Source organism: Ostrea edulis, chromosome 2, assembly GCF_947568905.1.
Source record: "Ostrea edulis chromosome 2, xbOstEdul1.1, whole genome shotgun sequence".
Taxonomy (NCBI): Eukaryota; Metazoa; Mollusca; class Bivalvia; order Ostreida; family Ostreidae; genus Ostrea; species Ostrea edulis.
Window position 1 is genome coordinate 89969773 of NC_079165.1, and position 72089 is coordinate 90041861.

The 72089-nt window shown below is 36.4% G+C and overlaps 3 protein-coding genes across 9 annotated transcripts in view; 2 read left to right on the forward strand and 1 right to left on the reverse strand.

Annotated features, from left to right (window-relative positions):
- Window positions 1-11061, forward strand: part of LOC125678206 (advillin-like) — a 24622-nt gene extending 13561 nt beyond the window's left edge. For all 3 annotated transcript variants that reach the window (XM_048916454.2, XM_048916452.2, XM_056155396.1), the window contains 12 exons: window positions 948-1048; window positions 1365-1589; window positions 1735-1806; window positions 1896-2006; window positions 2100-2183; window positions 2299-2354; window positions 2900-2993; window positions 3699-3902; window positions 4834-4956; window positions 5059-5130; window positions 7077-7187; window positions 9467-11061. In XM_048916454.2, the coding sequence (XP_048772411.2) occupies window positions 948-1048; window positions 1365-1589; window positions 1735-1806; window positions 1896-2006; window positions 2100-2183; window positions 2299-2354; window positions 2900-2993; window positions 3699-3902; window positions 4834-4956; window positions 5059-5130; window positions 7077-7187; window positions 9467-9580 (1367 nt within the window). In that variant the 3' untranslated portion in view covers window positions 9581-11061. The remainder of the gene's footprint in view (window positions 1-947; window positions 1049-1364; window positions 1590-1734; window positions 1807-1895; window positions 2007-2099; window positions 2184-2298; window positions 2355-2899; window positions 2994-3698; window positions 3903-4833; window positions 4957-5058; window positions 5131-7076; window positions 7188-9466) is intronic.
- A 2289-nt stretch (window positions 11062-13350) lies between these two features.
- On the reverse strand, window positions 13351-31335 carry LOC125679204 (next to BRCA1 gene 1 protein-like). Of its 5 annotated transcripts, none has more exons than XM_048918225.2 (20): window positions 30859-31335; window positions 26559-26621; window positions 26413-26454; window positions 26046-26290; window positions 25317-25377; window positions 24680-24820; window positions 23108-23300; window positions 22502-22574; window positions 22151-22393; window positions 21907-21987; window positions 21478-21619; window positions 20778-20892; window positions 20446-20603; window positions 19909-20248; window positions 19544-19702; window positions 18436-18630; window positions 17451-17603; window positions 16908-17190; window positions 15076-15202; window positions 13351-14914 (listed from the first exon to the last, which is right to left on the reverse strand). In XM_048918225.2, the coding sequence occupies exons 1-20, from the start codon at window positions 30961-30963 to the stop codon at window positions 14654-14656; spliced, it is 3180 nt and encodes a 1059-aa protein (XP_048774182.2). In that variant the 5' UTR covers window positions 30964-31335; the 3' UTR covers window positions 13351-14653. The 5 variants fall into 5 exon arrangements, with proteins under 5 accessions (XP_048774182.2, XP_048774181.2, XP_056011372.1 ...); XM_048918224.2 differs by having other exon boundaries at window positions 17451-17645; XM_056155397.1 differs by having other exon boundaries at window positions 17451-17645; window positions 26559-29070; window positions 30442-31082.
- A 15756-nt stretch (window positions 31336-47091) lies between these two features.
- Window positions 47092-49790, forward strand: LOC130051967 (uncharacterized). The gene has a single exon (XM_056155399.1). The coding sequence runs from the start codon at window positions 47787-47789 to the stop codon at window positions 49674-49676; it is 1890 nt and encodes a 629-aa protein (XP_056011374.1). The 5' UTR covers window positions 47092-47786; the 3' UTR covers window positions 49677-49790.
- The last annotated feature ends 22299 nt before the right edge of the window (window positions 49791-72089 follow it).

Below are 72089 nucleotides of genomic sequence, written 5' to 3' on the forward strand. Positions count from 1 at the left end.
GACAAGAATCTGAATATTGTTGACAAAATTCAGTAATGTTTTACGGCTGTCATGAGTTCATTGTGATACTGTAAAGGGAGAAATGTTCACTTGGGTTTTATTTTCGCAATTGTATTAACGATTGCGAAAATAAAACCATCGCAAAGTGCTGTTCAAAGTATTTGGGGGTGTGAGTTCATACATGAGAAGGGGTTTATCTTCGAAATTTAAAGAGACTGATTCACGATTTTTGAAAAAAAATATTTTTAATTTTTGGTGTTAAACATTACAAATATAACTCATTTAATGTTGAAAGCCAAAATGTTGACATTCTGAACGCAGGAATAAATGCAATATTTTAACTTTAAATCTTTATTATGTAAACAAAGACTCAAGTCTTTTCATGTATACAAACTAACCAGTGAAATGTTAATTTTGTAATATAAAGCATCTTAATTTTGCATAGTCACAAATTTTAACTTTGAGATGACACATTTTACTCAAAGAATGTTTGAAATGTGAAAGATATGATAAACTTAGATCGATATCCATTTCTTTTGAAAATTTTGTAAACAATAACATACCGCAATCTTTGTTTACAAAACAAATAATAAACTCTCTAAAATGAGCTTCTGTGATAATGTACATGTATAACCTTAATCTTTATGTGAAATCTTTTAAACACATTAGACAATAGATTTTGATCATTAAAAGTGAAAAACTAAATTTTGGGGAAAATCGTGAATCAGCCCCTTTAAACCATCGTTAAATACTGAACAATAAAAATTGCGTAATTTTAGCTCCGTGAAATTAAAGCCCTTACTGTGATATAGCACTGGATTCGGAATATTTGTATTCATTCAGTTAAGAGAGACAGTTGAAGAAATGTGATCTCTAAAAGCTCATGTTTTTGTTCCACATTGGGAGCTACAAATAAAATTCTTTGATTGTTTCCTTCTTGCCTGTAGCTAAAACAATCCAGACAAAATTTGATGCATCCACTCTCCACAATGACCAACAACTCGCTGCCGAGACACAGATGTTTGACGATGGATCAGGACGTGTCGAGGTTAGCAGAGATCGTAGGATTTTATTCCAAAAATCAGCATGTTAACCATTTAAATTCATGTCAACTTTCTTAAGAGAAAGCTTGAATATTCTCCATATTTGATAATGATTATATGGACAGGTGGTAATAAAAAAAAAGCCTGATTTAACTAGTTTGCAATAAACATGTATTCATTGTCTAGGATGAAAACAATGTCGATGTCATAAAGAAATATAAGAGAAAAGATTCAGTGAATATAGATACATGTACAGTGTATGTCTATGAACTCTAAGGATGGTAGGGAGGGAGATTAATCTCTGTTATGCCTTCTCTGTAGGTATGGAGGGTGAAGGACTTTGATTTGGAGCCAATCCATTCCCGGTACATGGGGCAGTTCTTCGCTGGGGACTGCTATGTTATACAGTACACATACAAAGTGTCTGGGAAGGACAACCATGTCATCTATTACTGGCAGGGATCCAAGTCCACCACAGACGAGAAAGGAACGTCTGCACTGAAGGCAGTGGAGCTGGATGATAAACTAGGAGGAGCTGCAGTTCAGGTGCAGTTTTCTCAAATACGGCAGTACAGATAAAGAAATTATGTGAATGTAGAATTATGTACAGCGTACAGTTGATGTTCAAGTCATGGTATGGTAGTCCAGAACAGATTCAGTTGTGAACTGAACTTATTTTTGTCCTTTGTAGGTCCGTGTGGTTCAGGGTAAAGAGCCAGCCCACTTCATGTCTATGTTTGATGGCAAAATGATCATCTTTGCTGTAAGTTTACTCATTTTATGGACAATACATTGTACACAATTTCACATGCTATTGGAGAACTTGATATTTCATTGTTTAACCATGTTCAGGGTGGTCACGCTGGCTGGGGGGGACAACAGAACAACAATGCTGAGGGGCCGGGAGACAGCTACATGCTTCAGGTCAGGGGAACCAACCAACTCAACACCAAAGCTGTTCAGGTGAGCTCAGAACTCGTTGGGATTATTGTATACACATGATATATATTTATGTATTGCAGGAATATTTTTTTTCTATTTTTTGTGTTTTTGCAGGTTGAAATGGATGCTTCATCTCTGAACACCAATGATGTTTTTGTTGTTTTCACTAAAACTCAAGTGTTCATATGGTGTGGAAAAGTAAGTTTTGTATACAAAGCTGTATCTATCCAATTTTATCATATTATGTGAGTTAATGACAAATGATTTTTTAATGTTGTATCTTGAATTCATTGCTTATTATTGTTGATTGTAGGGCAGCACAGGAGATGAGAGAGAAATGGCAAAGAAAGTGACCAGCAGATCTCCGAGGTAGGTCCAGACAAAACTTTGTTGGTACTGTTTTAAGTGGAATAAATTACAATTAACACCGAAATATGAAATACTAGAGTATTGATATAGGACAATCACCAATAAGCACTATCAGAGTTGATATAGGACAATCAGCAATAAGCACTATCGGAGTTGATATAGGACAATCCGCAATAAGCACTATCGGAGTTGATATAGGACAATCAGCAATAAGCACTATCGGAGTTGATATAGGACAATCAGCAATAAGCACTATCGGAGTTGATATAGGACAATCACCAATAAGCACTATCGGAGTTGATATAGGACAATCAGCAATAAGCACTATTGGAGTTGATATAGGACAATCACCAATAAGCACTATCGGAGTTGATATAGGACAATCACCAATAAGCACTATCGGAGTTGATATAGGACAACATTGATAGCACTTATTGGTGATTGTGCTGGGTAGTTCAAAGCTGACAATTGTGTCAGTTTTGAATCTACTAGGATAAGTACCTAGTTGATTTACAAATAAGTCATGTGGCTGTTAACATTTTTAGAGAGCCGGTCATGGTGTTTGAAGGGCAGGAGAAGGACAACTTCTGGAATGTTCTGGGAGGAAAGAAACCTTACGTCAATGATAAGAGGCTTCAGGTCTGTATACACACTCAAACGTATCATCAGCTTCAGGTCTGTATACACACTCAAACGTATCATCAGCTTCAGGTCTGTATACACTCTCAAACGTATCATCAGCTTCAGGTCTGCATACACTCTCAAACGTATCATCAACTTCAGGTCTGCATACACTCTTAAACGTATCATCAGCTTCAGGTCTGTATACACTCTCAAACGTATCAGCTTCAGGTCTGTATACACACTCAAACGTATCATCAGCTTCAGGTCTGTATACACACTCAAACGTATCATCAGCTTCAGGTCTGTATACACTCTCAAACATATCAGCTTCAGGTCTGTATACACTCTCAAATGTATCGGCTTCAGGTCTGTATACACTCTCAAACGTATCATCAGCTTCAGGTCTGTATACACACTCAAACGTATCATCAGCTTCAGGTCTGTATACACTCTCAAACGTATCATCAGCTTCAGGTCTGTATACACTCTCAAATGTATCATCAAAATTTGCCTTAGCAGAGGATATCTGATTTCACAGCTCTATTTGTGAGATAACAAATTCCACAGCTCTATTTGTGAGATAACAAATTCCACAGCTCTATTTGTGAGATAACAAATTCCACAGCTCTATTTGTGAGATAACAAAAATTCCGCGGTTTTTCAACATAATCTCTCCAAGGAAACCAGTTCTGTTGTAAGAAAAATTGATCTTTATTTTAGGAGGTGGAGACCAACCACCCTGCCCGCCTGTTCCAAATGTCCAATGCCTCCGGCCGCTTCACCGTGGATGAGATTCCGGACTTCAGCCAGCAGGACCTGGTCACTGATGATGTCATGATTTTGGATGTCTGGGATACGGTGTACGTGTGGATTGGAGGCGGAGCTAATAAACAGGAGAGGGATGAGGCCGAGAGACTGGCCATTGTACGTACAACATAAAGATATACATGTATAATTTAAAGAGACATAGAACCAGGAGATACAGATACAAAATAAAGAAGCACACGTGCAGTGTATTTGTATTTCTTGACTCATATAAATTGAAATATTTGTTAATGTCACTTGTCTTGTTCATACATACCACAATTGATTAAATCGCAAATATATGTGTAAGTAAATACTGCTACATATATGTGTAGAAGGAAATACTATACATTTATTGCATGATAGTGAGGGAGATATGAAGATTTATTCACCCAAGAAAAATCATATTTCCCGAGGGCAACGCTCGATGGGAATATGATTTTTCTTGGGTGAATAAATCTTCATATCTAACAAACATTCATGCAATAAATTGTTTATTATACCGAAAAAAAGCAAGACTACAAAAATGCATTTGAAATTGAAGTCTGCTCATCTATACATTGTATGTAGCTGAGATCGCCTTAACGGTAACACCGCACCATCAACGTATTACGGTAGAAGCTACAAACTACGAAATACAGTGATATGATAACTAGTTTTTGTGTTTCCATTCTCCTTGAATGCTGATTTACTTGCTTGTTTTTGTATCAACCAAAACTAAGCAATTTAATTGAGTATCAGAGATCCGCATATTTTGTGCCTTACGAACTATGAAAGTAGAATGACTCGGACTTATTGTGACGTCATATTACACTTCGTCTACCTTGATGTTAAATTTATGGAAAATGCACGAGACTGCCCAAGGGGTAAATATGATGGAGAGATATGAGGTTTGAGAGGGAGATATGAAGTTTTGTCATCCCTGGCACGTGACTGTCTAAACCAATCAGATTACGTGTAGCATAGAATTCTCATACTGAGGTATAATAAATTTGTTTAGTTATGTGATTTAAAGTGCAGTAGTTGAGAATATAATTTTCTTGTCCTTTAGGATTATGTGAAGACTGATCCTGCAGGGAGAGATGCAGATACTCCAGTATACAAGATTAAACAGGGTTATGAACCGCCCACATATACTGGCTTCTTTGGAATGTGGGACAGAGATCTGTGGAGTGTAAGTTTATTTTTATGTCTTGTCTAGCTACATCAACATGCACGGTGTTGGACTGTGTACATACTTTACATATTATTAATGAATTTTGAAATGGTTTTGTAGAAGGGAAAATCCTTTGAGGAGCTGAAGAAAGAGCTAGGAGAAGGAAACGAGGCCATGTCTCTTGTGAAGCAGGTTAGATAACTCTGTCATCTTATAAAGGGTGCATTACTTACACAATATAGACGATAGAGATTAAAAAATGTACATGTATAAAATCCATGTCCTGTATTTTGGAGAGGTTCTCAAGAGAGGTGCACAATGTGATAGAGTAACAAGGTTGCTGATAGCTTATGTCTACCGGATGCGTAATTATCATATACATTGTACTTAGTGGTAGTAGATACATAATGTTGGTATGTTGTGATAACGACAGAATCACATGAATCAGAATGTTGTGTAACGTGTATGTCCAGCTGGAACCCCTCGCGTATTCGTTTGGCTGTTTATTGACTTCACTTGAAATACTGTTTTGAGATACAGCATCCTACTTTTGTTTATGATCATGTGGAAGTTGAATAAGCACATTAAATCACGGTTATACTGAACCTTCAGGTCCAGCAATAATCAAACTTCATCCTACAATAAAACACAGGTATAGTGAACCTACAGGGCCAGCAATAATCAAACTTCATCCTACAATAAAACACAGTTATAGTGAACCTACAGGGCCAGCAATAATCAAACTTCATCCTACAATAAAACACAGGTATAGTGAACCCTCAGGGCCAGCAATAATCAAACTTCATCCTACAATAAAACACAGGTATAGTGAACCTACAGGGCTGTCAATAATCAGTTCTTTTTAACCAAACTTCATCATACAATAAAACACAGGTATAGTGAACTCTCAGGGCCAGCAATAATCAAACTTCATTATACAGTAAAACACAGTTATAGTGAACCTACAGGGCTGGCAATAATCAGTACTTTTTAACCAAACTTCATTATACAGTATAACACAGTTATAGTGAACCTTCAGGACCAGCAATACACAGTTCATTATAACCAAACTTTGTTATATCCAATAAAATTTCTGTAGTTTCCTCTCACAGAGGAGTAAATATTACTTTGCAATAAGCTTGAATTTGTTAAAAACATGTTTGTTATAAGCATCTTTCACTGTATATGATTTATAGAATACTACATTGTTAAAGGGAAAGGCAACCCTCCAAAAAAATTACATAATAAATGATAGGATTAATTACATGATAAACATTTGCCTTACTATTCTGTTGATATACGGCCTAGATATACTGCAGTACTCATTTGAAAACGTTAAAAATTGAAATCCCCGCCATCTATAGAGGCTGCCATGATACGGAACTCTTCTGTATTCAAGACCACAAAAATCAATAATTTTGACGTCACACCATCTGTCCCGGTTTTGATGAGATAAAGTCATCAAAGATGTGCATGTGGTAGATTTTACGAATAAATAGGTTGATGCCTTCCTGTCAAGTTGTTAATGGCACTAATGCGAAGGGGAGATGTGAAAAGTTTTTTTTACAAAATTTGTGACCCAACCAAGTCATCTGAAAAGAAAATACTATGTATAACTGTGGATCCATCATTTGCGAAATGACAAGTTGAGGTTCGAGACATTTGTATGAAGAAACATGTACTATCTACCTAGTGTACTCGACTGAACGTCTTCTCTCGATTTCTTCTTGAGAAAGAATGGGCTCAAATCTACACAACTCCAAACTTGACTGTTCGTTACTTGTCATGTTTACAGTGCTGCTGATGAAATAAACCGAAACCGATGGTGTGACATCATAAAGTAAACTTTAATGGCCGCTCTTTTAGTGGCAGGTAATTTAAAATAAATGATAGATTATTATTGATTTAATTGTTAAGTAAGAATTTTTGTTGTTAAAGAGTCATTTATGACATCAGTAAGTAATACTTTATTCATAAAAGCAACAATGTGGTTAGGGTTGCCTTTCCCTTTAAATCTACATATAATACATGTATGTCATTCCATGCCGAGACCTTTGGTTTGGTTGGTCACTAAGGTTGATTTAACTTGTGGACTTTGTTATACGCATGTAATACTCTATGTATTTCATTGTATGCAGGTAGCAGAAAATGGTTCAATGGACTTTCAGGATGTGTCCAAGTTTAGCTATGATCAGCTGACTGTTCCCTCAGAGGAACTGCCACCAGGAGTCGATCCATCGTGTAGAGAGGTACAATACGTAACAACGTACATGTATATCCCCCTCTCCATGTCACAGCCTATAGTAATCTGTAGACCTTAATATTGCAGCATACCTTACGATATGATATATCCCTTTCTCCATGTCACAGCCTATAGTAATCTGTAGGCCTTCATATTGCAGCATACCTTACAATATGATATATCCCTTTCTCCATGTCACAGCCTGTAGTAATCTGTAGGCCTTCATATTGCAGCATACCTTACAATATGATATATCCCTTTCTCCATGTCACAGCCTGTAGTAATCTGTAGGCCTTCATATTGCAGCATACCTTACGATATGATATATCCCTTTCTCCTTACGATACAATATATCCCTTTCTCCATGTCACAGTCTGTAGTAATCTGTAGGCCTTAATATTGCAGCATACCTTACGATACAATATATCCCTTTCTCCATGTCACAGCCTGTAGTAATCTGTAGGCCCTCATATTGCAGCATACCTTACGATATGATATATCCCTTTCTCCATGTCACAGCCTGTAGTAATCTGTAGGCCTTCATATTGCAGCATACCTTACGATACAATATATCCCTTTCTCCATGTCACAGCCTATAGTAATATTGCAGCATGCCTTACGATACGGTATATCCCTTTCTCCATGTCACAGCCTATAGTAATATTGCAGCATGCCTTATGATACAATATATGAACATACGATGTGACTTTAAAGGGACTGGTTCATGAATTTTGAACAAAATTGGTTTTTTATGCCCCCCAGATCGAAGATTGGGGGGCATATTGTTTTTGTCCTGTCTGTAATTCTGTCATTCTGTAATTCTGTCTGAAACTTTAACCTTGCTAATAACTTTTGAACAGTAAGTGATAGAGCTTTGATATTTCACATGAGTATTCCTTGTGACAAGACCTTTCCGTGGGTACCGACACTTTTGAGCCCGTGACCTTGACCTTGGAGTTTGACCTACTTTTTGAAAGCTTTAACCTTGCTAATAACTTTTGAACAATAAGTGATAGAGCTTTGATATTTCACATGAGTACTCCTTGTGACAAGACCTTTCCATTGGTATTGAACCTTTTGACCTTGACATTTGACCTACTTTTAATTTTTTTTACATTGTTCATAACTTCTAAATGGTAAATATTAGAGCTTTCATATTATACATGAGTATTTCTTTTGACAAGATCTTTCTACTGGTACCAAGATATTTGCCCTTGTGACCTTGACCATCTTCGGAATTGGCCTTTATCGGGGGCATTTGTGTTTCACAAACACATCTTGTTTTTCATTTTTGATGCTTAACATTAAAAATGTAACTCATTAATGTTGACAACCAAAATTTTGACCTGAAAGCAAGAATAAAAGCAATATTTTAGCCTTAAATATGTGTTATGTAAACAAAGACTTGAGTCTTTTTATATTGTATATACATACAAACAAGTGAAATATTATTTTGTAATATAAAGCATCTTAATTTTGCATAGTCACACATTAACTTTTAGATGACATATTTTACCCAAAGAATGCTTGAAATGTGAAAGATATAATAATAAACTTAGATCGATAACCATTTCTTTTGAAAATTTTGTAAACAATAACATACCGCAATCTTTGTTTACAAAACAAATAATGAACTCTCTAAGATGAGCTTCTTGGATAATGTATAACCTTAATTTTTATGTGAAATCTTTTAAACATATTAGAGAGTAGATTTTGATCATTAAAAGTGAGAAATAAAATTTTGGGGGAAATCGTGAATCAGTCCCTTTAATGACTTAATAGTTATTGGTTTTCTGTTATTGATTTTGTAGTGATAATAAATTTAGTATTACTTCCATGGCAAGACAAAAGTCACAAGACCTACTGTATTTTAAAACATATTGTTCAGGAATTGTACAAAAGTAACAAATTACTAGAATTAAAAGGGGTAAATTTTTATCTCCCCTTGGATTGCACATGTATTATAAAGTGATTATAAAGCGATATTCAAGGTTTGCTCTCAAGTTATTTGTTATTGGCTTTCTTGTAATGCAGTACAACACAAGTAAATACAGTTTGGTGTTTTCGGCAGTACCCGACTTCTTTATACTTGCACTATAACTTTATAGGACACAAAATTCTGGCTGTCCAAAACATTTTCCTAGTTAGTGTTTAGAGGGAAATCTGGCTGTACAAAACATTTTTCTAGTTAATGTATAGAGGATCCTTAATTAATCCTTTACTTCTGTAAACTCCTGTACAGTTTTTACACTCAACAGTTTTACAAATTATGAATTTATGTTGCAGATCCATCTTAGCAATGAAGACTTTGAAAAGATTTTCCAGATGAAATACTCAGATTTCATTTCTAAAGCACCATGGAAACAACAAGATTTGAAGAAGAAATTTAGATTATTCTAGTAGAACATTCCATATTTTAATCATAATTTTACATTGCTCATTATGTACCAAAATGTGTATGCATTAGACACCACTTAGTGTATAAAGCTATCTAGAGCTGAAACTGGACCTTATAGGGTAATTATCAATGCTTAAAATGTTCCGCTTTTGTGGTGTTACACTCTGTTTAAAATCTACAGTGTAATATTTAAAAAATCTCGGTGTTGTGAAATGCACCTGACATTTTCTCATACCATGTATCCCCATATTGACTGGATCTAAGATACCAAAATACAACACTGCTGTTTGTTACTTAGTTATCAAATTAAGAACTTGAATGTCAGTTATTTACTAAAGATTATTTATACACAAATTTGTAAACTTTATTTTCTATATTGTCATGCAACTTTTTTGTCATATCAAGATTTAAGTTGTGAACAAGTGTGTATACTGTATTAGTTTTGTTGCCAAATAATTTGGAACTTAAGCCCCCCCCCCCCCCCCCCCCCTCCTATTTTTTATTATTGGTCTGTTTGTTCCTTGGGTTTGTTATCAATTATTTTTATAAGTACGGTATCTTTGATATTTTACACACACTATATTTACTCTAACATTCCTATATTTTTTTTTGAAATTGTTATTATATACATTTTTGTCCAGTATAGAACGATTTTGCATAAATATGTTCATGAGGTTGTCAATTAAATAAATGGAAAGTTTATTCCTATTACATTTTAAGTGAAGATATAATATTTGTTACGCATATTACTCAAGAGTGTTATATTTATGGGTGTGAGACTTAAAGCATGATACTAAAGATTATTACCTTAAAGATGACTGAAAATTTTACTTTATTAAATCGGAGAAATTTGGCATCAAACACAAACCAGTGTGTGACATTATTGTTGAGGTTCAGGGTAAAATGGTGTGGCATTACAGCTGATAATGACTACTTTATTGGACTATGTGAATGATCAGCATTGCTCTTAATTTCTAACATAAGCTGAAGTAAATGGCTTTGCCTAAGTCTTCCAAAACTGAATAAAAGATCTGATACTTTCTGTTGATAGTTTATGGTGTATTAAGCTATTTATTGGTGTTTCTTGGTTCATTTCTTATACATGTACACTTTAAACATTCCTTGCAAATAGAATCAAATATTTGTTACTTTTAAATTTCATAATATTTTTTATTCATACACAGGTGATTTATTTGCTGCTGATTTTCAGATTTATTTATACCTATAGTTTGCATTGATATTTTGTCTGTGCAGTTTACATTTATAGAACTTTTAGTGTGCAATTTAAGCTATTCATGAGTTACACTTTAATAATTGTAAATAACTAGCAATATGAATTGGGGATGGTAGATTTGACCTGTATATTTGTAACCAGAATTTTTGTCCTAGAACTGTATTGTAGGTTTCACTGTGTCTCTTTCAATGTCATTTTACATTTCATTACGTGATGAACTTTATATATAAATGTACATTATGAAATGAAGCTTATTCTTTGTCTTCATTAATACCCATCATTCCTAGTGGCATACTATGAATACAGTCTGCCCCGATACCTTATATTGATTTTTTTTCCTGTGGGGTCATAAATTTGGCTTATTACAGCAGTTAGATAGCTTTTCGCCAAAATTTCACTTGCCAAATATAATCCCAATTGTGACCTCAGTATTTGCAAGAGAGATAACTCTTCCTTGTCCGCCAAAAATTATTAGCCTACCTTTGGGCTAGCAAATTGCTAAATTTTAGACCCGTGGAAAATCCCCACTATACAGTACATCGCTTATATTCAACTGTCTGTTATATTGAAGTATAATATAATTTATATAGTGCCTTATCTTAAGCAAATTACTTCAAGGCGCTTTACAAGGGCGTAGGATCTTATATTTGTAAATTACCAAAATAAAACGCTCTAATTAAGATCAATAGCTATTAAGATTTTAAGGTTTTTTTATGTGTGTGGATTTTTTTATGTTGAGCACCATGCAAAGTATTGGAAATCAATGAAATAAAACATTAAGATTTAGAAAGAACAAGGTACGATTGTGTACATAAAAATTAAGGCCCCCCAAAAATCTCTGATTTAAAGGAGTCTTGAATCGAGCTTGATCTGTGTTTTGAATAAGTTAAATATATGCCAAGTATAGTATCTCAACTTAAATAAAAGTTATTTCTTAATTTATAGCATTATTACGTCATGAATAAGAGTTTTTCCCGCCTTTTTTCAAAAAGAGCTTGATAACTGTTAAATTTCATCCAGAAAAGGTGTGCCCATCTGTCGAGCAAAAATGAAATTAATATATATTGTGTATTAAGAGAAGATGAAAAATGTGTTCGAATATAGATTTGCTCGACGCATGGGCTGTATGTTTTCTGAAAGGAAAATGCCCTGAATTTATGAAAATTTTCATTGATTTTTGCATTTTTGGCAATTTTATGCCAACTTCACGCTCCTGTCATACAACACAAAGCAATTTTGGATCAAACCAAACGTAGTTTGAATTTGCTTATATATTCCTTATTTGAATGCCAGATTTTGGGACTCCTACTGAAATCATCTATTTTCTGGGCCAAATGACTGTAGAAACTGTTCCTAGTTCTTTGCATTAAAACGGTCATTGGGGAAATAAAACTTACAAGTCAGGGAAAGCAATTTTAAAAAAGTGGGTTTTAACAAATTTTTTTTTAAATTAATGTTTTTGGCAACTTTAACATTGTTGCGGAAGGTCATTCCACAAACTAGTTGCAGCCCAACTAAACGTGCATTCTCCAAAAGACTTTGTGGGAATTTTTGGCACAGTAGGTATCGATGATGTTTCAGATCTTGGGGGTTGAGATGGGGAATACACTTAAAGCAATTTTTAAAAGAGTGCAGAAGTGAAAATACATCCCCAGTAACATTATTCATAATATACTGTAAATTCCTTATTTTACGCGAGTTCTAAATATTGTGAAATGACCATTAACATGAAATCGCGATCACATATATTTGTGAGTGTTCTGCTGATGAAGTTTTTACATGTATTTTAGAAATATAAAATTTTTAGGAAAATTAGTTCAACATTGGTTATAATGAACGATTGAGGTAGGTCCCCTAGTTTTCAATATATCCGGAGTAGTTCATTGTTTTGTAGATCTCCGTGTTCTTTGCAGTGACCAGTCATGGTTGAAGAGGTGGGTTTAATCCCTTTTCCTGTCTTTGAACACGTCAAACATAGGTTGTGAAAATAGTACCCAAGTGACTGCTCCTTTGCCATATGCGGATGAGACCACAAAAACCGAGGTCTTGTCTCACAGCAGGTGCGGCACAAAGATCCCTCCCTGCTCAATGGCTTTAAGCGCCGAGCATAGGCCTAAATTTTGCAGCACTTCACCGGCAGCGGTGACGTCTCCATATGAGAGAAATATTCTCGAGAGGGATGTTAAACAATATTCAATCAATCAGCATTTAGATGCGAGTCGCAGGCCTTTTGGACGAGACCTAAAAATCAATGTTTTGTGTTGCAGCAGGCATTGACATGATAAAAAGACCTCACTGCTGCAGCTCTTAGTACTGTTGTAACAGTTTTTCAATGAAGATATACACTAGATAAATATTGCTCATGTAGTCTAGTAATTTGTTTTTACAACATTATTAATCCATGGTCAACTTAATTCCTGTTTCAAAATTTTGTGTCAATATGTTTAATGGACCATAATTGTTTGTCAGTGTTTAATGTACCATAACCTATGAGTTAATATCCGTCGGGTAATTCAGTATCAAAGAGGAAAACAAATCTACAAGTTCCATTTTATTCATGAGCACAAATGCAATATATCATAATCACTGATCAACAGAGAATTTCTTTTTATGTAACTTTCCATTGAAGGCTAAACAAACACACTTGTCACATCCAGCCTCCATCATGTGTTTTCCTGATACACAAAGATCCTGGCTCTTGGCATACAACACAAGTGTGCATCTTCTCAACAAAAATCTATTAAATTTGTACAATATAACTGCAACAACATAATATGCACAATCCCAACGTATACAATGCATAATATAACCTTCTAATTATCAAACAAAGAGCTGGAAAAAAAATAAACATGCAGAACATTTCAAAACTTTTTTTTATAAAGCTTTGCCAAAAGAATTATGATTTTACATGTACATGTATATTGACAAAACAACACTAGACTATGTACAATGTACATGCATATTTTACATTTCTAAATATATTCATTATCACAGAAAAAATTGAAAAGGAAACATCTTCCTTTGAATATAATATTCATCCACCAGCTGTGCACAAGTTATAACTCGAAAATGATGGGGTATTGATTGGCACATTGTAAGCATATCAGTTAATCATCGGTAGACACAAAGCTCTGAACGAATACAACAAAGCAATGGACATTGTCTTGCTGAGAAATGCATGAAAATCTGATAAACTTACACTCCTGGCCCCATGAGCTGAACTAAAATCTATACTGCATGGAGATGTTACTGTTTAATAAACAATTATTACTACAAGTAATAAGTATATATTCAAATATATCTACTGTGCACTTTTCACAATATATAAGATCTTGATTTCCAATGTCAGAGTTAAAATAACCACATGACTTTGATTTCAATAACATAGGTGTTTTTACAATCAAACTTGAAATCTAACTGTATTTCAACTTTAATTCACACCCACATTGAATGGTGATCGCTGACTGGGAAATGCATTAACAGTGAATGAGTCATAAGGAAAAACTTCAGCATTAACAAAATAAGAGATACGCCATGACAAATATTTCCAAAAAAGAAGTGTTCTGTGTTAGAGTTCATGCACAAAACTAACAGTTGGTTTACAGTGTCTTAAAAAATGATATACATTTGTACATGTACAAGATTATATACATGTACATATTGTACATGTACAAGATTATATACATGTATATATTGTACTTGTACAAAATTTATTCTTATCCTTGACATGTTCTTTTTATTGCCATTGTTCGTTTGGTTGAGAAACCATTGTCATAAAAGGTGAAAGAAATAAAATATAAGTTCTTTTAGATCTCTTTCAATATTTGCAGTGCAGATTGGTTCAGTGCCTGTTATGCATCCAATCATTGTCCGAGTGATTAAGAAGCTCAAACAGAACCTTGTCCAAGTCGGAGTTGTGTTTGTTGAGCAGTTCCTGGTTTCTCTGTCGATTACAGAAGCCCATCTCCATGAGTTTCTTCATCGGTCCCGAGTCTGTGGCCTTAGGCTCCCATCTTTCCTCCTTTGGTCTCCACTTTTCAGCTTTCGGTTTCCAGGATGCCTTAGGTGGTTTGTACTCTTTCCTTTCCTGGGAAGTACCATTCTGCAAAAGTATGAACCCAATTAGTACTGATCAATCAACTCATGCTGTTAGATTTAAATTTTAGTCTCTGGTCTGAACATAGATCTTAATAATTCAGATTTCATTGATTCCTAAATAGCTGAAATGATTTAACATACAAAAGAGTTGAGTTGGGACTGTACCTGATAAGTTCTTGCCTGCCATGTGTAGAAGACCTCTTTACAAGTAGTGTAGGCATTGGCAGCAGCACGATTGGCTGCATTAACGGCAGTGCTTACCATCTGATTCACCATTTCACCAGCAACAGGCCTGTAAACAATTAACACTCCATTAGACTCTACTATGAAATTGGACATTAAAGGACACATCTCGTGTTTTCAAAGTATACAGAATTATATGCATTTTGTCTTCCTTATGCTTATAGAAATTAATTGTAATAGTTCGTTCGCTGAAGTATTGCGATAATTAGCCACAATACGGACTTAAATCTAAGCCCCGATTTCAAAAAGCCTAGTTAATTAGATAGGTAGTCACGTGGTACAGTGACGTCATATGCGACCTTCGTCGATCAACTTGTTGTAAAAGTAGTGTTAGATATTTTTAAAAACTCGGGTTTTAGGGGCCTAATTTATTTACCATGGATAACATTTATTTCGATGTTGACAAATTTCCAGAGTCTTATATCTTTTAGCCACCAGTGCATACAAATAGCGACCCAAATGTAGCGAGAAAAGCGAGTATGAAATCTGCATAAATTTGCGAGTAAATAATGTTTACATCGGATCCCTGTCTAAACATAACTTGGTAATGCCATTTCTGTAAACAACTGTAATTAGCGTTGTTGCTTTTCTAAAATAAACAGAGCAATTATTATTAAATTTATTTTTGGAGAAGTTAGATAGGCCTAAATTATGATACGATTATGTATCATTGACAACTAGGCCTACTGTCACGGGTGCATTTCGAAAAAGAAAAAATAATAATAATGATCAAACTTATTGTGAAAATCACAATACTTTTAAATTATTTTATTAAAGCAATTTTATTAGGCCTAATCATTATTTTTTGTTATCAACACGTTGTTACGTAGGAAGTGGGAGCGCGGCGTGCTGTTGTTGTAAACTCGTACGCGTTCCTTAAAAAAAATGAAAGCATTATAATTCAATTCAAAGTCGGGAAATATTATATTTTATTATTTATAATTGAAAGTTCAATTATCTTTTATCTTTAAATTTCTTTTTTTTAAAACTACCAGTTGGTAGACACTGCTAGCAAAGTTCTGCCTATGTTGATACAAGGTGAAGGTCAGTTGGTGCGAGTGTGTATTGAATTCGAGAGCAGAACGGAAAGCATATGCCGTAGCTTCGATAGAACCACTTTCTCGCAGTTTATCTACGTATTTGTCCAAGTGCTTGTTAGAAAAAGTACAGGGACAAATTTTACTGGGTGTTTTTATGGCAAAGTCGTTGTGCCGACAAAAAATAATCACGTCTTGTCCCTCATACCTTCCTTCGAAAATTGATAAAAACACAGTCCAAATCCTCTCTTCTGACAGCAAGTACACCCTTAAACGGCACAAAACACCCTAATGCAGTGTTATTTACAAGCTGTTAATGTGATAATTGTTTGTTTGTCAATTAAATCTAATCTGTTTATGAAATGGCTATCAACTGTTTTCAAATCTTCTCGCTCGAGGTCGCATATGACGTCACAGATAATGGCGCGTAAAATATCGAAGAAAATATGCATATCGCAAGATTTGAATTTCATCGCTTTCAAACTCGAAAACTACGCAAACTGTTTCATTTAAAACACATGTAAAGTAGTTTTAGGCATGAAATGAATTAATTTTGCTGAAAAAATTAAAAAGTTTAAAAACATGCGATGTGTCCTTTAAGAGAAAAAGACAATTCACAAGGACTTCTACTAAGAAATTCAACATTAAGGGAACACAATTATCAAGGACTTCTATTATGAAATTCAACATTAAGGGAACATTCACATTTACACATACATTTCATGGCCTGCAGCTTTATCTCCTTTGTCCTGATCTCCATGGTGAGCACCCCCTGTGCACACATCCTCCTGTGGAAGGGCCTCTTTGACCTCTGTAGTGTCTTGAGAGGAGGAGACCTGCTCCTCTAGCCTGGTGTTGGTCGCCTCTCCTGTCTCACTAGATTGCCCCATGATTGGGGTAGCAGTGATATCTCCTGTCTCGATCACATGCTCAATAACTGTCGTATTAGTAGCACTAACTTCCCCTGTTTCTGTATTAGTTGAAGGAACATCAAGATTACCTGTTAAATACAAATTTGTTTTAATTCTGTGCCCTCCTGGAGAACTTCATTAAACTTAAGGTTCAGTTCATACTCAGCCAGTCAGGTAAAAACTCTCAAAAGTTTTTGAAATTATCTGAATTGCATAGGCCAGTTATCCTGTTAATTTTACCAACCTGAAAACTGAAATTCTGCTGGTCCAAAGAAATTTTGATGGACAAAACTTTCTGGCCAGCAGTTTAAAACTGAATATGTATGCCTAGAATTGCTGCTATCTGTACCTGAAGCGCCAATGTCCCTCTCAGTTCTGACTTCCTCTTGGAATTCTCCCTGGGCAGGAGCTGTGAGGTTCTCAGGGATCTTCGGACTGAGATTTTCTTCCACTGCAGGAACGGCTGGTGAAGGGACAAGCGGATCCAGTGGGGGTGTAGACACTGAATTTGAAGCAATCAATATGTCATCCACAGAAGGGGAATCTGCATGCAAAACATTACAGGTTTTTGTAGATTATAATAACATATAACCATTCTACCAATATCAAACAAAACATTACAGGTTTTTGCATATTATAATAACGTATAACCATTCTGCCAATATCAAACAAAACATTACAGGTTTTTGTAGATTATAATAACATATAACCATTCTACCAATATCAAACAAAACATTACAGGTTTTTGCATATTATAATATCGTATAACCGAAGTACCGATATCAAACAAACAAAACATTACAGGGTTTTGTAGATTATAATAACGTATAACCGAAGTACCGATATCAAACAAACAAGACATTACAGGTTTTTGTAGATTATAATAACGTATAAACTAAGTACCGATATCAAACAAACAAAACATTAAAGGGTTTTGCATATTATAATAACGTATAACCGACCTACTGATATTAAACAAACAAAATATTACAGGTTTTTGTAGATTATAATAATGTATAACCAATCTACCGATATCAAACAAACAAAATATTACAGGTTTTTGTAGATTAAGGTAAAGACTCAATTTTCATTTATGCAATTAATATTCATATTACACTGACTGGTTTTCATCAAATTTGGATTAAATTCAATTGCCCATATACATGTATTTGAAAATGGTAATTCATAATGTCATAAAACCAGAGTGTGATTTACAGTAATGTTGAAAGCTCATCACCTAGTCTATATTATATACATGTATATATGAAAGTAAAGAGTGATTAGCCATAAGATGTAGTAATTTTATTGACAGACATAACTGTGGTATGACTTACTGACAACGATGTTGTTATGGTTGTCGTCCAGTGTTCTGTGATAGTTGTCCATTGTTTCATTGTCTGAGGAACTCTCCGACACCTGTGGTTTAACAACTGGCTTACTGAAGTCAAAACATGCCGGCATGGGTACAATGAGAAAATCATCATCTTCACTGAGACTCTCATCCTCCTCAGAGGTGTATTGGAATTCCGCTGTAATCAAAATAACAGTGTATTTCTACTGTTCACAAAATAACACTAGTTCTGATGATAACAAAGTAACACTATATTTCTGTTAATAACAAAATAATACTATACTTCTGCTGATAACAAAATAACTCTATACTATAATACAACATGTTATAAAATAATCCATGTGAACTGTGCAATGGAGTGCTGGATTTCTATAGCAAAAAACAAACTTCTAAAATCCATGTACATGCATGTCTGGGATAAATCTAGGTTTTTCCTACTTTATTAACATTGTATATTTTAAATATTCAAAAACAGTCCACGTGTTAAAAATGTGGATGGGGGCTACATGTACCCTTTTTGAGTAAACGGGACTCAAGTCCTTAATACATGTAAGTGCAAGGAAGCACCCTGCTGGAGGCTCTTGTTAAAGCATCAGAGATATTCATTTGAACATGAAGATTGTTTGTCCAGTCACAACTATTTTTATAATTTTCCTGCTTTTCCAATGTATTTATTTCTAGAAACCAAATATACATAGGTAGATAGCTTAATCTTTAAACACAATTTTCTTTAATAAAGAGGGGAATCTACCACAAGGGAACACTATCACCAAGTGAAGTTTTTCGATTATGTGATAAATGTATGTGTATCTAGTGATAATCATTAACGGTAAGAATTGATTACATACATGTACAACACTACATACGTAGCTACAGAAAGATTACAAACCTACCAAAAGTGATCTTGTGAAGCCACATGTCTGCTTTTTAACCATTATTAAACACAAAGAATGAGCGTTTGTTCTATTAAAATAATTTTTATCAATTGATGAACACCAGTCTCTACACTCAATCCCACTAACGACTTTTTGAATAAATTTATTTTCATTGTTTTGAAATAACAATTTGGAGGGGTCAAACTACTATGTTACCTGGTTGAGGAACGGGCAGACTGTTCATATAATTCTCCACAAACTCATTGTCAATGACCTCTGTTTTGTCCGAGAAGTGTTCAGGGTTCAAAAGCTCCACACTGCTTGTCCGGGACAAACTGCCTTCCTCTGGCAATGGTGACTTGGGAGGTGACACAACTATTTGTGGAAAACAAGGTCAATATTGCTGTGGATATTGTTAACCCGGTATTACAATGTTTTACTCAGAAAGGAAGAATATAGAATAGCTTTAAAAACAAATCACATATCAAACTACATGTACATTAAGTCCAGAAAATTGGATGAAAACCAAACTTGGTCTTTAGTAACCATAAAGTTATCTAATATTTATATAATGTAGTTACCTAAGGGAGTGTTGTTGGGTGTGGCAGTCTGTGACATCTTGTTAGATCCCCTAGACATATCCAGCATTTCAAATGACATCAGGTCCTGACCAGTCTCCTCAGACACAGCAGGCTTCTGCTGGGCATCGAGTTGTAACTGAGCCATCGCAGCAGCGGCTGTGGTCAATTCCTGTTCCAGCTTCTGGACAGTCTCATTGGTGATGGTCTCACAAGGCTGGTTGTCTGGTTTCCGCTCCAACTGGATAGGACTTCTCTCAATCAGGAACTCTGTTTCATTTGTTTCTTGGGGTTCAGTCAAGTCTTCATCTGCATGATTTGTCAGACTTGCAGGTACTTCTTCCTGTTAAAATAATACATTCAATTTAATTTTTTTCTCTCAATGACAAACAACACTAAAAAGAAGTTTGTAAATGTTTATGGGACACCCTAAGTGACAGTTATTTTCATTATGATTTGAACAAAGGGACTGGACATAAGGTCCAAAACAGTTTGCATCACCCTCTTAATCTTCAGGTCAGGCTAAACTTTCTTCATTACCTTCTTTTCTTCCTTGGTCTCTTCATCAATAATTTTTAGTGAATCTTCAGACTTGGTTGGCTCCAGAACCAGTTTGGGTTCTACTTGTACCAGACACCAGACTCGGTGCCCAAACTGGTAACCAGAATCCTGCATCTTCCAGTGGCTCTGATACTTTCCTGTTCACAGAAAATTTCCCCACATGAAGCATTCAAATATTTTTGGAACTTTCAATCATCAAATGTGTCACACTGTCTACCTATTCTTTCCTGTATCTTTTCAAAGTGCAGTTTCCATTTTCTAAGAAACAAAATCCATAACACTATTAAACATAATTTCTATAATGTACTTACCCGGTTCCTCCGGAGCAAAGAATGTGACAGAGATGTCAGCCGTCTCCCCTGGTTTCAGGAGGGGTATATCGACATCAGAGTATGCCGTGGGCAGATTTCCAGAGATGTTGTGGAGCTTCAAGTATAATAGACAAAAGTATCAATATCAAAATCTACAAACCACACTTACGGTACATACTCTCCTAGAAGTCGGTTCACCTGTAAGTCGGTTTTATAGTTTTTAGGTTATTCTAGGGGGAATTGCCATTGATCCATTTATAAGTAGGTCTAACATTTTTTAAAAATTGGTTGATAATTTCAAATCAATGCTCTAATGTTTTTACCTGTGTTTTAAATTTTTTTTTTAGAAATGTGCCGATATTATATATTTTTCTCTCGACAAACCAATTTCATATCTGATTCAATACTCTTATGTATTTATCTGTGTTCCAATAATATTTTGAGATATGACATCGATATTTCATTTTTTAATCTCAACAAATTAAACAGTTACTATTTTGTTTATTTCGTCCATGTTTTTGCTGTTTAAAAAATACTAGGCTATACATTACGTCATCCAGAAAAATACTAATCTTCTTAGGACACCCCTATAAGTCGGACATAGAGTTTTGGACCAAAATTTAACTCCACAAAATCCGACTTATAGGCGAGTATATATGGTATGTAGTTCAACAGCACCTTCTGTTCAGGTCAAGCATACCTTGGTGGTCCTTCTCCACTGGATGTTTCCAGAATTGCGGATTTTCCAGGTCTTGACAAACTTGGTCCCGGGTTGTATTTTAGTTCCATCAGGGATGGTCAAGTCTCCCATAAAATGTGCCTTCATATCTTTCACAACATCCCTAAAATTAAAAATTCGGGTCTTGTATTGTAAATACACGCATATCCTGTCTCTGTACACTTTAGTGGGAAATGACTGAATTGTGAAACCTTTCCATCTTGTGAATTTTATAGCAACCTTAAATTTAACCAACTGTATTTCATTTGTAATACGGATATGTCAAGAATGAAATATGTCAGACTAATTTACCGAAATCTGCACAAAAACATACATTTCTTACTATCTGATCATTATATATCTCGACATAGGTGATTATTTTTATCATTGATGGTTGCATGGAAATCTTACAATTTCATTTTCAACTTTTCTATTGCCTTCTCTTGCTTTTGTTTTAGTTTTTCTTGCTTCATTGTGGCTTTTGCTTGTACTCTACAACAAAGTAGACAATGAAACATTTGTCTCTGATTAAAATAATTTCAATAAAGAAAAAGTAATGGTAACAAGAGTGGTTAGACAAGAGAGTGTTGTTAAAGATGACGGCATATGAAAAGATTTCACAATCGGATCAGTACAGGACCATCGCCCATCTTACTTCTCGATCTTGGCCAGAATTTTGCCCTCTTTTCCACTCCTCACTGTTTCCTCCATTTCTTCCTTCTCTGTGCTCTCCTCAGCTGATGATGGCGGCCTGTACATTTTGTACAAAATCTGTTTCATTAACGGACCCCTCTGTCGGAATTTGATTGGTCGGCGGAGTTTGATGAAGACATGAGTGTGATCATGGACTCCACTAATGTTCTCACATTCTTCACATAGATCGTAGTCCACACAGTTACTAAACAGAAAGTACTGTTTAACAATTGTTCAAAAATGAAAGATACTACAATGTGCAATTTTAACTGTTGCTGCGTCTTTGATTATTGAAGACAAAGCAGTTACTCACCAACATTTGTATCGGGCTCCCACAATCACTTTATTGCAGTTGTCACATTCAACCCCACAGTGGTAGTACACAGCTACAAAAAAATGACAAGTACTTGCTTTCAGATACATGTATCTCACTTCTATCCTATTGATTACCTAAAGACTCAAGTACATTCACAACCAAAGAAGCTGTTCTAATCAGTCAAAACATTGCAAAGGTGAACTCAAGTACACTCATTACATGTAAATTCCTAAACATTTATTATCACATAATTTCGTAAAAGGCATCACTCACGAAATAGAATTACTCGCTTATTTTTAATACATGTAAGAATTCCTAATTAATAGATGACACGTGAATTTATGTTCACAAAATGAAGTATACAAGTCATTTTGCCATATTAAGTAAAATAAGGAATCTCTCATATAACCGCTAGACATAACATGACTGAAGTTGCAATCTGCATACTGGCTTTGTTTCTGGAGTATGCATGCCAAATATGAAACTAAATCAAAGATACAACCACAAATTAAAAAAGTAGACGGACACACTAACAGAAGAAATGCTAGATACACCGCATCTCTTAATGTTCACAGGGCATACAAATATACTGTGATGACTTACGATGGCTGTTGCTGGTGTCGGCCTCCTCCTGAACTCCCTGGTGAGATGAGGCTGTGGCCCCCTTGGGCTGACTTTCTGTAGCCTCTCCCCCTTTGTAGCTCTGTAGTACAGCTCCATCCAAACCACGAAGCACATGTTTAACAGTCTTTCTTGTCACATCCTTAACAATTTCTGAATGTAACTCCTTCTTCAGCTACAAAATCAGAGGTTCAGTATTGATCTCCACCCTCCAAATGTAATGTGTATAAACTAGAAAACTACCAAGTCAGAAGGGGCCCTGCAATGAATATATCAGGTGCTCTACCCCTGAACTATGTATATGAATATATCTATCAGGTGCTCTACCCCTGAACTATGTGTATGAATATATCTATTAGGTGCTCTAACCCTGAACTTTGTGTATGAATATATCTATCAGGTGCTCTACTCCTGAACTTTGTGTATGAATATATCTATCAGGTGCTCTACCCCTGAACTTTGTGTATGAATATATCTATCAGGTGCTCTACCCCTGAACTTCGTGCATGAATATATCTATCAGGTGCTCTACCCCTGAACTTTGTGTATGAATATATCTATCAGGTGCTCTACCCCTGAACTTCGTGCATGAATATATCTATTAGGTGCTCTAACCCTGAACTATGTATATGAATATATCTATCAGGTGCTCTACCCCTGAACTTTGTGTATGAATATATCTATCAGGTGCTCTACCCCTGAACTTTGTGTATGAATATATCTATCAGGTGTTCTACCCCTGAACTTCGTGCATGAATATATCTATCAGGTGCTCTACTCCTGAACTTTGTGTATGAATATATCTATCAGGTGCTCTACCCCTGAACTTTGTGTATGAATATATCTATCAGGTGCTCTAACCCTGAACTATGTGTATGAATATATCTATTAGGTGCTCTAACCCTGAACTATGTATATGAATATATCTATCAGGTGCTCTACCCCTGAACTATGTATATGAATATATCCATCAGGCGCTCTACCACTTAACTACGTGTATGAATATATCTATCTACCCCTTAACTATGAATATCTGGTCGGGTAGTTGAATAGGCATGGCTATATCTACTCATGATTTTTTGTAGGTATCATGTGCCATAGGAAGTGCTGTTATCTGAAAATTGAAAGGGGTATCTTCCTCTTCGAGATCTAAGCATTACTCTTAAATTCTATAAAAATCTTCTAAACTAATCTCAAGTTATATTGCCTGTCATAGAGTGTTATTACCTTATCAATATCAAGAAAATATGAATATACATGTATATCTACATTGTATTCAGTGCTCTACCCCTATAAAAAGGGTCACAGAAACCCTTAATGACAAAGCTGATAAAACGGTCTTCCTCTGCCTAATTCAAGTGTTGTGTATAGAATTTATGGAAATCTTCCCAAGGAAACTTGAAAGTGCTGTCAGACAGACAGAGTGATTACTATAGGCACCCACCATATGACAGGGCTCTAATAAGCTTTCTGTAAATAGGCAAGCATGTTAATAAGAGACCAATCTTTTGGTATAATGTAGAATCTACAGCATTTCAGCCAATTGCCACACACCTCTTTCATGTATTTGATGAAGGCTGGGAATGGAATAGCTTCCTCTGTTTTGCGTTCGCTCTGTGAATCCTCTTTGTGACGATGGCCACTCTTTTTCCTGTCAGAATCTCGAGAGTGCCTCTTCTTTGACTTCTTCACTGACTGTCAACGAATAATGAAAACAATTTAATACATTCAAAACTCTACAGACTACAACTTTTCATGTGACTTATTACAAGTATTTCCCGTGGCATATCTATGGTGTGCTAGCTTGGACTAAAATTCACCAGCAGTCTGGTAGCCCTCACCAAATAAACTGAAACACATCTGTTTGACTTCAAACATTTTTCTACTTTATATTTATGAGATTTTATTTTGTTGATTTTAACTGGAATTTTGAAGGTATACTAAGTATATATCTGTATTTCTGCCTCACTGCAACACAATTCCCACAACTGCAAGCTAACAGATTGTCTTTGCTAATCGGATCCCATTTGGAAAAACAAATTGAAAATACACACTGCAAGTTGTAACATCTTCGTGATAAAAACATTTCACCTGCCTACCTACCCAAACATTTAACAGAGTCAGGATATCGCAAACAGATCTTTTAAAGGTGATCATACAATTTGAAAACATTAAAAGTACATGTACTTACAAACAGAGGCGTAGCTTCAGACTGACTGTCCACATCATCTGGCTTGTCTCTCTTCTCTTGTCTACACAATAAACACAGTACACACTGAATTACTCTTGTCTACACAATAAACACAGCACACACTGAATTACTCTTGTCTGCACAATAAACACAGTACACACTGAATTACTCTTGTCTACACAATAAACACAGTACACACTGAATTACTCTTGTCTACACAATAAACACAGTACACAATGAATTACTCTTGTCTACACAATAAACACAGCACACACTGAATTACTCTTGTCTACACAATAAACACAGCACACACTGAATTACTCTTGTCTACACAATAAACACAGCACACACTGAATTACTCTTGTGCAATCCAAAAATGCAGTATAATCTGTACATTCTGCTACTTATATTTCAGAATCAAACTCTGAATACCATCTGACACTATATGTAGCCTGTTTCCTGGATGAAGTTTAAATCAGATAAATTTTAAGGTACTTAGCATGATTGGTTAACAGAATTTCCAATCAATTAAAATGGAGCGTACTGAAACCGATAACAACACCAAATCAATACATGCATCCATATATTACGAAAGTTTCGCTTGCAGAGTATCACTTGTGACTGTAAACTAGTTTTCTCCCCTGTGACAAAACACAAAAGTTCACAAATTTGACTGTCCCTACAGGAAAGTAGTTTGACCAAAGCCCAAAATGACCAGCTAATTTGTACCTGGAGTTTGCTTTTTCTTCACTAGTTTTAACTGTGATTTGGATTTTGGGGAGTTGCTCATCTGCTTGTAACAAGACCTCTGGTTTGTCATCTTGTTGTTGAAGGGTTTCTGGGATAACTGAGGCCAATTTTAATTCTGTGTCATCATTGATGGGTGTGGCATCTGTCTCTACTCTTTGTCTGGGGGGAGAGGATCCAAAGTTTCTCACTCGCATGTAAAGAGTGCTATGACACTGGTCTGCTACCTGTTGCAAAATAAATCAAGGTACCAACTGTATTTAAATCCTAAATCTGTGCAGGAGTCACATGATTTTACATTATCAGTAACTTAGATTGTGAAAAGAATTAATATCAAAGTGAGACAAACCTTGAAAGCCTCTTCTAACTCTACCTGGCTACTCAATGCAATCTGAAGAAATAGAAATGACAATGACAGCACTATTTTTATACATAATCTCAAGAACAAAATAATAATCATTTGATATTTGTCTTAAAATTATGAACAAAACTTACATAGTCTCCCTCAGAATCAACATAATACACTCCCATATTTTCACAGTCAAACTGGGCTTTCAACTGCAAAAGACACATAGAAATTTTATAACTCTATCAATAGTACAAAGTTCTTGCTATACCCACTAGAAGGAGGACAATGCAGGAAATGTCTCAGCACATGAATAATATTTTCACTTTAATATTCAAAAGCAGGAAGTGGGAATGACATGGAATATTATAGACACAACTAAAGGTTCTTTTCACTTTATGTCACTCTTCTATCAGGTCCGAGTTAAAAAGCAAATTGACTGCTAACTGAGCTGTGGCAACAATCAGTCACTCACTAACCCGACACTAGTTGACTGGTCTGGGAGCAGCTAGTAACAGGAATGTGCAATTAAAAAATCTAACTAGCAACCCACAAAGGGCCACATTGCTCACCTGAGTCACCTTAGACCATATTTAAAGGTTTTCCTTATACATTCGCATGAAAAAGTGATACATAATTGTGGCCCTATCCTACCCCCCGCGGGCCATAGTTTTTAAAAACTTGACTCTGCGCTATGTCAAGAGGCTTTCATATGAATTTAATAAGCTCTTCTGGCCCAGTGGTTCTTGAGAAGAAAAATTTTAAATGACCCCACCCTATTTTTGCATTTTTGTGATTATCTCCTCTTTGAAGTGGGCATGGCCCTTCATTTGAGCAAACTTGAATCCCCTTTACCCAAGAATGCTTCGTGACAAGTTCGATTGAAATTGGCCCAGTGGTTCTGGAGAAGATGATGAAAATGTGAAAAGTTTACAACAACAATGACTGACAAATTTCAATCAGAAAAATTCACTGAGCGAAAAAAGGGGTAAAGATCACAAATATTGATCAAATTCATAAATTCTATAAAGAATTCAAAATTGATGGCAGAGCAAAAACAGACCCCCGAAAAACATTTTGTTACTATAAAACTGATTGCTGCTATCAATTAACAATGCATGTATGTTAAAATGGATTGAGAATCTTCATTTGGCAATAAAGTTAATTCATACAATAACATAATGTCAGTCAACAATATATTGACAAATGTACAATGAAAATGTTAATGTGTTTACTTTTGTTTTGGATTTATTAGCCCAACGAGCTGAATGCAGAGTCATTTTCTAATTGCCCGATCTCCACAATTGGTCGCCTCAGGCGATGGTAATTGCACACCCCTCCATGTAAAAATTGTCTTAAAAGTATCCTAATGGGATAGAGAAAATTTCCACAGATAAAACCATTCTGAGGAGAAATCATACTGAAATAACCATGTTTGAGTAAACTTTTTATGGAGTTGGTACATTTACTTTGTTTAATACTATTTTTGACACTTAAATAAAAAATAAAAGGAAGGAAGTAGAATAAGCATGTAAGAATTTAGAAAGGGAGACAAACAAGTATAATCAAAGAATAGCTGTTACGAGGGAAAGAGCACAATCTCAGGAAATCAATTCTGCAGAAAGTAATGTTGAAATTAATCAACGACCTTTAGAAATGGATAAGGAAGAAGAGAAGGACTTGAGCTATGACTCAGAAAAATAATGAACAAACTGATCCACAAAACTCAGACTTTTGGAGATAATAATTGAATTTAAAATTTCAGAAGTATAAAATAATTATTAATAACCTCACTTTTGAAATTTTATTCATTTTCAGGGCTAGTAAAAACATTTCATTGGGCTAGTAAAATGTAATCCACTAGTAGCAACAACCACGCTCGCTAGGTGGCGCGTCATGTTCTATTTTTATTTCTACAGGAAAAGTGGGACGAGGTTCTACCCTATTTTTTACGGGCTAGTATGGATAAACCTAGAGCCTACGATGATGCGAAGTTGATCGTTCGGATCTAAAATAGCTATATTTTGCGTATCTCACGTAATTAGGCACATTCTAGAAAATCCCTTTGAGATTGAAGCGATTAAGCAGAGCGAGTATATGTAAACATTTACTTAACGGTGAAATACGCAACAAAGAGTGACATATTAATACATTTTATGCATGAATAAATTATACTGAGGTCAAACATGGACGATAATTGCCCGTGTTCATATAGTATTTGATTGATTTAGATATCCAGGGAAAGATAACTCCCATTATTAACGTACTCACAACGTACCGGTGGTATACATTAATACAATGATTATACATTTTTGAATGACGAGTGAATCTTTATTTTCATCATGTTCATCAGAATCTTTTCCATCACACTCACAGACCAGGTCCCCATACCCCTACCAGTGTCAATCTGTGACTGATAGCAGTGCGGTATTTAATTTGATATAGTCTAGAGGAAATTCGAAATAAGGTAGTGACATTTCTTCCTCACTGAATTAGCTGGATTTTTAGCGTTTAAAGAAAAGTGGGGTATGGACTGGGGGGTTAAAATGCTATTTGCCAAATTTTCAACAATATTAATTACAAGGCAAGGCAAAAGGGGTCATAAGCTACAGATGATGCAATTTTCTTAATTAGTGACTTACTTACAGATAAATCAGGGACCTATATACTATAGTTAGTATATAGGTCCCTGGATAAATAAAGTAACTTACAAATATTTTATTTATTTATTTATCTATCATTTCATTTCATTTTTTTTAATATCATGGTTTGTACTTGAAGAGTCATCGCAATAAAGTGACATTAATTATTAGTGTTACAAAAAAATCTGATCATGCAGTTTTTAAATTTCTGAATTTTGAAAAAATAAAAATAAATAAATAATAGATTCTGATACCACTCAGCCCCCCGACTGGCCAGAGAATTCTGCTTCTGTCAATTCTGATGTAACTAGCTCAGCCCCCAGACTGGCCAGAGAGTCAACTGTTTTGGTAAATTCTGATAATGATGCAACTCAGCCCCCCCCCCCCCCCCCCCCCCCCCCCCCCCCCGGAAAAGACTTGCTTATGTTTAATAAATCAGTTTTCCTATTAATTTTACTTTTGCTCCTGTTCATCAGTTCATTAGGCTATGGCCCAATCTGATTAAATTTAAGATCGTTGATCCGCTCCGTATTCCTCTTCCTTTCCTGTATCTGTGAAGTCCAGAGGTGGGATATATTCTTTCCAAAACAACTAAGAATGTTCATGGAACAATTTAATATTAATTGTTTTCCTTTATGTTGTATGCCTTATTCCAAGAAATAACTTTCAGGTCACTTTTTAATGTGAAATGGAACATTTTCAATTTTTGACAACCTGACGGTAGGGGTGTTTAAGCCACTATACCTCATTTTCTGTAAGGAAGTGGAGTAAAAGGAATTCAGAATTGGATTCAGCATACTCAAAATTGGTAATTACACCTGCTTTTTATTGTTTTGGGTAATGGTGTTTCAAGAAATAAAGTTGGGTCACTTTTTGATGCGAAATGAAACATTTTCCGTTTTTGGCAACCTGACGGTAGGGGTGTTTAAGACACTATACCTCATTTTCTGTAAGAAATTGGAGTAAAAGGAATCCAGATTTGAAATCAGCATACTCAAAATTGGTAATTGCACCTGATTTTTATTGTTTTGGGTAATTTTTAAAAAATGGGTGGTGGTTGCTACCACTAGCCCTATACTGGGTCAGAAAAGTTTCTAATGAAAGCTGTGACAATGGAGGATTCTTATAAATAAAATCCTTATTCAAACCATTTATCTTTAAGTATAAAGGTATATAGGCATTGCTAGCAGATATAAAAGCTCCTGTAATGGCATGAGAGTGGTTTGGTTTTGATTGTTCTCCCTTCAGGCCTTGTGGTGTTAGAGAATAAATATATGACTAGTAGTTTCTAGTATGCCGGTCCATACTTTGCGTGACAATGCCTTAAAGGGTTAACTTAAGGCTTGGCTTTGAGGGGGGGGGGGTATTGTTGGCGCTACATTTATGGGACGCATACTGGAAGTGTTCCATGAAAAATTTATATCTTTGTGGGAGAGTAAACTGGTAAAAAAAAAAAAAAAAAAAAAAATCCAACTTGCAGTTTTGAAGACAATGAATAGTTTAATGAAATGTTCAGGAGAAAAACTAGCAGTTTAAAAGATATTCCAACTGTTCTATGGAATAGCCAGTGTCAACTTCCTTGAAAGTGATTTGACGTAAACAACTGAACTATGTCAATGCCAATGGCCACCATTTTGTTTTGTTAATCTTCTAGTTCAGATTTATACAATAGACCACTGTCTGCATTCAAATATATGACTTATGACAATCAGGATACTTGAAAGTACTCGTCTTTTACAATATGTTTAAGCTCTAATGTTACAGTAACCTTGTAGGATATCATGAATTTAAAAGCGCAATATCTTACCATAGCCTCCAAGTCTACCCATCGTGTCTGGCGATGAAGTTTATAAATTTCCGAGACTTCATTATCTCCTTCATAACTTATGTTTATCAATATTATTCCTGCCATTTTTCAAGTGGAATGTCGAAACAAATTTTTCACAGACTATATCAAATATGTGTGACAAATCGACAGACCAAAATAACCATTACTCTCTTGTTGACATTAAACCTCCTGATTACCAACAACATTGGATCTACTTTCACTGTAAAAAATAGTTCTTCACATCATCACAGATCTCTTTGAGAATGCAAATTATTTCAAATAAAATTGATTATCTGGGGTAAATAAAAAAATCATGCGACATCATTCTCTCATATAACCGATAGAATTTGATTTTATATACACATTATTTATGAATGCGGATTGATTTGAACAAAAGATAAAAATAGAATGACGTCAGATCGTTCATGTTCTAGAAAAGAGAGTTGTTTCTCTTTTTCTATGTTGCGTAAGATAAATTTCCGTTCATGACGTTTTGTCACGAGTAAAAAAAAAAAAATTACGATCTCCAATATGAGCTGTCAACACACATGTACGTTAAATACACATGTGTACGTGTTCTACAATAAATTATATGATATATCGTCGATAATTTATTTACCAATTATGGGCTCACAAGAGGTAATAACGTACAAGTAGAGGCGTATATATATTTAGCAGGGGCGGATCTAGGAATTGCGGTTAGGATGCGAAACTTTTTGAGGCAGGGGGCCGCCTTGAGGCCCCCAGTGGGTCTTAGCCCCGGGCGGAAGCTCCTTGATTTTACAGATTTTATAGGGCTAGAAATATGTATGTCTCCTATGCAGTCATTTTTACTATTTTAGATAAGTCATTTTTGATATAAGATGAAATTAATAAAAAGACGCAAATTTTAAGGGGGGGGGGGGTTCTCCCAATAAAAGCAATTCAAAAAAAAAAAATAATAATAATAAATAAAAAAAAATTGTCATTTATTTTCCGAGAGTAGAAGAAATGATTGCTTCTTCTATCGTATAGATTTCCACGATTTGAGGGGGGGGGGGGGGCGCCCTTAAATCCGTCACTACTCAGGTCTAAGTAATTGAACAATAAGTAAGAGCATACCACCGAGTATACCCCGCCCAGCATGCATGGTATAGGCTATGTTGTGACCGGGATGTATAGGCTACCGATGCGGCAATATAGATGGTTGAAGTTCGTATTCAGTTTGCATGCATAATATCTCAATTCATGGATATATTTCGCAGGAAAGCATAATTATGTTTACGGAAGATAGCAATAATTCGGGAATATATGGAAACAAATATATTCAATGTAGATCTACAACTTTCTAGTTTCATCAAACACCTCAACACAATTCCGACAATCGGGTCAAGTCCGTTGACACTACCTATAATCACGTGAAATATTAGGATGAGCGCTTTGTTTTATCATCACTTTTATATACCAATAATTACGTGTTAATTATATAAGTTTATGCATATACTGTCACTGAATAAAGCCAATCGTATTCAAAGATATCGACGAAAAATTAATGTTGTGCAAGGGGGGGGGGGGGTATGCTACCAGATTTCTTTTACGCATAAGTGCGGAATATCATTCAATTAAGCACACTGATTGTAGTACGTAGTAACTTCATTTATTGTTTTATATGTACCGTCAGTTAAATAGTTTATTGAATGAAACTTCCGTTACATATATATGTATGTGAATACAATCCATTTACACGCGGTATGCGTACTGAACCAATCAGTGCATGTCCAAAAGCTTTTATTTCACGTCATTAACTCTATCAGCACACATACGAAATAGCCATACACATCCTAGAGGTCATCTTTGTCCTCATCATGACTATGAATATCGTACCTTAATTGTGTTCTTTGTCTAGCCATATTAGGGGTGAGGGCACTGAATGTAGCATACATGTATGGACAAAAAACGGCAAAAGTCGCCACACGATGATACGTCTCTTAAACGTGTCCTAAATATATGAAAAACTTAGAAATATATGGAAAAAAAATTTAACATTTGCAGTGTGAATCAAAATTTATCATTATATACATGTATGCATGAAAGTGTACTAGTTTACGAGTATTGTGAGTTAATCAACGGATAGATCTATTCTACTTAAAAAAGAGACTCATTTTCACTTCATTTTTCCACTCGCATATCGAAAGAAATAGTGGTTTGAAAGATGCATGGGGAGAAAGGGGAGGGGAGGTGTAATGTGTACCCTTGATATTATCAAAAGGCGCTCAAGCATCGTAAACCATTAGATTAAAAAGATAATTTTTTTATTTGGATGAATAATGACATGGGATAAATTTACATATTTAGGCGTTACACTGTGTCCATATTTCCGATGAAGTGAGATATTTGATTTGATGTTTCACTTTCAAATGTTGTTCTGGTTATTTCCAGGGAGGAATGGAAAATTTACGTTTTTGAAACAAACTGATAAGTTATAGTCACTCTCAAGAATGTTACCAAATCAATGCGAGCCACAATAGATATCAATCTCAGAAAATATTCAACGATGTGTCAGCATAACTCTTAATATTTGAATTATGCAGTTGGTTTCAATGAACTACATGTAACATTGATAGTCGTACATGTACATATGTAATGGAATCAAACATATCCCCATACACAAGTAGCTTACGAAGTTCGCTTTCCGTCACTACTCTCTCTCTCTCTCTCTCTCTCTCTCTCTCTCTCTCTCTCTCTCTTTAGTATATTTTCTAAGTAAAATATATTTATTGAAGAGGTGTTACATATGTAGAAAACATGATCATAGAAGTGAAGCTTTAAAACTGCAAAAATCATTATAGTTTATTATTCATATGATGGTATAATACTGATACTGTCCATTTACTTATGTATACACCTCATTAGCAATCCATATATGTATGTACTCGTTTCCCCAACATGCTGCATCTACATGCAGTTTGCAGTCTATGTAACCTGTAGTTAATGTTGTAAACTTTCTTTCTTTTTTGAATTTCCTTCTTTATAAACTGTCTTACTGTTATGCCCTCTGGGCCCAAAATTGGAATAAACTTATTTTATCTTATCTATAGTTACACATATATCTAATGTGCGTTTTTCTCCCAATTTTAGATAATTTATTTAGAAGAAGATCTGCAAAGCAACGGTGGATAAAAATTTAACATGTATAAATAACATTCAGGATATATACCACATTTAAATGGGTTGTATGCAGGGATGGATCCAGGAATTGTGGTTAGGGGGCGCAACTTTATGAGGCAGGGGGTCTGGGGGCTGCCTTGAAGCCCCAGTGGGTCGAAAGCGAAGCCCTGATGGGGACCCAGGGTGGAAGCTCCTGGATTTTACAGATTTTATAGGGCTTGAAATATGTCTCCTATGTAGTCATTTTTGATAAGGTGAAATTAATAGAATTACGCAAATTTTAAGGGTTTTTGGAAAAAATGTAAGTTCTCCCAATAAAATTAATTCAATAAATCAAACGATTTTGTAATTTATTGCTCTGAGAGTGGGAGAAATTAAAAATGGTGGAAATACACAGGTCTACTTAAAAATTCACAGCAAACATTGCTAGGAAGTGAGCATGTGGAAAGAGAATGTCTCCAAAGAGAAGAGAGAGCGTCCGAAGAGCATTATATTACAATTAGAGTTAGCTGAACAGTCAAATCACTTATTTGAAGCGAACAGCAGTGTCACCTAAGTGCACATTAATTGCTAGAACCGGCAGAAACTGAGAGTAAATTTCCAGACATGAATTATGAATAGAAGGACTGCTCCGAGATTCGGTGAAGGCGTCAGTCCAAATATTCAGCCAAGCCGAATCTCAGCCGAAATTAGAATTATGAAGGACTGCTCCGAGATTCGGTGAAGGCGTCAGTCCAAATATTTAGCCAAGCCGAATCTCAGCCGAAATTAGAATTATGAAGGACTGCTCCGAGATTCGGTGAAGGCGTCAGTCCAAATATTCAGCCAAGCCGAATCTCAGCCGAGATTGCCAGGGCCGTAACTGCCGATGAGGCAGACGAGGCAACTGCCTCGTCTGATTTTTTGGCAAAAAAGAAAATAAAATTATATAAATGTTATATTATAGGATATATGTTTAAAATGAAGACAAGCACCTTTGTCTTTGACACCATATTACGATTCTTTACATAGTACAAATGAAACACAAACATGATAAATTGGGATTTAAAAAGTGTCATTTTCAGTCGTAAAGTCAATCGGCGGCCCCCAATCCCCTGCCTCCCCTGATTTAGAACCCTACTTACGGCCCTGATTGCCAAACTTTTCACTGTAAGTGAGACCACTGTAATATATAATGTGTTTTACTGTAAGTGAGACCACTGTAATATATAATGTGTTTTACTGTAACAAATCTTCTATACAATTACACCCTATCCTACTACTCTTTTACATTTTAAATTTACTTCAAGTTTTTCTTTATATCAGCCTGCTGTGGATGATGAAATTGAGCATGTTGAGCAATCCAGCAGTTTAGCTCCTACGAAAGTTATCATTGACAAATGTGTTCTGAAAGGCTATCATGTGTTTAAAATTCGTCCCCCATATACCCCTCCTCCAACCCGTTTACTTTTTGACAGAGAATACTCAAACATAAAAGACAGCAATGCTTGTTTGGTGTGGCTTCCACCTCCAAAATATTCATGACATTACAGATGAAAAACGTCAGCTGGAAGTTAGTGGCATACACTTGTAGCTGGTCTACCTAAAGGACATGTACCAAAATGCCTATGATCTGCACATTTTCGTAACATTTTGGATAATGGCGGTGAAATATTTGCCGAAGTGACAGGACATCCAGTAGCAAGTTTCCTCCATGGCCCGAACCAAATGAGGAAGTGGGCGGTGTTGTGCTTCCCTGCAAATACATACTTGAAAATGTGAATTCTAAAACTTGATTTCACATTTTTTCAATTAAAAGAGGGGAATGCGATGAAATTGTATACTTTATAGATAGTAAATATTCTCTGCACTTGACTTATAGATATGCCCCCCCCCCCTTTTTTTTATCGCAATGGAAATTAGTAAAACGTTATCGCACAAAGTCAACATAAGTGGCGTCCTTTGTCTTTGTGAACCGGGCCCCCAAGTATTGAGTTTTTCATCAGTTCATCAGGCCAACCTATGGTGAATGTTCCCCACTGGTATGACGCTATCGCCGTGGAGATCAGGATACACTGATAGAGGGATGTACAGCGGTACTATTAGACCACGTGATCTTTCGTTAAAACGATATATCGATGTCCTACGGACGTGGATGTGACCCAGACACTAATGAATTTTGTTAAAGCAATACCAGTGAGTACATGTATATAAAAAGGACACTGTGCTTAAAAGCAGTTCATCAGTAAAACGTTTTCCAGTTGAAATATTTTTCTATTCTATCTAGAATAATTTTACAAGAATTTTCTATATGTGACTGACAAATTTCACTACCAATTGACTAGCGCACAGTGCACGTCGCAATATTATTATTAATTTTCTACAATTTACAACTCTCTAAAAAGGCCGATACGAGGTTAGTTAGACGAAACACGTATTTACAAGTATGTACTTCGAGCGAGGGCATTCTTTTTTAAAAATTATGATCAGCAGCAAGTAATACTGCACACCATTATTTCAAAATTTGACAAGAAACATTGATATTTGAACCATCAATTGCTGCCCGGAGAAATTAAAGTGTCAATGTTTTTGTTAATAGGAATGTGCTGGAAGATACATGTATCTTTAAATTTTTGCCATTATAACACAAATGACAATCTTCGTTCAGAAAAAAAACACCTTGGCACTTAGGTCTGTGTCAGGTTACGTAAGAAGGGTACCTGTAAAGTGCGAAACGAAACCTACCGAAATGAAACGAAACCCACGGAAACGAAACGAAACGAAACATATTGTATAACCGAACTCTTTTAATTATAATAATTAAAAATGGTATCTTAGGCCCATGTGAAGTTACTAATTCCGGGAACCACAATTTGCAGAAACTTGACTCTGCACTACATCGGGATGCTTGCATATTCATATAACAAATCATGACCCTGCTGTTCTTGAGAAGAGTTTTCTTTTAGATCCCCATGTAAAACTTTGATCCTGTATTGCTTCATGCCCTACTTTCGAGGACCACGATATGAAGAAACTTGAATCTGCACTACCTGGGGTGCTTGTATATTGATATAACCATTCATGATCCTGTTGTTCTTCAGAAGATTGTTAAAGAATTTTCCTATATATATTGCCATATAAAACTTTCATCCTCTTTTGTAGCCCCACCTACTTTTGGCGACCACAATTTGAAGAAACTTGAATCTAGACTGCCCAAAAATGCTTACATATTGATTTGACCAAAAATGGTCCGCTTCTTCTTAAGAAGATTCTTAAGAATTTTCCTATGTATGAAATGTGAAGATAACGAACAGTGATCAATTTCATAACTCCTATCAGCAATACAAAATAGAGAGTTGGGCAAACACGGACTCCTGGATATAACAGAGGCGGGATCAGATGCCTAGGAGGAGTAAGCATTCCCTGTTGACCGATCACACTCGTCGTGAGCCCTATATCTTGATCAGGTAAAGAGTGTAATCCGTAGTCAAAATCAGTGTGGCAAGAACGGCCTAACAGAGTGAACTACATGATGATGAATAACCTTAATCTGTCAGCATGAACTACACAATGGCGAATAACCTTAATCTGTCAGAGTGAACTACACAATGGCGAATAACCTTAATCTGTCAACGTGAACTACACAATGGCAAATAACCTTAATCTGTCAGCATGAACTACACAATGGCGAATGACCTTAATCTGTCAGCATGAACTACACAATGGCGAATAACCTTAATCTGTCAGAGTGAACTACACAATGAGAGACTGTCTAAAGGGATGAAATAAGCTTCGATATAAAGACGTGAAGGTTTGTAAATGGGTTGCTTTACGTAGTATTTGTTACATTTAATGGAAACTTCTTATGCTTGTAAAATAGTCTCGATGATTATCAAGAAGTTGCGGTCGAATTTGACGCTTGTGTCAATAGCTGTTCTTGTTTTTGTTGGCGATCATAGTTTGCTGTCAAATGCATTGGGAAATTTCTTTTACGTTATGACACCACAGTTTGCTTTCCATGGCTGTTTCGTTAATCTCTACTTACCCAAAGAATTAGGCGGGATATTCAAGATATAAATGAAAAATGCACACATTAGATAAGGTTTCAGAAATGTAAATAGAGGCAATGTATTATTATTTTTTGAAAGATGTAGTGTTCATAATGCGCGTTGCACACACATTTGCAGTTATGAGACTACACCTTTCAAAAATAATAATTCATTACTTAATTGAACACGGCGGGTTTGACCGGTCGACAGGGGATGCTTACTTTTCCGATGTACCTGATCTTACCTCAGGTATATCCAGATGTCTTACTCTCTATTTTGTATTCCTTATAGGCGTTATGAGATTGATCAATGTTTGTTATCGTCACCTTTCATGAAGTACATATCATTTTTAGAAATAGGTGCATCATTCAATTGTGACTTATCATACCCATGATAACTTATCCCGTCAAATTCTCCATCACGATCTCGCAAACTCGTGTGTATATAGAGCAGTTTGGTCCTCCGGGCTGCAATAAATCAAATTTATCAATTGGACACTATTTCTATAGTGCAAAGACGACTGATGTTATATCTAATGAGTTTAAGCTTCATCGATAATGAAAATTGTGCTTTATGAGGATAGTTTGGAGAATTGTTATCTATAGTTTACAAATCCCCCAAACCATATCTTTTTGTAAGACTACAACTTGCATTTGTTCGTACGATAACTATTCGTAGTTTATAACCCTAAATCGTACTTTGGAATAAATGAAGGCAAAATAAATGTCTGCAAGATTGACCCCGATTTTCAGTGAATGTATAACGCCATAATTGGCGCCATATGGCGTATGGTATGATCATGGATAATATTCATTGTTTTACCCTAGGACTTGAATTTCACGAACAATTAAAACCAAATTCCTTTGAATTTCTCATTGATGAAAATGAGAGTAAACAAGCATTCTGAGAGTATTGCATGGCAATACATAGTCCCCTACCGGTTGCAAAAATCACTGTACCACAACAATATTCAAAGTTCATTATGTAGGTTATGGTAAAAGGGAAAATTGGGGAACCAGGATAGGAATGGTTGGAAATCAACTACCATTCGAGTAGAGACTAGATCAAGTAAAAAGACAAATTTATAATTAGGTTTAGGTCTTTAACCAAGCCAATAAACTGTGACATGTAGATGATCATGAATAATTTAGCTATATTGTAGTATTACGATGCTAGAAGTTTTAATGAGTGTAGTATTCTTAATTCTTATCTACAGAGATAAGACACTTGGATGTAAACTAACAATTCATGCTATTTTTCCACGTCCAAGGGCCATAACTGAATGGAAAATCAACGAACCAAGATGAAATTCAAACTTGATCTGTAACTTGTTATGGCAAAGCAATGTACCTAATATCAAATGAATATCTGCAAGCACAACCAAAAAAAGTCCGGAAAACTGATAATTCATGCTATTTTTCTAAGTCCAAGGCCATACGTAAAAAATCAACGGACCGAGACGAAATTCAAACTTGATCTGTAACTTGTTATGACAAAGCAATGTACCAAGTATCAAAATGAATATCTGCAAGCACAACCAAAAAAAGTCTGGAAAACTGATAATTCATGCTATTTTTCTAGGTTCAAGGGCCATAACTAAGTGAAAAATCAGCAGACTGAGACGAAATTCAAACTTGATATGACAAAGCAATGTACCAAATATCAAATGAATATCTGCAAGCACAACCAAAAAAAGTCTGGAAAACTGATAATTCATGCTATTTTTCTAAGTTCAAGGGCCATAACTAAGTGAAAAATCAGCAGACTGAGACGAAATTCAAACTTGATCTGTAACTTGTTATGACAAAGCAATGTACCAAATATCAAATGAATATCTGCAAGCACAACCAAAAAAAGTCTGGAAAACTTATTATTCATGCTATTTTTCTAAGTCCAAGGGCCTAAGTCGAAGTGAAAAATCAACGGACCGAGACGAAGTTCGAACTTGATCTGTAACTTGCTATGGCAAAGCCATATACCAAATATAAAATAAATATCTGCAAGAAGAGAAAAAAAGTGCGGAAAACTGGACTGACGGACAGACGGACGGAACGCAAACCTAAAGTCCCCTCGACTTCGTCGGTAGGGGACTAATAATCATGTGTTGTCGTATCCCACGAAACGAAGTAAAAAAAACATTCAACGAGTGTCAGCAAAGGAAGAAGGATACATAACACACAAACAGTCCCGAGGGGATCCGGGTTAGAATAGGTCCTCAGTAACCAACAAACAAACAGTCCTGAGGGGATCCGGGTTAGAATAGGTCTTCAGTAGCTATGACGCCACAGCCTACTGCACTATGCGGTGAAGTATGAAGCGCGAGCTTCGAGGACTTGGTGTAACATATGAGACCTCGTGTGCTAATTTTCATGTTAAAGTATGTCCATTCTGGATAAGATTTATTATAATTATTGTACTTGATTCTAAATTATTTTATCGAGTTTAAGCAGCATGTATTATGTCTTGTTTTATTTTCAGATTTTGTTCACATAACTTATAGTCATACCGTTCGTGTTTTGACAACATCCCCATTTTGGATCATTTGTGTACAAACTTCATTCTTTAAATTCTTTCGCAAATACAGCAAAATAACGCTTTACCTTGAATTACAACTGTTAATAATTACCAGATATTCTACTTTGTGCAGTCTGGAGTTGTGTCATTACTTATTTCCAAGTGAAATTGATATTTACCGCTCGCGAACTTCTGGTTGTTAAACCATGCGTCCTCTCGTCTGAGCGACCGCTTCACTACTCATCATGTCATCTTGTGATTCTGCCATCTGATTTTTTTTATCATTTAATTATGTTGTATATCAATTTTACCATGAATTAATGTAAAATGATGCTGACCACTATTTTTGTCTATATTTACCTTATGGTGGTGAACTATTATCTTATTTTATCGATCTCATCGACGCACTAAGTTGTGAAGTTACACTTCCGTATTTACATATATCCTTGCGCGCACTACTTTAGAAGGCGCCCAGATTCAAATCTTCATTTTTATAACAAAATAACGTAATCTTAGATATTTTTATTCATTAAACTAATTACATAATTTAGTGTCAATATTATATAGGCAATCCGGACAAGGCCTTATACTGTTCCTTAAATGTTAATAAAGGGTTTTAATTCAGCTTGTCCGGAAATTGGGAACTGTTCGGAATTTCCATAGATCCGTACAGCGTTTGGATTGGGTATAAATTTTCCGGACAAAAAGGACAAACGCTGATTGGTCGTAGAAGGTTATATTAGGAACCCAGCTTCAGCAACTCGTCACTCTTGAATCTTCATCCCTAGGGTTGACACATTCAGAACCAAACCTTCAGAGAAAGTCTAAGGTATTCAAGATGATAAATCTTGTAGTGGATGATGCTAATTTCTATAAGGACTTTGCGTGTCCGGACAGGACAGTTTTCGAGTACAGATATTATTCCAGTCATGTAGTGTAGTAGTTTGTTTATTTATAGTTCGAGTTATTAATTAGGGCTTATGACCGGAACATTTCTAGGAGTTAATCGTTTCCAAGTTCAGAGTTTTATTCGTTAGTTAACGTTTATGTCTTAATAGTTGTCCGGATAATTTGTTCGGATTCCAGAGTAGTTTACAAAGCTAAGTTCACATAGGTTATTCTTGTCCGGAATGAGTTGTCCGGATTTTCGGCGTTATTTGTTCGGATAAGCTTTTAGCTAAAATAAAGTCATTTTAGGAATATACTTGTTAGAAATAATTTAGGCTACTCATAATAATTTGTCTTATAAGTTAGAGGTATCGTAGTAGAATATTAAGGGCATTTAAGAAGTTTAGTGTCAGATATAGTTTATTTACAAGATTTAGATTTCCTTATAGTTAGGACTGTCCGGATTGACGCATGTTAAATTATTTCGGCAAAACCTGAGTAATAAGTTCTTGAAAGTGGCAATAATTTATGATCTTATTTACGCACAGTTGTTTTACTTTGAGTTCGAGAACGATGGTCGCTTGCAGATACTCGTTAAATATATTTACTGTAGAATGATATCCAAGTTCACCCCCCCCCCTTTTTTTTTACTGGGTCACATACTGTCTGAATGGTCAGCATCTCATTCGTTGTTATTGTTTTTGATTGTTGCCATCCTCAATAAAAACTTGTCATGCCTGACAAAGGAGTTTTTATTTTGTGACAAGAGTCCGCTCGACTTGTTACAAACTGGTGTCAGAAGTGGGATTTTACATGTTTGTAATTTCCAGGATACGAACTCTTGTCTGTTGTGTTTTCTGTTTAGGGTAATTTTTTTAGTTTTGCTATGTTCTCTCTTTTAAGTATCTTCTTGTGATTGAGATCTCTGTTTGACGCAAAATGGCATCTCCTGATAATGAAGTCGTACTAAATATGCCACAAGACCAACAAAATGAGGTCGACCAGACATCTGAGCATGAAGACGAATTTGATCTCGACCTAGTTAGGCGAGGTGCAGGTGACTGGCAACCTAGATCAGGCGCAAGAGGTTTAAATCTAAAACCGGAACCATACAATGGCAGTGATGATTGGCAAGAATATATTTCACACTTTGAAGTCTGCGCTGAATTGGGAAGATGGGGTGACCATGACAAGGTATTAGCGCTAGCTGCATGTCTTCGGGGCCCTGCACGCACGTTCTACATAAGTCTACCTGTTGAATCTAGGCAACCCTATCCTGTCCTTGTTGATAAACTTGAGCACAGATTTGGAAGTTCCCGACAACAAAATCGCTGGCTCTCCAGATTTGAATCAAGGAGACGCACGCCGAACGAATCCATAGCAGCTCTGGCCGATGATTTAAGGCAGATGTCACAGAAAGCTTATCCTAATCTGGATGCCCTGGCACAGGAGGCATTGTCCATAAATCAGCTCTATAAAAGCATATCACTAGAAATGAAGTGCCGTTGCATAGATAAAGACTGTCAAACGATTGCAGATGCCGTAGAAGTCATTGAGCGATATGAAGCTGTCCTAGGCGATAGTGAGAAACGGAAACAACCTGTCAGAGTCGTTGGGGAAGAGAAGGACATCAAGAAGAGTCAGAATGGTGCCAATGCAATCCAGATGGAAGTGACAGATACTTTAAAGCAGATCCTTGCCAGGCTTGAAAAGCTAGAATCCGGACGGACGGGGAAGTTTGGTGGAAGACAGAATTTTAGCAATAGAGAGTGTTATATCTGTCACGCCCCTGACCACTTCATGAGAGATTGCCCTATGAACAAACAAAATTCTGACATGAGAAACAGATCGTACAATCCTAGCGGCAAACAGCAAAGAGCAAACAGTCAGGGAAACTTCAAACCGTCGGCTTACTAGGTCGAAGCTTGGCGGAAGATACTCATGAAAGGCCTACAGAAAATTTAGAATGGGATGAATATATTAGATTAGGATGCATTGGAAAAACTGAAAAGAAATGGGATGATGGCCTTTATGTATCAGGGTTGGTGGGTGGTTTTCGAACGAATTTTTTAATTGACACAGGTTCAACAGCAACAATCATTTCCAAGTATGTGTTTGACAGCATAGACCCTCATGTCAAGCCACAGCTAAGGAAGGAAGAAAGGATACTGGTTGATGTTAACAACAGAGAAATTACAGTCTATGGTCATGCAGAAATTTCAGCAGTATTTGGTCCATTGGAATGTACCCTTCCGGTGGTTGTATGTGATGTGCTGAGTGAAGGTATCCTTGGTCAAGATTTCCTGATGAAGAATATACAGAAATTGGATCTAAGGAAGATGGTTCTATGTACCCATGAAGGTGACATCAGGTGCTGGCTTGGAGGTGAAGCAAGCATGGTTTGTACGGTTGCAGTCAAGGAGACAAAGATCATTCCACCTGAGACAAGATTAATCATCCCAGTTTCAATACCTCAAGCAGAACATTTAGCGGAGTTCGGCTTAATAGAAACACCAGTAGCAATTTTCCAACACAAAAACATCTCCCTTGTCCCGGGAATTATAGACACCCGTTCAACTACCCCATTGGCAGTAATTCAAAATCTTAGCAGCGACCCAGTTACCCTATATCCAAATATGAAACTTGGTGCTTGTGAGTCCTTCTACGAAGTGCTGGCTTCCACAGACCAGTTTTGTTGCAAGATCTCAGAATCTACAAATCCTGATGATAACAACCCCAAACTACCAGAATACCTCCTTGACCTTTTGCATCGTAGTTCCCAGCACCTGCAGAATGAAGAAATTGTAAAGTTACAGAACCTGCTTGTTAAGTACCAGGATGTCTTTTCACGATCGTCAGATGACCTTGGGAGAACAGATTTGGTACAGCACAGAATCAACACGGGTCCAGCAAATCCAATTAGACAGCCTCCAAGGAGATTACCATTTGGCAAACGTGAGGTAGAGAAACAAGAACTAGAAAAAATGCTGAAAAGAAATGTCATTGAACCATCAAATAGCGCGTGGTCATCTCCTATTGTCCTAGTCACCAAAAAAGATGGTTCTACCAGATTTTGTGTAGATTATCGCAAGCTAAATGACGTAACAGTCAAAGATGCCTACCCCTTACCACGCATAGATGAATGCCTCGATTCTTTGTCAGAGTCAAAATGGTTTAGCTGTATGGACCTAAACTCCGGATTTTGGCAGATTGGGATGGATCCATCTGATAAACATAAAACAGCATTTTCTACCAGTCAAGGTCTCTACCAATTCACTGTGATGCCATTTGGCCTTGCTAACTCGCCCTCTACTTTTGAACGCTTAATGGAAGATGTATTCCGAGGTCTCCAATGGCGGGAATGCTTGATTTATATTGACGATATTATCGTACCTGGAAAAACAGTTGAAGATACTCTGAATAGATTAGAACATGTTTTCATGAGACTACAGGCTGCCAATCTCAAGCTCAAACCTTCCAAATGCTCTCTGTTCCAAAAAGAAATTAAAGTATTAGGGCATGTAGTGTCAGAAAAAGGCATCCATACAGATCCAGACAAAACAAAAGCTGTTCAAGATTGGCCGATACCTTCCAGTGTCAAAGAAGTGAGAAGCTTTCTGGGGTTATGTTCTTACTATAGGAGATTTGTACAGGGTTTTGCAGCAATTGCCAGGCCTCTCCATTCCGCATGTCAAAAAGATAAGAAATTCTGGTGGAATGAAGAATGTTCTAAGGCTTTCCAAAAACTCAAAGAAGTACTTGTTTCTCCCCCTATCTTGATTTATCCAATACCTGGCCAGAGTTTTATACTCGATACGGATGCAAGTAACATGGCAGTTGGAGCAGTGCTGTCTCAAATTGAAAATGACCAGGAAAAAGTAGTTTCATATTACAGTAAGGCACTGAATAAACATGAACAGTCTTACTGTACTACTCGCAAAGAGCTGTTAGCAGTTGTGAGTGCCCTAAAGCATTTTCACCCATACCTATATGGACAACCAGTTCTCCTAAGAACAGACAATGCAGCAGTCAACTGGATGAGGAACTTGAAAAATCCTACCGGGCAGGTTGCCAGATGGCTACAAGAGTTGGGAACCTATAACCTTACAGTTATCCATCGCCCGGGAGTCAAACATAACAATGCTGACGCCTTGTCCAGGAAACCCTGTAAAGCCTGTAAACATCAGCGAGACAATGATGCCGGGAATAACTCAGGAAATGAATCCAGCAAAGAAACTGACCAAAATGATACTGATCTTGGCCATGTTTGCGTTGTTACCAGAGGGCAGCATAAAACTTCAGAACCCCCTCAATTTCTAAATACAGCTGTATTGCAAGGTTGGGAGCCTGACCAAGTCCGTTTACTCCAGCTGCAAGACCAGTACATTTTCCCCATCATGATGCTCATAGAGGATGCCGCCAATAAACCTGTCTGGAATGATATTTCACACCTCTCAAGTTCTGCAAAAATACTATGGAGACAATGGGATAGATTACAAATACATGGTGGCACTTTATATAGAACCTGGAAAGCTGATGACAAGGAAACCAGAATTCAGTTAGTTGTACCATTAACAAAGCAGTCTGAAGTTATTAAATACTACCACGACATCCCGTCTGCTGGTCATCTTGGCATTGAGAAAACCCTGGAAAGAATCAAAAATAAATTTTATTGGCCCAACCTTAAAGAATCTGTAGAAAAATACATAAGAACCTGCTCTAGATGTTCTGCCAGAAAGAACCCTGTTGACAAAAGAGTTGCACCTCTTCGACAGTATTTAGTTGGCGAGCCGATGGAAAGGATTGAAATTGACATCATGGGTCCACTTCCTCTATCCCTCAAAGGCAACAAGTATGTACTAGTTGTCTGCGACTGTTTCACCAAGTGGACAGAGGCCTATGCAATACCAAACCAGGAGGCAGAGACAGTTGTTAAATTCTTAGTCAATGAATTCCTTTGTCGCTTTGGCACTCCCCTCCAGATTCATTCTGACCAAGGGCGCAACTTTGAATCTCGGCTTTTCCAGCAAATGTGTCAACTTTTTCACATAGACAAAACCAGAACCACAAGTATGAGACCCCAGAGTAATGGAAATATTGAACGTTTTAACCGTACCTTAGCAACAATGCTCACCATGTATTGTGAAAAAGAACAAAACAAATGGGACGAGTATCTACCCCAAGTAATGATGGCGTACCGTTCCTCAGTTCACAGTAGTACACACTTCACACCAAATATGATGGTATTCGGTAGGAATATCACCATGCCTCTCGAAGCTGTAACATGTCGCCCAACCAAAGAAACGGAGTCCGACACCCATGATTACATATCTGATCTTCAAGCAAAACTTCACTCTGTCCATGAACTTGCAAGACAGAACCTGAAAACAAGTGCAGAACATCAGAAACGTTATTATGACATCAAAGCAAGTAAAAAGTCCCTTGACATTGGTCAGTTGGTGTGGTTATATGAACCTTTACGGAAAAAGGGAGTGTGCAAGAAGTTGTCTTGTCCCTGGAGCGGTCCCTGCATTGTCCTTGAGAAAATTGATGATACGACGTATCGAGTCAAAAAAAGCCCTAGAAAAGAAGCAAAATTATATCATATAGATCGCTTATCAGTATATAGGGGGAGGGATGTGCCAGCATGGATAAGGAGGTTGAAGAGAGAAACTGAGATCTCTTCTATGCAGTAATAGCGTAATGTTTCTGGAAGGAATGTTTAGTATCCATTGTACCTGTGGGAGAAATTGTGTTTCTCCGCTACCGGGGCTTTATGTAATTTCTGTTGAGTCATTACGGGGTAGATTTGGGAGCAGATCTTTTCTCCAAGTTGTGTTTTTATTACCATGAGGTGAGGAGGATGCTTGTGTCTATGGTGACACTGTGCGAAGGGTCGCGCCCTTGTTGTTGTTGTTGTTGTGGTGGTGGTGGTGGTGCGAGGATGCATAACTGGCCTGATCACCCAGGGTGTGCTCCTGTGGTTTTTGTTAGTGACCATGTAGGATCCTTGAAGAGGATGTTGTGTCTGTATTTTGTTTTCTTTTTCTACTTAGTGATATGTGATCTACGGGGATCATATGGTGTTGCATCTCCTCTGTAGTGGTGTCTGCTATCTGCTGTAGGTCTGTTGTTGTAAAATTGATTTTTTCTTTTCCTTGTCCTGCTGGCCATCCCAAAAAATTTTTTTTGTGATAGCTGGGAAGGGGGTTGGATTTTAGAATAAATTTTTATCTCAGAACAAATGAATATGTATCTGCAGACGACGTTCTCGGCTCATAAAATAATACTGAGCCTGACAGATTTTTTTTTTTTTTACCCGTTTTCAGCATGTCCTCTGCAGTGTATGCCTGTTGGCTTTGCCCAGAAAAATTCAAAACCAACCGTGACAGGAAAAACCATTTGATTTCCAGGCCACATGAGCGGATGAGGGTTATATGTCCTTTCTGCCCCGTTCGTGATGGTAAGAGAGAGAAGTCCCTGAGGAGGATGACCGACCTGAAAGTTCACGTTTTAGAAGCCCACAAAGAGGAACGTAGAGTTAAGGGGGTGCCGTCTGATTTCTTCTCTGAGGCCAACGGCTTTTGGATGTCCCTCCATCCAGTGGACTATAGAAAGCTAATAAACCCAAATCCCTGGAGGAGTGAAGCTGCCACTAGGGCAAGGATGGAAATGGTGACATGGACAAGGAACAACAGTTTGAGCCGTCGAAGACTGCAGGAGCTGGAACAAGGGTGGGAGGTTGCCAGGAGTTCTTCCCTCACACCTGAAGAACTGTTTAGGCCGGATTATTCTGAGGAGATGGAAGAGGATCCCTGCCCAGTGACCAAAAAACCTAGAGGGTATTCTCCATCCAAGCCCGAACTGGACGAGAAGTTCACCATCAAAGCCATCAACATTGAAGGGGGATTACTCAGAGTTCACGTGTTATCGGAGGAAGACGAAGTTTTCAATGTGGTGATGACAACGGAGGCTAGCAGAAATCCCCAGATTCTGTCTTCAGTCATGAGGAAGTCACAGACCATCCGGAGGGACCCGTTCTTTCAACTCCCATCACTGTTCACTCCTGTTAAGTCGCCTACTCTTTTGAAGGAGATGTCCAAGATGCTTGGGGTCGATGAAAGATTGGTGGAATCTATCAGGAAGGGTACTTCCCCACCAGTCTATGTGCCATCTAGTTCTTCACCTGCTGGCTCCCAGGAATCAGGAATCTTGATACAAGCTGCTGAATCCCGAACTACGTTGGATCCCTCCTCTGAAAAAGCTGAACCTCTTCTGGCAATTCCAGTGGCAACTGTGACAGACATTTCTCCATCTGGTGATGCCTGCCCGGATCCAGTCCAGCCAGCTGAAGCAGAGATACCTACTCCTCCTGTCGTCTCCCAGTCTTCTGTCTCCTTGTCTAATTCACAAGCTTTAACTTCTGGAGAGTCTGTTCTTTCAGCAGAGGTGTTCCCTGTTCCAGAGCTGTCAGATGCTGTTCTTCCTGACTTTGAGCAATCTATTTTGTACCAGCTAGCTGACCCTGCAGCACTGAGCAAAGGCGTTCTTTCCACTACGGAAGCCGCAACCACCCATTCAGAACTTACATCTAGTCGGCCCAATGAATCCAGCGATCCCCCTTTGTCCCTTTCACCACCATCTGTGACATTATCTCTCTTGCCTCCATCTATTTCGTCATCAGAAGAGTCTGACGTTTCCATAGTGGGCAACCTTGCAACCTTGGAGAGGGCACGCAACTTACTTGAATTTGGAGTCATGCCACTTTTACCACCAGCACGAAGAAATTGGCAGGGAATAGGTGCCTTCGAGATCTCCATGAATAGTGCAGTCATAAGTTGGCCACCAGCTGGCTGGGAGGCGTTCACCCCAGATCAAAAATTGCAGGCCTGGGAATTTGCAGCACTTCAACTTGAGACCAGGGGCATCCTCTCAGCTGAAAGTTTCTCTTTTTCCAGATCGCAGCTCCTCTCTCGTTACAACATGTTATGCTTGCCTGGATCTGCGAAACCCTCTATGTGCTCTGGTGATGAAGTTGACCGGAAGTTGAGGTTTTACAATTACAAGAAGCTTAGTGTTATTGCTATAAAGGGCGTAAGGAGTGCAGATGATGAGGATTTTCTGTGTTTGGTGGAGGCTGCATCATTGAAGAGGACAAAGAGACTCGACAAAGTGATAAATCAAATAAGATCTAAAAATGTTCCTGTCAGACTTGCTTAATGTGAAATCTTACTCTAAAATTCAGGAGAATTTTGTATTTTTAAGTGGGGGGTGGTGTAACATATGAGACCTCGTGTGCTAATTTTCATGTTAAAGTATGTCCATTCTGGATAAGATTTATTATAATTATTGTACTTGATTCTAAATTATTTTATCGAGTTTAAGCAGCATGTATTATGTCTTGTTTTATTTTCAGATTTTGTTCACATAACTTATAGTCATACCGTTCGTGTTTTGACAACATCCCCATTTTGGATCATTTGTGTACAAACTTCATTCTTTAAATTCTTTCGCAAATACAGCAAAATAACGCTTTACCTTGAATTACAACTGTTAATAATTACCAGATATTCTACTTTGTGCAGTCTGGAGTTGTGTCATTACTTATTTCCAAGTGAAATTGATATTTACCGCTCGCGAACTTCTGGTTGTTAAACCATGCGTCCTCTCGTCTGAGCGACCGCTTCACTACTCATCATGTCATCTTGTGATTCTGCCATCTGATTTTTTTTATCATTTAATTATGTTGTATATCAATTTTACCATGAATTAATGTAAAATGATGCTGACCACTATTTTTGTCTATATTTACCTTATGGTGGTGAACTATTATCTTATTTTATCGATCTCATCGACGCACTAAGTTGTGAAGTTACACTTCCGTATTTACATATATCCTTGCGCGCACTACTTTAGAAGGCGCCCAGATTCAAATCTTCATTTTTATAACAAAATAACGTAATCTTAGATATTTTTATTCATTAAACTAATTACATAATTTAGTGTCAATATTATATAGGCAATCCGGACAAGGCCTTATACTGTTCCTTAAATGTTAATAAAGGGTTTTAATTCAGCTTGTCCGGAAATTGGGAACTGTTCGGAATTTCCATAGATCCGTACAGCGTTTGGATTGGGTATAAATTTTCCGGACAAAAAGGACAAACGCTGATTGGTCGTAGAAGGTTATATTAGGAACCCAGCTTCAGCAACTCGTCACTCTTGAATCTTCATCCCTAGGGTTGACACATTCAGAACCAAACCTTCAGAGAAAGTCTAAGGTATTCAAGATGATAAATCTTGTAGTGGATGATGCTAATTTCTATAAGGACTTTGCGTGTCCGGACAGGACAGTTTTCGAGTACAGATATTATTCCAGTCATGTAGTGTAGTAGTTTGTTTATTTATAGTTCGAGTTATTAATTAGGGCTTATGACCGGAACATTTCTAGGAGTTAATCGTTTCCAAGTTCAGAGTTTTATTCGTTAGTTAACGTTTATGTCTTAATAGTTGTCCGGATAATTTGTTCGGATTCCAGAGTAGTTTACAAAGCTAAGTTCACATAGGTTATTCTTGTCCGGAATGAGTTGTCCGGATTTTCGGCGTTATTTGTTCGGATAAGCTTTTAGCTAAAATAAAGTCATTTTAGGAATATACTTGTTAGAAATAATTTAGGCTACTCATAATAATTTGTCTTATAAGTTAGAGGTATCGTAGTAGAATATTAAGGGCATTTAAGAAGTTTAGTGTCAGATATAGTTTATTTACAAGATTTAGATTTCCTTATAGTTAGGACTGTCCGGATTGACGCATGTTAAATTATTTCGGCAAAACCTGAGTAATAAGTTCTTGAAAGTGGCAATAATTTATGATCTTATTTACGCACAGTTGTTTTACTTTGAGTTCGAGAACGATGGTCGCTTGCAGATACTCGTTAAATATATTTACTGTAGAATGATATCCAAGTTCACCCCCCCCCCTTTTTTTTACTGGGTCACATACTGTCTGAATGGTCAGCATCTCATTCGTTGTTATTGTTTTTGATTGTTGCCATCCTCAATAAAAACTTGTCATGCCTGACAAAGGAGTTTTTATTTTGTGACAAGAGTCCGCTCGACTTGTTACATTACGTACTAAGGCTAAGGTTCTTAGAAACCAACACACAAATAGTCCCAAGGGGATCCGGGTTAGAACAGGTCCTCAGTGACCCTTGCTTCTCGTAAGGGGCGATTAAATGAGGCGGTCCTTTGGATGAGACTGCAAAAACCGAGGCCCCGTGTCACAGCAGGTGTGACACGATAAAGATCCCTCCCGTAAGCGCCGAGCATAGTCCTAATTTTGCAACCTGCAATGGTGACGTCTCCATATGAATGACAAATTCTCAAGTGGGACGTTAAGCAGTATAAAACCAAAGCAACAACACACACAACTGTCCCGCAGCTTCATTGAACTCTAAACAAAACAAACCCAAATTCAAAATCATTGTTTAATCTATATCATTGCACAAAAGAAGCAATTCACAATCTAAATGAAAGAATCTTGTTTTAAGAAAAACCAGTAAAAATATCACTTCACCAGATTCATATGCGACATCTCAAGGATTGCAAAACGTGAACAGAGGTACACGGTGCATTGTCCGAGAGCGACAAGCCTTCAAGCGTTTAGTGACCTAGGGGAAGAGCTGTGTCATATAATGTTCATGATTGGACATCAGAACGAAGGATACATAAGAATTACTCACCTAGCCAAAAACATGTCCTCGGTAAAATGTTGTCGAGTCAGCTAGTGGTGGCAATGCACACCTGCATCAAGAGGCAACGATTTCACAGGACATATGGGTTTAATTGTGAATTCTGTTTTTCAAACTTGTGCATTCAATTTCATGTTCTGTCGAAGTCATATACTGTGGAATCTTAATAATTTATAATAAATTCGCAACCATCACGTAATCATCGTCCCGCATATCCTTAATAGAAGTATTGACTCTGATTAGCACAGTTACGTCCCTTTTCCTACAAAAATTCCCATAGAAATTAAAGTTCATATTTCATTGACTAAAATTTTGCAGAAATGAGACACAATGGATTAAAAACATGGATATGTCAACAGCAACGGCATTTCTTTTGTAATTAGTTTTGGGTCTGACCCAGTTTTTCAAAATTAAATTGCCTGAACTATATATGATAATTATCTGTAATCAGTTTACAATTATCGTACTTCGTTAATTTAGAATAAAAGTGAAGTACACACGTATCTGTGTAGTGGTACAGATATCATGACGGGAATGAATTTAGCAATTATCCATCTTCACAGTACTCCAGAGTCCAACCAAAGGGTGGTGAAATCTGTGAAGCATTGATTTACTACAAAATGTAGAGGAACGAAAAATTTATTGCGGAAATCTTTCTTAGCTTGGAGGCTTGGCGGAGTACGAGATCTTATATAGTTTCAAAGATGACAGTGCCCAGATAGGATGACTAGAAACGAACATTAAGTAACAAAGAGGGAAGCTGAGAGGACACAAGAAATCAGCTATCAATCTTCATTCAATCGTTAAGCCCCCTCATGGAAATTGGAGATATAGGTACAAGATTGAATCTAATTAAGATGAAAAAAAACGGCTAGAACAAAATCGGGTGTAATTTGGCTAACAAATATTCCTTAAACCATATTGGATGTAATTGAAATCTAAAGAAATAAAGGCGAAACAATACTCGCGGTGTGTATATATATATATATATATATATATATATATATATATATATATATATATAAACTGAATAGCAGAGAAACTCTAACATATTTCAATTCAGTTTATTTCACCCAAACCATGGAATGGTACATGAGATATATAAAACATACTTACATATATACAATAGCAGGGGTCATCCACTGTGTAATTACAAGCTAGCAATTTCACGATTTAATAAAAGATAAAAGTCTACATCCGATTATTATTATTGAAAACGGGCCTTATTTTAAAATGTGCTATCACGAGAGAATGATTTCTTTGATAATTACTGTCAAAAGTTCCGAAAATACTTCAACAATTAAGTACGAGAAATTATCACCATTGCTTCAATATGAATAATTGCTCATTAAGACGAGTTAAAGTATATATAAAAAACACGATAATATGTAACGAACATATTCTACGAGATAATGACCTATAGTTATAAAATCATGTATAATTTCAGGCATATGTGTGTGTGTGTGTGTGTGTGTGTGTGTGTGTGTGTGTGTGTGTGTAATAGTTTGTTCTGCACAACACAGACTTCTTTAACGTCCACTGAATATATTTTGATTTATACTAAAATTTTTAAAAGTAGAGATATAGCCATACTATTGACAGGTTCACGTGGAGATGGGATGAATACTAATGACAGGTACACGTGGAGATGTGATGTGATGAATATTAATGACAGGTACACGTGGAGATGTGATGTGATGAATACTAATGACAGGTACACGTGGAGATGTGATGTGATGAATATTAATGACAGGTACACGTGGAGATGTGATGTGATGAATACTAATGACAGGTACACGTGGAGATGTGATGAATACTAATGACAGGTACACGTGGAGATGTGATGACTAATGACAGGTACACGTGGAGATGTGATGATTACTAATGATAGGTACACGTGGAGATGTGATGAATACTAATGACAGGTACACGTGGAGATGTGATGTGATGAATACCAATGACAGGTACACGTGGAGATGTGATGTGATGATTACTAATGACAGGTACATGTGGAGATGTGATGTGATGAATACCAATGACAGGTACACGTGGAGATGTGATGTGATGATTACTAATGACAGGTACACGTGGAGATGTGATGTGATGAATACCAATGACAGGTACACGTGGAGATGTGATGTGATGATTACTAATGACAGGTACACGTGGAGATGTGATGAATACTAATGACAGGTACACGTGGAGATGTGATGTGATGAATACTAATGACAGGTACACGTGGAGATGTGATGAGATGAATACTAATGACAGGTACACGTGGAGATGTGATGAATACTAATGACAGGTACACGTGGAGATGAGATGAATACTAATGACAGGTACACGTGGAGATGTGATGTGATGAATACTAATGACAGGTACACGTGGAGATGTGATGTGATGAATACTAATGACAGGTACACGTGGAGATGTGATGTGATGAATACCAATGACAGGTACACGTGGAGATGTGATGTGATGATTACCAATGACAGGTACACGTGGAGATGTGATGAATACTAATGACAGGTACACGTGGAGATGAGATGAATACTAATGACAGGTACACGTGGAGATGTGATGTGATGAATACTAATGACAGGTACACGTGGAGATGTGATGAATACTAATGACAGGTACACGTGGAGATGAGATGAATACTAATGACAGGTACACGTGGAGATGTGATGTGATGAATACTAATGACAGGTACACGTGGAAATGTGATGTGATGAATACTAATGACAGGTACACGTGGAGATGAGATGAATACTAATGACAGGTACACGTGGAGATGAGATGAATACTAATGACAGGTACACGTGGAGATGTGATGTGATGAATACTAATGACAGGTACACGTGGAGATGTGATGTGATGAATACTAATGACAGGTACACATGGAGATGTGATGTGATGAATACTAATGACAGGTACACGTGGAGATGTGATGTGATGAATACTAATGACAGGTGCACGTGGAGATGTGATGTGATGAATACTAATGACAGGTACACGTGGAGATGAGATGAATACTAATGACAGGTACACGTGGAGATGTGATGTGATGAATACTAATGACAGGTACACGTGGAGATGTGATGTGATGAATACTAATGACAGGTACACATGGAGATGTGATGTGATGAATACTAATGACAGGTACACGTGGAGATGTGATGTGATGAATACTAATGACAGGTGCACGTGGAGATGTGATGTGATGAATACTAATGACAGGTACACGTGGAGATGTGATGAATACTAATGACAGGTGCACGTGGAGATGTGATGAATACTAATGACAGGTACACGTGGAGATGTGATGAATACTAATGACAGGTACACGTGGAGATGTGATGTGATGAATATTAATGACAGGTACACGTGGAGATGTGATGTGATGAATACTAATGACAGGTACACGTGGATATGTGATGAATACTAATGACAGGTACACGTGGAGATGTGATGTGATGAATATTAATGACAGGTACACGTGGAGATGTGATGTGATGAATATTAATGACAGGTACACGTGGAGATGTGATGTGATGAATACCAATGACAGGTACACGTGGAGATGTGATGTGAGATTACTTTTACAATATTGGCCAAATAGACATCGATCACCTTATTACTACATCGTTGTTAATAGTATTATATCCTCATATGATTTTACAGTTTGGAGGCAGTGAATGAAGAAGAAAGAAATATTTATAACAAAAGGATTCAACATCCGTTAACCAGAATTGTATAATATAATCGATAGATGGACAAGGAATCGTTGAGCTATCACACTTTCCATACACTCAGTGGTTTTTCATGCATTATGTCTGTTACCATGGTAAATACTAGCATATCTAAACCAATACTATATCTAGTACCCTTCATCAAAAAACTCAACCCAACTCCAGATTCTACCTACAAACAATTTCCTATAAATAATATTTTTTCTCCAAATACATGCATTACAATTTATTGATGAATATCCATTTCCCCGTAAGTAACAACTTTTCTCCCAAGGTTATATATATCCATAATAATGTATGCGTTTTAAAATACCTTTTTATCACTCCATGTTAAACTGTCCAAATGACCTAAACGATGAAGTTTGACCATCACTACCCAAGGGGGGTGCATTAAATAGGGTATGAACTGATATGGTCATTGGTGAAAACCCATATTGTGAAACCGTGCGAAATATGAAGAGATTGGTCAGATAAATCTATTGGAGTGTACGGGTTTAATAAAATGACAATCTGGGTGTCATTTAGTTAATTCATGTGAACAAAAACTGTATTGATCATTAGCAGCCTGGTAAATAGACAGTCGGTAATGGGCTATGACACTTAATATTCCCTTAATTATTCATGAATGAGTATTTCACTCTTAATAACAAACTGTGAGGAATTGACTCCAGAGGAAGAATTATAACTGGATTATATAGTAAAGCATTTGGTTACAGACTTATTTTTTGTTTTAGATTTCTCTTTAAAGGTTTTTACAGGACTAGTGCTTTGTGGGGAATGAAGCAGTTGAACTGAATGTATCACACAGTGAATAAAATATGGAGACGATTGAAATAAAGAAACTTTCTCCCAGTTGGTAAGTAAATGCTAAAATTTTATGTACAAGCAGAAACGAAGCGTGCATCCTAAACACGGCGATACAATAAATACGTTGAGATTTATGAGGCATATCAATTTCAACATTCACTCTTAGTGATTAGAATTTATACCTTGTTTTTTTATGATATGAATATCAGTTTTGCAATTTCTGGGAAAACTGATCTAGTTTGAATTGGATGATGAAAAAACCCCTCCAAGGTATTCCAGACCGTTTAGAAAATTGACGGAGTTTACCGTTACTCTTCCTTTGCAAATCAATCAAACAAAATACCCCACTAATGGGAGAAGGAATTGTTTTAATGTTCCTGTGCAACGATGGGAAAACAAGGGGAAAATGCAATGCATAAAATTTTCTTTAATTCTTATAACAATTTAAACAATTCTTTATTTCAAAAGTCAAAAATAAATACGAATACCTTCAACTTTAGGTACAATATACCAAAACGTAAATTCTTACATTGATGTATGTAGACATGCATATACATACAATGTATTAAAGAAAACTGCAATGATTTTACATATCAAAAATATGTATATGGATAATCCGATCCCATGATTCCTTAAGTTTAGTACATGTATATACTGATGAACTGTAGAGGTTAGTACATTTATATACTGATGAACTGTAGAGGTTAGTACATATATACTGATGAACTGTAGAGGTTAGTACATGTATATACTGAGGAACTGTAGAGGTTAGTACATGTATATACTGATGAACTGTAGAGGTTAGTACATGTATATACTGATGAACTGTGGTCTGCTTAAGGTTAGTACATGTATATACTGACGAACTGTGGTCTGCTTAAGGTTAGTACATGTATATACTGATGAATTGCAGTGACTACAATTCGTGGTCTCACATAATCCTGACGTACAAGTGCATTTCGATTTTATATGACAAATAATTTTAGTCTTTTATTTCATATGTACTACACATTGCAAAATATAATGATCGTGTACGCGTGCATTTAAGAATACGGTATTTTTCTATCTTCTCGTACCATAGATGTAATTTTATATTCTTCTAAATACAACTGATGATGATGTATATTCAATTTGTGTAGATGATTTTTCCAAAGTGTATCAGACAAGTCATTTCTTTATTCTAAAATTGATATTTAAAAGTGATGTAATTCTATCCTGCATGATGTCCTCCTAATTCCAAAAGAATTTCTATTTGTTTTGGTAGAAATTGGTCCCTAATATACTAGATAAAAGTCAGCAAAATAAGTTTGTACGGTGTTGTAGCGTAGAATCCCCATCGTTTAGTACCCCACCCCCATCCCCGCAGAGACGGGCCTGTGTTACATTTTAGACTCGGAAAAACGAACCTTGGTTATGCTATCGTCTCACATCACGATTCGCGCCACGATTGAAATCGTGGTCACCATCGTGGACTTAACGTGGTGATCCTATCAAATCTAATCAGATCTTGAAGTCAGTGGTTACAATGGTGTCGATCGTAGACAATTTTTTGACTGTCAAAATGTTTTCTACGATCAACACGATTAATTATCATTCGTTATAATCGCATCAGATCGTGTTGTTATATTATAAGCATACAGTAATGCTGCAAATGCCATGTTGTCATTAACCTCAATTTCCGCCATGTTTAGTTGGTGTGGGTTGTGATGTTCACTTTCTAGATGTTAAAAAAATGATTTCAATGGTCAATCGGGCTATATATATATATATATATATATATATATATATTCGCCGGGTCCAATTCGTAACTCGAACAGTTATCATCTTCGATCCTGATCGTGAAAGACATTGCGATCACAATCTTATCCTATTGCAACATAGCGCATCGGTTCCTGATTAGCGTATTGTGACGTATACGAACGTATTTACACGTACATGATCGTACCAAATCGAGAATCCGGGTCGTGATGATCGTATAAAATCGAGGTCCACTCGTGAACTTGATCGCTACAATCTTATCAGAACGTAAGTGATCGTATCTGAACGGATGTTCAGATGGTAACAACAGAAATGTATCTATCATGGCCTCACGGGATCAAAGCGCAACAAATCGTACAAGAACGGATTAACTCACATCATCTCGTATCAAAACCTGAAAGTCAAGAAAACTTCCGTGATCAGCTACGAATGGTCAATCGTGGCGTTCGTAACGGATCGCACGACAGTGTAAACGAGGCATTAGATTTTTCACCTCGGAAAAATGATCCCAGGATCAAATCTCCCCTAAGAAAAAAACAAAAAAAACCCAGAATTTATAGAATTTCCCCCTGAGGGAGAGTGAATTTTTGCACACTTGACAAATATCTAGTTTTGGTTTGAGTATTACAACTGGAATGCTAAATTGAGATCAATCAATCTAATGTATCCATTTTGCAAAAATTGAATTACCACTGTTACTATCGCTAGTATGTAACTGGAATCTATTATAATCGAACGGTGTTATATCAAGTTTAGGGTTCCGCCAAAGTCAAACTGAAATACGGTAGTTCAAGATACGGCATGTATGTTGTATAGCAAACTGTTTGTCGTCTCTCAAAGAATGCAAATGGCATGAATCTGTTGTTGTTTCACTAAATGCCAAAGATAGAGCAGAACTTTGTTGTAGATGATTTGTAGAGGATGCTTGAAAGTTTTTTTTTCCAACTAGATGACATGCTAGTTACAAAGCAAAAAGTAAGTTCATTGAAGTAAAAATGTGAAATTAATGTATTCTTGAAAAAGGAAATGGCCTTTGTCCGGAAAACAAAAGTGGTTTTTTTTTTTTTACCAACCTAGGGGTCACAAGAGCAGACAGTATGTCCCTTGACCATGTGACCTCAAATTCAAAAAGGGTTATATACTTCTTAGGGAAAACTAGTAAAAATAGTTTGATGTCTGTCAAGCAACTGGTTCTTCTAAAAGACATAGAGGACAACAATAGGTCCGACCGACAGGTGCAAACCAATATGCCCTTCTTTTCGAGGGGACATAAAAAGCCTGTAAAATGAAATTCCATTCTCTGCTACTACAGACTGGACGGTCCGAACTGGTACGTGAATTTTTTTACTAGGATTGTAGTAGAACCCAAAATAATATCCAATCAAATTCCTCGTATTCAATTTTGAATGATATGGATTTAATTAATAAAATCAATATATGCATCCAGGGGTGCATGAGCCGAGTTGCATGGGATACATTGTAAAGTCAGGAATGATGTGGCATAGTTATAATTGTGAATATTCGGATTTAAACTTTTAGAGTTATCATGCAGATCCAGATATTTCTAAAATTTTCAATCTTTTTTTTTCAGGACTGTGACCTTGACCTTTTTTCTCCAAAATCAATAGGGGGTCTTCCTAAACTGCTATCCAACAATATAACCAAGTTTCATTTGATTCAGTTTTAAACTTTTCGAGTTACTGTCCAGAAACCATATTTGTCTGAAGTTTTCAATCTATTTTCGGTCACTGTGACCTTGTCCTTTGACCGTTTTTCTCCAAAATCAATAGGGGCCTTGCTTTGCTGGTATCCAACAATATATCCAAGTTTCATGTGATTCAAATTAACATTTTTCGAGTTATCCTCCTGAAACCAAACTTTTTTTGAATTTTAAATCTATTTTCGGTCACTGTGACCTTGACCTTTGACCTATTTTCTTCTTCAAAATCAATAGGGTCTTCCTTACCTGGTACATAACAATATCTTTAAGAATCATTTGATTCGGATTTAAACTTTCTGAGTTATCATCCGGAAACCAATTGTTGACGCCCGCCCGCCCACATCACCAAACCAATAGCCGAGTTCAACTTTCTTGGAACTCGGCTAAAAATTACGTTATTCAGTTGTTACAATATTCGTTGATGTTGGTTTGGATATGTGTGTAGAGCACGGAACTTTGGCTTGCAGCATGAACAACACAAATTACATAAACGTATTTCATTTTATAACTTAATTGCATACAGATGCTCATGAACATTAATCTGAGAGGTTGCAAGATGGCTTTTTTGTGTTGTTGTTATTGTTGTTGAAAGATTTGATGTGGGATATTCCTCCTTCATTATAAAGGCTAAAGTTCCAATCTGAAACCGTCTGAATAAGGTAATCACATCTCATGAACAAAACTCGCAGTGGTTTTGTAAACAAGACCCCAAGATTTAGAACGTCTCATTGGTAAACAAAAGTGTCAGATCCGTCTAAAAATCATTTCAGTTTGTCTCAATTGTGAAATATTTCTCTAAATATTTTGTATTGATAATATTATTTTGTTGTCTGTAAGGTCATTATATTTGTCCTCTAAATTAGAAATGTTCGTGCGGTCAATCCTCCTTGTAGTACAAATCTGGACATCTCCACAGGTCCGGACATTACAATTCACACTGAACGTTATCAAATCTGAACTGAATCCCGATTGTATTAGGATATTTTGGGATCTACTGTATCACATACATGTATATTAAAAAAAAATTCATTTCTAACAATACATGAGGGCATGCACTGCGGCGTGTCATGCGGCGTTTCAAGCCAGCTGCCACATGAAGAGCGTTAAGATTTAACATATTCCTTATTGATCATCAAGGTAAAATTTTCTGATGAGTTTTACTTGACTTTCTAGATGTTCTAAGCATTTATTTCTCTTTTCTATTCAACTAAATGGCTGATGCGAGGAAGGATAGTCAGTAATTCTTGTCAATAAGATAATATAATTAGTTAAATGCATTGCATTTTGTTATTGGACAAAGACAACCATCTATAAAGTTGACATCTACTACACTCAATGAATTTCGGTAAAAGAAATTACCAACGCTCATTTATTAATTCAATGAAACTCTGTGATAAAATATTATCGACGCTTTGATTACTTGTAACCAGTAAGCATTATATCTCTCAAGAGTTTTCCCTGCTGAAATATTAACCAATCTGTCAGCAGTGTATCAATGGTGTATTTCCAAAATTAGGATAAAATGTCCTACATCGATACCGTTCACTTCGGATTGTCTGATGATCATTAAATCAAGCTTGATTCTTCTTGTTTTAATAACGAAACAAATGTGAATTCGAGAAACTCCGCGAACGTAATGGATTAAACAAAGCGCTCATTTGTCTTCCACCTGATCCCGAGTTTGTAAATCATTTTCAAATTTCCATTATTAAAATGTCACGTTGAGAACTTCAATCTCCGGATAACGCTCGGACGCTCTGTTGATACATGTCATGCAAAACATCTCAAAATAGATGACTGACAGAATCAAAGTACAGGAAGTACGCCTGAGAGCTGAACGTTTTCAAACATTCAAAGAAAAACATTGACTTGCTCAAGTGTCCATGTTGTTTTTATTACTTTATCATTTCGTCCAAATGTCTGCTCTCTACCAAACATATAGTCTCTATGTTTGCGTTATTAAAAAAAGTATTAAAGAGAGCACTGATTATCAAACACAGAGACTTGAGTAAGTCTAAGAAAACCAAAATTACTTTATACATATCAAAGTAATTCTCTAAATTTTTAAAAAAGAAATTAAAATTGATTTATTTTTACCAATATTTTGCAGTTAACATTGGTTCAATGAATTAATATATTTATTTATGTACTATATGCAGAGACTCATAAAGCATATTTTGAAGTGTTTTAACCTTCAAACTCCTCTAATCTGCAATGAACTCGTCCATATTATACCGAGCCTGCGATGCTCGTTTACAAATAGAAAAAAAAAGCTCATGTGAATATATTTTTCGCATGAACGGCAATGCTTCGTGTCGGTATTTTGGGCGTTAGCACTTTATGAAGTATACCGGCGTGAACGCGCAGTGCAGTTCATACCCTGATATATTTTTAGAAATGAAGTTTGTTTCTTACTTTTACATCCTACTTTCATTTCTGTTGGAATTGACAGCTGTTAAAGTAGAAGTTCTATATTCATCTTTATTCATAAGCACATTGCTTTCAACTGCAACGCATGCCTAAGGAAATGGATATCATTGCTATAAAAAAAGCAATGGAAATGTAAACGCAATGTATAGTTATAATTACATTAAAAGTAAGTTAGTTTCACAAAAGGACCCCCACCCTCCGGTTTGAAGTTTGGGTAAAGTACCCTTTCAAACTGGTTTTTGCAGTCTTTTCTCTTTTTGTGTTTGTTCATTTTGCTTGAAAAGGATTTGCATATTTCCATGCCTTGTTTCCCCAGGAACTTGTTTGTATTTGACAAATTATTGTTCAGTCTATCATTATCTATCACAAGTAATCATAGCACAGATGTAATCAATATGCATACTCCGAGCATAGCTGAATGATTGTATGAAGTCTTGACTTTGAAATATATATCTAAAAAAAACCAATATCTTAATCGCCCTGTTTGGCAATTGATGTTTCTTGATGAAAACAAATATTTTATTCGATTTTTTTATGAGAATTAATGTCACTTACTTTAAATTCAATTAACCTCTTGTAAATTCTTTGTACTTTTTTCAAATAGAACAACGAAGTAAGTCTGTTTTGCATGAAATAATATTGTTTTACGTCACTTTCGAGAATTTTCACTCATATGGAGACATTATCTGATATGTTTTGAAGTCTTATACATTTCACTGAATACTGTAGCAGCAGGGACCGCCTTTCGTGACTCAGGACTTTCGTTTTCAAAGCCCAACTCGCTATGTGGTTTGATGCCACACTGGAATTCTAAAAATAAAATTGTAGAATTTTCTGGATAAAACAATTCATATTAACTCACCTGAGCTTTTATCTGATCACCTGATGCCTGTCTTCTGTCTGTCCGTCCGTCTCTGTTCACGAATTCCAAACCCACCGGGCCAATGTTATCGAAACTTGGAATATCATCCTGGGGTAAAGGACTTTCAGTTTTGTTTATTTCAGAATCCAAGCCCCTTTGCAATGGGGTAATTAGCAATTTGTTGAAATTGAGTAGTTAAAAAATCTTCTTGAATCTTTCTAAGAATCACTGAACCAGAAAAGACAAAATTTATGTAAAAGCTTCCTTAAAGAATGTATACGTAGATTCAAAATTGTAAATCATGGCCCCTGGAGTTAGGATGGGGCCACAATAGGGAATCAAAGTTTTAAATGGGGACAGGTAGGAAACATGTTTTGAAGTGTTCTTTTCAAGAATATCAAGACCTTAATTTGTTATATTAATGTGTAATTCAGCTTCAGGTTTGCTTAAATTATGACCTTGTGGGGTAGGATGTGACCACAGGAGATTGGTTGGTTGGTTGTATATTCTTTAACGTCCCTCTCGATAATTTTTCACTCATATGGAGACGTCACCATTGCCGGTGAAAGGCTGCAAAATTTAGGCCTATGCTCGGCACTTACGGCCTTTGAGTAGGGAGGGATCTTTATCGTGCCACACTTGCTGCGACACGGGATCTCGGTTTTTGCGGTCTCATCCGACGATCCACCCCATTTAATCGCCTCTTACGACAAGCCAGGGGTACTGAAGAACTATTCTAACCCGGATCCCCATGGGACGGCTACAAGAGGGGAACAGAGTTATATATCTATATATGTAGGATAAAAACTTTAAAAGCTTTATTTCATGAACAGCAAGACCATGATTACTCATAAGTTCAACTGAGCTACGTGTATTACCTCAACTGAGCTTTTATATGCACCTGTAGTATGGCGTATAACTGTCCATCTGTCTTTCCATCCGTTTATCTCTAAACTTTACACCGTCTATCTCTAAACCACTTGTCTAATTTCAACCAAACTTGCAATAAAGCATCCACGAGTAAAGGGAATTTAAAATCATTCAAATGAAGGATGGGTCACGCCCTTTTCAAAGGGGAGATAATCGAAAGTAGTGAAATTACTGTTACTTTCATAATAAGTTACAGCTAATGTCAACAACAACATCTGTAAGAAATAAAACAAAATCATGAATTCATTTTTTCAATGATCCATGCAATCCGTACCTAAATAAGGAAACAAAATAAGGTACTACAGAGGCAAGTTGCTTCAACTTGTGGTTCCCTGAGTTTGGATGAGGCCATAATAGGGGATGAAAGTTTCACATGAGAATATATAGTAAAAAGTCTTTAAAAATCTTCTGCAAATGAACAGATAGGCTATGGTTAGTCATGTTAATAGGTAGGCATCCTCAGATAGTACAGAAATCAATACCCCACCAGAGTAGGGTGGAGCAACAATTGGGGTTACACTGGAAATTTTCAAGACATGGATATGTAAAGGGAACACTTTAAAAACCTTCTTACAAGTTGTTCATGAGAAATGTATGGGAAATTTCTTTTAGATATTGATCATGGGGTTAGGTCGAACCTAGTACGGGAATGAATTTTTTTGTACGTCTGCCCTCGACAAATGACTAAATCAAGAGATCTAAATGATATACACGCAGAAGAATAATTCTTACCCTCAAGTAGGACCCGGGGTCATCCGAAAGTAGTTTGTATATCTCGAAATAAATGAGCATAATAATATATACAAGTAAAACTCTTATCTGTTAGAAAAGGGTGAATATGCCTACTTTCTGGATGACTTTGTCATTGTCGAAGCACAAATATTTCGGCAGGTAGACATGCTCCAATTTACATTCTGTTATGAATCCTTTTATTTCCACTTTTCTGTGTTTTTCTTATGTTTATTAATCACTATTATTACCATCAATCTATATTTCTTTTCCTGACGGAGTGATTGTTTTTGTTTCAATGCTTATAGATGAATAAATTTCATCATTATATAAAACCAAAGAAATATGCTTTAGTGGGACCATATTGATGTAGGGGAAATGTTCCCAACCTGTTGATTAATGGTTCTACAAAGCTACAAAGGTTACCCGTGGTCACCATTATAATATAATGATCATATAAGGGTTACTTCTGGTCATTCATTGATATAATGATAATATAAGGAATACCTCTGATCACCCATTGATGTAATGGTCGTATTAGGGTTTTCTCTGGTCACCCATTGATGTAATGGTCATAAAAGAGTTTCCTCTGGTCATCCATTGATGTAATGGTCATATAAGGGTTACCTCTGGTCAACCATCGATATAAATGTCATATAAGGTTACCGCGTTCACCCATTCAATGGTGAAATATCATATAAAGTTACCTCTGGTCACCTTTTGATGTAAATGTCATATAACATTTGGTCACCCGTTAATGTAATGGTCATTTAAGGTTACCACTGGTTACCCATTAATGTAAATGTCATATAAGGTTATCTCTGGTCACTCATTGATGCAATGGTCATATAAGGTTACCACTGGTCACTCATTGATGTTATGGTCATATATATGTAATAGTTTCCTCTGGACACTCATTGATGTAAATGTCACACAGGGTTACATTTGGTCACCTTTTGATGTAATGGTCATATAAGGATTTCCTCTGGACACCCATTGATGTAAATATCATATAAAGGTTACCTCTAGTTACCCTTTGATGTAATGGTCATATAAGGTTACATCTGGTCACCTTTTGATGTAATGGTCATATAAGGTTACATCTGGTCACCTTTTGATGTAATGGTCATATAAGGATTCCCTCTGGTCACCCAATGATGTAAATGTCATGCAAGGCTTTCCTCTGATCACCATTTAATACATTTGTATAAATGTCATATAAAAGTTTCCTCTGGTTACCCATTGATATAATGGTCATGTAAGGGTTATCTCTGGTCACCATTGACAAAATCAATAGAAAGGTGTCTTGAGGTAACCGACATCTCAGTGTATGGATGACCTTAAGTCACCCTTGTTTATATTTCTACTTCTATTTCAAATACATAGCCAAGTAACAGGTAGAGTGACCACATAACTAATCTCCTTCTCTGTCCGAAATCCATACTTCCCGTTATCTCTTATACACGTCTTACAGACACGCCTTATATGTTATATTTTCTATTTACAAATATTATAATGAACAATTACAAAGTCAACCCATAACATAATTTAGACAAATTACCCATGGACCATCTGAACATAACTTTGGACAACCCTTACTTAGGTTTGGTGAAAATATGCTCAGTAGATAAGATGATTTACAAACAGATAGACAAGTGAACAAATAAGCTAATTTTATTCTTTGGCTCAGGTGAGCTAAACATTTCACCTTGACACTGTTATAGCATCATAAAATATAACCCACCGTAACATAATTTTCATGTCTGAAATCAGGGGTCACCCTCCTGGTGCAACATTATCTTCTAATTATCTGTAATTAAATTACAAATAAATAAAAGGATATGCTCAGTTGAGAGAAGAAAGAATATGAACCCCAAACCCGATCTAATATAAGTGAACGAAAACACCCAAGTACTTTACCAAAAAGCTGCATGAAATAATCTGGCTTATCCTGATTGGATAACCCCCAATAATTAACAGCTACAATTTCTTATTTAGAAAAAATAATTTTCGAATGGACCATCTATCAGATGGTCCATGGGTAATTTGTCTAAAATTATCGAATTAGTGACTTAAACTTTGCTGCGACAATATTGAAGAACTACTTACGTATATTAGAAAATAAAACAGGTATCAGTCTATAGACACGGGCAATCTCCCCTCTGCGTTGAGAACAGCTCAATTTGCTATATTGTCCAAGGCCGCAGGTCTCGGACATAGAACACATTTAGCTGTTCCCAAAACTTCGGGAACATTGATCAATTGTATAATACATTGAGATTGTTAACAATAATGCTCTCGACATTGCCATTATTTAAAATTGTGATGATCAGAGATAATTCTAGCTAAAAGAGTGGAACTCTTCTGTATGAGGAAAACAAGAATATGTCATCAACCAATCAGAATCGACCTACAGTGCTGCTTAGAGAAGCACACACACTCGAATAAGCTGAATGATCTTGGGTAAGGATATTAGACGTGGCTGAACAAGCCTTTCCTTGCCCAACTTACAATGACGTCACCCTTTATCTAACTAAAAGAAATAATTTGTAAAGTGAGCCAGTTATACATAATACATACTAGTGATATACGTTTTGAGATAATTTGAGACATTACCTCACCCCAAAACTAGTGTTAGTTATTGCTTTGTGTTTGGTTCTTCTTTCGACATTGAGGCTGTTGACAACAATGGTTTCAACATTGAGGCTGTTGACGATAATAATTTTGACATTGAGATTGTCGAACATTTCTACATTTACGTTATAACGATCTAGTTTGCTAATACAACCTGTCATTGGGTCAAATGGTGTCTGACGTGGTTCATACCAATTTTACACATTAATTATGACTGCGGATTACTCAGTTTACCTGATCAAGATAAACGTCTCACGGCAGATGTGACCGGTTGACAGGGGATGCTTACTCCTCTTAGGCACCTGATCCCACCACTTGTATATCCAGAATTCGATGTTTACCCAAAGTCTTAATTTCGTATTCCTTATAGGCGTTATGGCATTGCTCACTGTTCGCTATCTTCACCTTTTCACAATAATGATTTGCATATTGGGACTATTAAGAATAGTGAATTCAACATTGAGACTGTTGACAACAATGATTTTGACAATGAGACTGCTGACGATACTTTTTTCATCATTGAGACTGTAGACATATTTATTTTATCATTGAGACTGTAGACAATATTTATTTTATCATTGAGACTGTAGACAATATTTATTTTATCATTGAGACTGTAGACAATATTTATTTCATCATTGAGACTGCAGAATATACTTATTTTCATCACTGAGACTGCAGACGATACTTATTTTCATCATTGAGACTGTTGGCAAAGGTCTTTACATCGAGAATATTGAGAAAACATTCTACATTGAAATTGTTGACAGACTTGGACATTGAGACTGTTGACAATAATCTTACAATTGATTAGACTTCACATGAACATTTTAAATATTAGAATAAAAGCATCCAATATTACTAATCCGGTAATTCAATAACCTAAGTGCGTTTCATTTAGTTGTTAGACAAGGCCATATATCTATCGAGTTAGTATTTATTAATTCAGGAAAGTCGTATAAATAATTACAATGCTCTGATCATGTGAAACCAATATGCAATATATCATGCAAGAATTTTCAGAATTTGCATTGTTGTTGAAATATTAATCCGCGTGTCAAGAGATTGTCAAGATTCCTTATCAAACTTATAAATAGAATCTCTATATTCACCACTGTTCATTTCGGAAGTTCTGATAATCATTATATCAATCAGGATTTGAATTTGTATTCAGCATGTTTTGATTAGCAAATAAAAAGCAAGTTCGAAGAGCAGTATGAACAAATACATTTATTGCGAGTTTAAGAGCGCAGTATAGCTTATTGTCAATAGAAGCCTCATATGATAATGGGCAAAAAATGCAGAAACATTTCATCCGCCACTTAAGCTTGATCCTGCATCAGAACACCAATTTCAATCTTAACAGACATATCAATTTGAAATGTGTTTTTGATAACGATAATTAAAGTGTCGTGCTGGGAATAGCAATCACCCAATTCTGTAAATCAAAAGAGTTCAAATTCGATGATATGGCATAATGATAGATGAACATGGAACTAGACTTTCTCACGACAAATTTCAGCTCGTCATTAGATGGCACAAAGGTAATCTGCAGACTTGTTACTGTGAGAGGATCTTCAATGTTTCGTTTTTTGGATACTAGAATTAATGTTTTCACGAATGCGAAGCACGAAATATAAAACAAACCTGTCTCACCCGTGAAATCAATTCTATATTCAACAAAAACATTGAATTTTATGTTTCTACATTTTCTTTGGTTTTTCCTTATACAATTTTAGCTGCCCCCTGTATTGACATTCAAATTAATACTGCGCAGAAAATATAGTACCCTAAGAAATATTCAATATATATGAAAAAATCAATACATTTGAACAATAAAACAATTTTATTTTGGGGTATTCAAATGAAAACATGAAAAATCAATTAAGTATAACGTAAAAAAAATATTAAGGTGATCTTCTGTGTCGCGGATGAATATTACAGCGAGTAGTCTCGGTTGTTATTTTCACGCTGTGAAAATAAAAATGGATAAATTTCATTGTGGAAAATGTAATAAACCATATTATCCCATGACTGCATGGTGCAGGTGCCCGCGTCAACGTAAATGTTACGTAATTTATATTACAATCATGCTGCTTTTGATTCGGACACAGTTTGAAGTAATATTACTTGAGATAATTTTCAATACCACATCCCTCGTTGAAAATTCCTCATCTCACATATCTAACCGTATAGTGGATGAAAAGTTTTCACAAAACACAGAAATTGTTTCCGCAGTATTCCTCGGGGTATATCAGCTTCTAGAATTGGAACGAACCTTTTAAAATGTTTTATTTATACTACCGGTATATGCAGTTGACAGCCTTTCCCCACTTTCGCTATAGACCAAAAACAGCAGTATATATGACTCATTAATCATAGTGTACATAAGACAGTTAACACGGTACGAAACCGATTTACACGAGATATCGTGAAAATGGATGCAATACAAATACTGAATCCGCATAATGCTTTAACGATATACTATGCTACAACATCTTATTTACATTACATCTACCCTTCTACACTATCGACATTTTGGTGTGGCCAATATCAACCATATCATTTCGACAGCGTAATGTAGACTATATTGAATCGTTATTATTTCGACATCGCAATATGGAAAATATCGGATCGATAGCGTGTCGACATTGCATTGTGGACAATATCGGATCGATAGTGTGTCGACATTGCATTGTGGACAATATCGGATCGATAGCGTGTCGACATTGTATTGTGGACAATATCGGATCGATATGTGTTGATATCACAATGAGGACAATATCGGATCGATAGCGTGTCGAAATATCAGATCGATATTATGTCTTCATTGTGACCGTCTTCTCTGTGAAGTAGCATCGTCAACATCGTCATGTTAGGAACATCGGACTATTCTTCCATGTCAACATCGTCATATTAGGAACATCGGACTATTCTTCCATGTCAACATCGTCATATTAGGAACATCGGACTATTCTTCCATGTCAACATCGTAATAATGATTACCCTACCTCTCTCTCTCATGTCGTAATCCTCGACATCGCGATATCGACAGTATCGTATCCACATCGTGCCACTTACGTTGTCGACATTGTTCATATGGAAGACACCGCGATGTTAACAATTCTACACTGTTGGCATCGACTTCGATACTTACAAACAACCATATATCGCTCTCCACTTTAATCAAAATTCGCTTCGTTCACCCTACCCGGCCAACCAAAACCTATTCCAGACCAAAATCCTAAAACCAATTCTAACCTAAACATACCAGTAGCGGGAGCTTGGTAATAGAGCGTTTGCTTCGGAACCTGGAAGTCGTGAGTTCGAGTCCCGCTCATGCCAAGACCGCGTCAAACCTAAGATGTAAACATAGGTAGTGACTACTCCTTCGCCAAACGCTCGGCATATAGAAGTGAGTATCACGGGTATTTTAAATATTCATAACCTTTTAAAACGGAGGTCTCTTTTCGCGGCAGTGTTGGCACGACCCTGAGCGCTAAGTATAGGTCTAAATTTGTGCTACTTCACGTACAGCTGGTGACGTCACAATATGAGTGAAGAACTAGAGATTGTCTTTATGAAAAAGAAATGTCTCCCCTGCTCTCCAATTGGAAATGCACCAAATGAAACTCCTCCCCTTAATGTACTTCATGGCATGGTGTGGAGGAGAAAGCATGGGCAGGAACAGAGACATTATGAACTCTGATACGCCATATAGGAGAATAAGTGTTCACAAACTAGTTTACTTTCTAGGTCTCAGATCCACCATAACTTTAAGGGTAAAAATTGTATCCTCCTGTCCCTATAATATACACATCTACAAATGGCATTGAAGCATTGTACAAATTCGTAAGTCAATTGGATAAGCCATATAGGTGAAGAAGTGTTCACAAGCTATTTTACATCCTCCGCACCTCTTAGATCCATTATAACGTTTAGGAAAATAATCACATCCCCCGTACCAACAATGTGCAGTACAATGAAGCATTGTACAAAGTTTCAAGTTTTCCAATAAGCCATATAGGAGAAACGTTCACAAGATTTTGTGACATACAGACGAACAGAAAGTACAAAAACAATGTCTCCCCCTGGAGGAGGGAAGACAAAATTCTCGATGGGACATAAAACAGACAATCAACCAACTACTAACTGATCAGAGTTATCTTTTCAGGAGAAAATTAATGTGCTATTGCGCCATCTTGCATTTTTTTCTTATGCGGAAAAGCAAGTTGATCTGGTATGACTAGTTATTTTTTAT

Excerpts from the sequence above, each read along its gene's own strand:
- LOC125679204 (XM_048918224.2), bottom strand. The coding sequence starts at position 30,963 with ATGGCAGGAATAATATTGATAAACATAAGTTATGAAGGAGATAATGAA. Across the intron at positions 22,575-23,107 it reads CGACACCAGCAACAGCCATC|CTGTGTACTACCACTGTGGG; the intron begins GTAAGTCATCAC and ends ATTTTTTTGTAG. Across the intron at positions 22,394-22,501 it reads GGAGCCCGATACAAATGTTG|TAACTGTGTGGACTACGATC; the intron begins GTGAGTAACTGC and ends CTTTCTGTTTAG.
- LOC130051967 (XM_056155399.1), top strand. The coding sequence starts at position 47,787 with ATGTCCTCTGCAGTGTATGCCTGTTGGCTTTGCCCAGAAAAATTCAAA.